Source organism: Quercus lobata, chromosome 2 (genome assembly GCF_001633185.2).
Source record: "Quercus lobata isolate SW786 chromosome 2, ValleyOak3.0 Primary Assembly, whole genome shotgun sequence".
NCBI classification, from domain to species: domain Eukaryota; kingdom Viridiplantae; phylum Streptophyta; class Magnoliopsida; order Fagales; family Fagaceae; genus Quercus; species Quercus lobata.
Genome location: NC_044905.1, coordinates 15,409,884 through 15,481,471, shown reverse-complemented (window position 1 = coordinate 15,481,471; position 71,588 = coordinate 15,409,884). Strand labels below are relative to the sequence as shown.

At 36.2% G+C, this 71,588-nt stretch overlaps 5 protein-coding genes, 1 long non-coding RNA gene and 2 other non-coding genes across 10 annotated transcripts; 5 read left to right on the top strand and 3 right to left on the bottom strand.

Annotated features, from left to right (window-relative positions):
- Nucleotides 1–16,987: 16,987 nt before the first annotated feature.
- Nucleotides 16,988–20,320, top strand: LOC115978009 (protein CUP-SHAPED COTYLEDON 3-like). Its single transcript, XM_031100043.1, has 3 exons — nt 16,988–17,487; nt 18,400–18,674; nt 19,357–20,320. The coding sequence occupies exons 1-3, from the start codon at nt 17,286–17,288 to the stop codon at nt 20,098–20,100; spliced, it is 1,221 nt and encodes a 406-aa protein (XP_030955903.1). The 5' UTR covers nt 16,988–17,285; the 3' UTR covers nt 20,101–20,320.
- Nucleotides 20,321–26,040: 5,720 nt separating this feature from the next.
- LOC115974697 lies at nt 26,041–28,551 on the bottom strand. Its single transcript, XR_004087995.1, has 2 exons — nt 28,199–28,551; nt 26,041–26,330 (listed from the first exon to the last, which is right to left on the bottom strand). It is a non-coding gene; the product is annotated as an uncharacterized LOC115974697 (long non-coding RNA).
- On the top strand, nt 28,526–28,597 carry TRNAD-GUC. Its single transcript has one exon. It is a non-coding gene; the product is annotated as a tRNA-Asp (tRNA).
- A 2,419-nt stretch (nt 28,598–31,016) lies between these two features.
- Nucleotides 31,017–32,201, bottom strand: LOC115960018 (F-box protein At1g20360-like). The gene has a single exon (XM_031078720.1). It carries the CDS (start codon nt 32,199–32,201, stop codon nt 31,017–31,019), a length of 1,185 nt encoding a protein of 394 aa, XP_030934580.1.
- A 5,763-nt stretch (nt 32,202–37,964) lies between these two features.
- TRNAD-GUC lies at nt 37,965–38,036 on the top strand. Its single transcript has one exon. It is a non-coding gene; the product is annotated as a tRNA-Asp (tRNA).
- Nucleotides 38,037–45,499: 7,463 nt separating this feature from the next.
- On the top strand, nt 45,500–51,768 carry LOC115974693 (MLO-like protein 9). Its single transcript, XM_031095172.1, has 15 exons — nt 45,500–45,985; nt 46,533–46,590; nt 46,829–47,037; nt 48,280–48,396; nt 48,664–48,721; nt 48,829–48,917; nt 49,229–49,303; nt 49,386–49,474; nt 49,615–49,664; nt 49,803–49,843; nt 49,918–50,091; nt 50,361–50,396; nt 50,475–50,542; nt 50,750–50,810; nt 51,066–51,768. Exons 1-15 carry the CDS (start codon nt 45,854–45,856, stop codon nt 51,375–51,377), a joined length of 1,569 nt encoding a protein of 522 aa, XP_030951032.1. The 5' UTR covers nt 45,500–45,853; the 3' UTR covers nt 51,378–51,768.
- A 3,781-nt stretch (nt 51,769–55,549) lies between these two features.
- Nucleotides 55,550–58,948, top strand: LOC115974692 (peptidyl-prolyl cis-trans isomerase FKBP18, chloroplastic). Of its 3 annotated transcripts, none has more exons than XM_031095171.1 (6): nt 55,550–55,876; nt 57,004–57,077; nt 57,161–57,247; nt 57,363–57,512; nt 57,669–57,706; nt 58,554–58,608. In XM_031095171.1, exons 1-5 carry the CDS (start codon nt 55,606–55,608, stop codon nt 57,693–57,695), a joined length of 609 nt encoding a protein of 202 aa, XP_030951031.1. In that variant the 5' UTR covers nt 55,550–55,605; the 3' UTR covers nt 57,696–57,706; nt 58,554–58,608. The 3 variants fall into 3 exon arrangements, with proteins under 3 accessions (XP_030951031.1, XP_030951029.1, XP_030951030.1); XM_031095169.1 differs by having other exon boundaries at nt 55,555–55,876; nt 57,647–57,706; nt 58,554–58,948; XM_031095170.1 differs by having other exon boundaries at nt 55,562–55,876; nt 57,007–57,077; nt 57,647–57,706; nt 58,554–58,685.
- Nucleotides 58,949–69,441: 10,493 nt separating this feature from the next.
- Nucleotides 69,442–70,137, bottom strand: LOC115960013. Its single transcript, XM_031078712.1, has 3 exons — nt 69,832–70,137; nt 69,644–69,730; nt 69,442–69,456 (listed from the first exon to the last, which is right to left on the bottom strand). The coding sequence occupies exons 1-3, from the start codon at nt 70,135–70,137 to the stop codon at nt 69,442–69,444; spliced, it is 408 nt and encodes a 135-aa protein (XP_030934572.1).
- Between the last annotated feature and the right edge of the window lie 1,451 nt (nt 70,138–71,588).

Here is a 71,588-nt window from a genome sequence, read left to right as displayed (position 1 = left end):
ACTCGAAAGAATTCTTTGAATTAGGAATACCCCAATGAACTCACTAGCTAGTAACGGGTATGTATCAATGGTTTGAATGAGAAACTCTAGAAGAAACTCAATCTAGAGCAAAAAGGAAAAGGATTTTATGAAGTTTAATTTTGACACAAGAATTAGCCAACATAACTTAAATTGCAAAATTCACCTTTCAATTCTATTTCCCTAGCTACTAGGCCGGTCATCCATGCGGTAGCGCACACAATAATTTCAATCCCTGGGGATTGAACATAATTCAGCATATATACAAATATATGTGCGTTTGGCAAAAGTTTTTTGCTATTTTTATTTGTGATTCAGTTGTTTTTAAATATATAGCTTCTTTTTTAAAAAAATAAACTAATTTTTAATTTTTTGCTATAGTTTTTAGCTTTTTGCTATACTTTTAGCATAAAAGTTACCGATAACTATATTTGTTAAACAATATACAAATAAGTTATCAAAAATTACTGATTTCCAAATGGACACAAAATCTCCTAAACTTTAAAGAAAGAAAATTGTTATCATAACTTGTTCTTTTTTACTTGATATTTAGGAAATTCACTACTTGCATGCTGATGAGCAACAATGCTTATGAAATTCGTTAATGTTGCTCATGGATTTATATTATACTGACCGACTCGAGTTCATCATAATAAGCAGAAACTTTAAAGTTTAAACACTCAACTTTTCAGAAAACATAATACAGAGACAGAGAGAAAGATGTACATTTGGACTCAAGCACCGTACTACCTATTTACCTCAATGCTTTGGTGATTGCACTTTAATATTGTGTCTTTGTGTGCAGTCACTAAAGTCGTTCAAAATTTGAAAGACTGTATATTTAGCTCACTGGAGCCGATAGCATGTCAAAAAGACAGAACAGAGAACTGAAAAGGTATTAAAGGCAAGCGCGTACAGTTCCCAATAATAACAAATTACAAGGTTATCAAAATAATAATAATAACAAATTACAAATCTTCCACTAAAAAAATTACAAATCATCATTTTCTACTACTACTACCTTACGAGCACCCAAAAATTATATAAGAGAATATCTAGGGATACAACTTTTAGTGTTAATAATTAAAGTATAGAGTCAATTGTAAATTATTGAAAAAATAAATGATAAATTTATGTAAAAATAATTTTCATAACGACTGCAATTTATTGCAAAAGTTAGTCTTGTATATTGATTATAACTATAAACATTGGCAAAGTTTCGTAAATAAATAAACATTGCCAAAAGGAATTGGCAACTGTACAACTTTTTGAATGGCCTTTACTATTCCGTTTACACTGAATTCAGATTTTGTATGATCTCCTGCAAATTATATTTTGAAGATAATGAATCGGTTTCTTGGCGAGGAAAGGCAATGATATAACTGTTGCACGTCTTTTTAGAATTTTCGGACAAATAATACACAAGATGCTGCTCCGTATCATAACTCCACCATGAAACGTTGTTTTCTCATCATCTTATATTTGTAAGGAGAATGAATATGTATTAGTCAGATGACTCAGATTATTAGGAGCTAGGGACCAAAATCTTCAGTTGCATTCCGTCTTATCCATTAGCTTCATTTGGCGTTAGAAATTAGAAGAAGAAGATGATGTAGTAGTAGTAGTAGTGAAAGAACTATAAAAAATCAGTTCAATACGTGAAAGTAGTAGTACTTGCAATGTGTAGCCACTTATAATGCTTTTTATCTTCAAAAAAAAATTTAATAAACAAAATAGTAGGATTAATAATTTATTAGGCAGTCCTATGTTGCTAATTGCTGTTGGGCTGGCCGGCCGGCCGGAACCGGAATTATTGGCGAGGACAGATTTTGCAACCCTGTTCAAACAATGAAATCATTGAGTTGGGACTTGGATGTCAGCCAGTTCAACGAAATGCCCACATATAACTCAAATATTATTGCCGTTATAAGCAAAGTTTGGTCTCATCACCCAATTAGTAAGTTTTTTTATGGTTACATAAAACCCAATAAAATTTGGATTAAATTAAATGAAATAATTGTGTAATCTTTGTATATAGATCATTAACAATTTTTGTTTAATCTAAACCTTAAAAGGGATCAAACATAACAGTTGTTTTGTGAACTAAATTGTAATTAGGTCGAACCACCAAAGATGAACGATAACTTCTCCTTTATTAAAATAAATACATCCTACATCATTTATCCTTAGGTAATTAGTGTGAACTCCTGGTCATGATAAAGCACATTGGGTCTAAATTAACTAACCTGGATTATGGATGGTAAAATGTTTCACCCAATATGATTTGTTTCACGCACATTTTTCCTTTCCTGGATGGAGAATGAGGTGGGGACAAGTTTTGATTGCTATGCCTCATTTCACTCCACCTCATTATAAGTGCGTATGTGTATGTGAATATGTTTGTATATATATTTGTTGAATAATAAATAATATCTAATTGATACGAAATTTGACATACGTATTAACTATTAAAAATATAAATAACTAATAATCCAACAATGAGATCTTTTAAATATTAATCCAATAAAAAATCATTTATATAATGTAATATTGCTTAGAGTACTTCAAAGACAGATGTCCATGATCCAACTCTATCCGACTCGTTGTCATCCCTAAGTCCTAACTTATCTTTTATAACATTTTTTTTTCCAACAATATTTATTATACTATGATGCAACTATTCATACACCCAAATTTACAATATATTAACTTGTGTGATTGTAAATGATCAATCAAAAAATTTGGATCACATAAGTTAATGATAGAAAATATCAATTACTTATAATCACACAAATCAACAAGATGCAAAATTCAATGTACAATGGGTGTCTCTAGAAATTATGGGTCTGGCTAATGTGTGTCTCAACCATCTATTTTTGGAAAAAAAAAATTAAATATTGAAAAAACTGTCAATATTTTTTCAATTTAAAAATAAATTTTTTAAAAAAAAAACTAATTATTGTGTGCACATTAGCAAAATCTTATTATTATTATTTTGGCTGAGTCTTTCATAGCACTTCTTTGTTGTCTATGGAGATGGGTCGGCTCCAACGAGCCCATGCAGCTTGTCTAAATAACTAGTGTCGCACGGTTCTGAGTCTCTGACCAAGGCCATCTGATCTTTACTGACAAAATGTAAATTACTAAATTGATAGGCCGTTTAAAGGAATTAATTATGGGGATTTTGAGGGAATCACCTAAGTTAAAGTACCCTTCACAACAGTGACTACTCCCCCTAAAAAAAATGTGTGATAATTGATAAAATAAAAAACGACAAAAGAAGCAGGTGTGTGCCCCAACCTATTCCCAAGGCTCGCAATAGATCCCACCCAACCTGCACGAGTGCATTCTGACTTGTCTTGTCTCTCTCAACTCTCACCCACAAGAAAGCCACCCTTCTCACTTGTGTGCAAATAATTCTTCATTAATTACTTCGTTAAAAACAAACGCCGTATAATAGAAAAAAAAAAAAAAAAAAAAAAAAAAAAAAAAGAAGACATCATTTTAGTTAATTAAATCAAAATTTACTTATATCAGTCCTGTAAAATTATATAAAAATAGAGGTGTTATAGTATATAAAATTACACTAATATTATTTATTTTACATTTAATTTTTTATATAAAAAGAAGGTGGATGATAATTATTACATATGAAGAGAGAAAAACAATTAAAAATAAGAATAAAATTGATATTTTAATGAAATTCAGTATTGTGTGTCCAGCTCAACTGAACACTAAACACAAATTATATTCATAAAATAAAATAATTTAATGTAAAATATTTTTAAGGATATATAAAATAGAAAAAATAAATTTTGCTTATCCAAGTAGAATATAAATTGATTCATAAATTGTGTAGCCAAGGCCCTGATGGAAATTCCGGAGTATTAAATGGTCAGGTACGGATCAAAAAAGTGAGCATCTTAATTAGGAGGAGCTGAGGCTGAGGTCCCTTGGATTCCCAGAAAGATGGCACACTCTCTATGATTGAGTTGCTTTACGCGTATTCAATCCACGGAGCTTAATAAGACGACGACTGGCTAGGTTTCTATGACATGTCCTTGTAGTTCTATTATATATGTGTGTGTATATATATATATATATCTCATAGGACGGTTGTGGGAGGCTAGACCAGGTCGGTGCTGCCAGGTCCTTCTCTGACCCTCTTCATTTATTACTATTACTACTACAACTTCTCTTATGTGACTGCTCCATCTCCTTGCACTGTAAAACCCTCAAACTTTCTTCTAATGCTACTATTGCCCAGCCCTAAAATTTCATTTTATCCAGGGTACGTATCCAAGAAGGCCACCGTATTTTGAGTTTCACCTAGCACCCCATTTCATAGTAGGCCTGTATAATTATAAGTGTCAATTTACCCAAAGTATGTAATTCGAGGGGACCAATATTACTAAGGTTTTGTTTAACACTTAGAAAGATAATGAAAAGTATTAATTTACCCAAGGCATATGGTCCGAGAAGCCAAGCATAACCAAGATTCTGTTTAATACTTAGAGAAATAATGATGAGTATTAATTTACTCAAAGTATGTGTTCCGAGGAGTCAAGCATGACCAAGATTCTATTTAATACTTAAGCAAATAACTAAGAATATTAATTCACCCAATGTATGTGGCCCGAGGATCCATGCATAACCAAGGTTCTGTTTAATATTCACACAAGTAGTGGAGATAACACGTAATGCTAAAAAGGAGAACATGGCAGAGCTGTCTTTCATTAATAATAATATCTTCGCAGGTTACTTACATTCTAGGGACGTGGTTCAGCATTTTCATCTAAGTCTTCCAAGAAATACACACATATGCCTACTATCGAGGTAACACAGTATGGTCCTTCCCAATTAGGCCCTAATTTTCCCCATGCTAGGTTTTTGCAATACCTACAACATTTTTTAGCGCTAAGTCTCCACGTGCTAACGGCCTCAATCTCACACTTGAGTCATACCCTTGCTTGAGCTTCTATTGATAGTATGCCAACTGAACCATGACATTTTCTCTCTGCTTTTCAACCAAATCCAAACTCTTCTCCAATAGGTTGTCATTGCGACTTAGGGTAAATGAGCTTGTCCTCAATGTTGGGAATTCGATCTCTAGAGGAATCACAGCTTCGGTCCCATAAGTCATTGAGAAGGGTGTCTCTCTTGTTGACTTACGAGGGGTAATACGATACATCCAAAGAATGTGTGGCAACTCTTCTACCCACTTGCCCTTTGTGTCGTCCAACCTATTCTTAAGTCTGTTCACTATGACCTTAGTAGTAGCCTCGGCCTACCCGTTCCCTTGCAAATAAGTCAGAGTTGAGTACCTATTTCTGATGCCCAAGTCACATTAGTATCTTCTAAAAGCCTTGTTATCAAACTGAAGTCCATTGTCCGAGATGAGAGTATGAGGGATCCCAAACCGAGTGACAATGTTCTTCCACACAAACCTTATGGCATCCACGTCCCTAATGTTCGCCAGTGGCTCAGCTTCAACCTATTTGGTAAAGTAATCATTGCCAACTAGTAGCCATCTCTAGTTTCCTGCTGCTTTGGGGAAAGGCCCTACAATATCCAAACTCCATTGAACAAAAGGCCAGGGGCTAGACAGAAGGTTGAGGACACCCCCTGGTTGATAGATATTCGAAGCAAATCTTTGACATTGGACGCACTTTTTCACGTCTTCATGTGCTTTCTTTTGCATATTCAGCCACCAATACCCTTGAGTGAGGGCCCTGTAGGACAACGATCTGCCCCCTGTATGACTCCCACAAATCCCCTCATGTAACTCTTCTAAGAGTAATTTCACTACTTCAAGATGGACACATAGCAAATAGGGCCTAGAAAAGGAGCGCTTATACAACTTTTGATCCTTGAACAACCAGAACGGATGAGCTTTTCTCCGCACCTTATCAGCTTCTACTTTCTCCTCGAGCAAGATGTCATCCTTAAGAAATAGCACAATAGGATCCATCCAACTAGGCCCACCCTAATTTGGTGAATAGGGATCCTCTCCTCTTTGAACTCGGTAGGCTTATACAGGTCTTCGACCAGGATGACTCGAGGTAAACACTGCACTAAGGAGATTGTGAGGGTGGCAAGGGAGTTGGCATGCGTGTTTTTGCCCCTTGGGACTTGTTGTAAGGAAAAGGACTCAACCCTAATTGTAAACGCCTAACTTGACTCAAATAGTCCTGCATTCTCACGTCCCTAGCCTCCAATTCTCCCTTTACTTAGCCTACAACCAATCTCGAATCCAAGAATATCTCTATTGTCCTTACTCCCATTTTCTGAATCATGGTCATTCCTTCCAACAAAGTCTCATATTCAGCCTCATTGTTTGTGGCCAAAAAGCCCAGTCTTAAGGATTTCTTGATAATGATCCCTTCGAGAGATGTCACAACTAGCCCCATTCTAAATCTCCTTTGATTTACCATGCCATCAACGTACATCTTCCGGGATAAAGGCCCTTGCGGGGAGATCACGTCAACTGACTTTCCATTCATGCCTTGCTATTCCCTGTCCTCTCCTCTTTATGACTCAGTAAACTCAGCCACCAAGTCCGCAAGGACTTGGCCTTTAATGGAAGTGCGGAGCATATATTTGATATCGAAAGCTCCCAAGATTGTTCCCCATTTCGCAATCCGCCCCGTGTAGTCAGCCCTTCGCAGCAATGATTAAAGGGGAAGCTGGGTGAGGACCACCACGATGTGAGCTTGGAAGTAATGAGGGAGCTTCCATGTAGCGTGCACCACTGCCAAAATAGCTTTCTCCAAGGGTAAGTGGTGAATCTCTGCCTCATGTAGTGATTAGCTCACATAATAAACTGGCCTTTGTACTCCATTATCGACCTAGATCATTTCCAGACTTACTGCATGTAGGGCTATGGCGATGTAAGCAAATAGGACCTCCTCCCTCTCGGGCTTAGACATAATAGGTGGTCAAGAAAGATATTCTTTCAATTGCTGGAAGGCCGAGGAGCATTCTTCTGTCCATTCAAACCCCTTCCACTTATGCAACGACTAGAAGAAAAGCCGGCACCTGTCTGCTGATTGAGAATTGAATCGATTCAAGGCAGCAGTCATTCCTATCAACCTCTGGACTTCTTTAGGGTTCCAAGGAGGTTGCAGCTTGTTGATTGCTCTAACCTGATCGGGGTTGACCTCAATCCCGTTATGGGTGACCATATAGCCCAGGAATTTTCCAGAGTTGACGCCGAAAGAACACTTAGAAGCATAAAGTCGTAGTTTGTGTTTTCTCAGTATTTTGAAAACATTTCCGAGGTCATTTATGTGCTCGGACTCCACCTTACTCTTTAACACCATATCATCTATGTAGACCTTAATATTTTTGCCCAGTTGTGGTTCGAACATCCTGGTCATCATTCTCTGATAAGTACATCCCGCATTCTTTAGCTCAAAGGGCATCACTTTGTAATGGTAATTCAGCATCAGAATGTTCCTTGGACGAGTGCCAAAGTGGTTGCCTTTTGGGAATGACAGATGGATTGACATTCAAATGGTGACAAATGAAGCCCAGATCCACCCTAGGGGCCTCGTAAGCGCTCCATGCAAATACATCAATATTCTTTCTAAGAAAATTCACCAGTTCTTCCTTCTCCCAATGAGGCAGGTGAACTCTGACCTGAAAAAACTTCTCTTCATTGTCGCCAATGAAAATTTTTTCCAATTGCTCGCATTTTGCCCCTTCTTCCTCCACCTCTAAGGATAGCACCAGTACCTTTGATTACTATAAGTCCCTCCTTGCATAGGCTGAGGACTCACCCCCGATCTGATGGCTAATTGCAGCCACTATGCATTGTCTGGCCATAGATTGGCTCCCCACCAGCTCCTTAACTTGGTTCTCAAACGGATACTAAACCTTCAGGTGCAGGGTGGAAGGTACGGCTCCCATGGCATGAAGCCAAGGCCATGCCACAATAGCAGTGTAGGGGGAGTAGGCATCTACTACGATGAAGTTCACCTCCACGACCTCTGTCCTTGTCTGAATGGGTAGTCGAATTTGGCCTATCGGAAAGACAACCTTCCCATTAAACCCTATTAGAAGGGAATCATAGCAGGTCAGGATACATGATCTTTGTGTCGCTGCCCTGATCCACCAACACTCTCTTCACATCGTACCCACCTATCCTAAGGGTGACCACCAGCGTATCATCGTGTGGTTGCAAGGTTCCAATCATGTCCTTATTTGAAAAGCTCAAAGTCGGCTGGACTTCCATTCTACTCCTCTTCAAATCAGGGTACGAGTCATCTGCAGATGACCGAGCTACAGACATCACCCTGGATGGCTGAGAACCAGTCCTTCCCAGAGCAGTAAGAATGACACTGATTGTACCTAAGGGTGGCCTTGCGGAAGCATCTCTCTGAGCCCCCGACCCTACCTGACCACCCTGTCCGTTGGGTTGATACGATTGCTTCAACTTTCCTGCCTTAACTAATTGCTCCAAGTGGCTCCACAAAATCCTACAATCTTCAATAGTGTGCCCCCGCTCCTAGTGGTATTGGCAGTGAAAACTTTGGTTGCACTTCATGGGGTCTCCTCCCATCTTGTTTGGCCATTAAAAGAATGACTCATTCTTAATTTTCTCCAGAATTTGATGCACTAGCTCTCGGAACATGGTACTGACTACCTGAGTAGTAGTAGATCCAGAATGCCCTGTGAAATTTCTCCGAGGTCGGAACATGGTACTTTAGCATTTTCCTTTCCCTGTTGCTGGTCCTCTTCGACTCGCTTATACTCATCAACATAGTCCATGAGCTGACGCACACTCCTAGCAAGCCAATCTTGAAGGTCCTTATAGCCACGTCATCAAAATTCCCATCTATCTCGTTAAACATCTCTCAGTACCTGTCAGAATACGTTTTCAGGGTCTCCCCCTCTCGCACAGTCTTAGACAGCATGGAATCTAAGGGTTGAGGAACCCTACTGCAAGTCACAAAATGAACCCCAAAGGCCCTAGTAAGCTCCTTGAAGGAGTTAATAGAACCTTCTTTCAAACCATCGAATCATCTCATCACCACGGGCCCCAAACTAGAAGGGAACACTTTGCACATCAAGGTTTTGTTCCGAAAGTGAATGGTCATTCTCTAGTTGAAGTGGCTGATGTGCTCCACAAGGTCCGTTCTGCCATTATACACAATGAATGTTGGCTGAGTAAACCACCGAAGAAGCTTTTCCCCTTCAATTCTACGCACAAATGGTAATTTAGAGATTTGGTTGAGAGTCCTACTCATAACATCATTGCCCAGACCTATGCAAGATGGACTCTTACTCCTCCGTTTGTATTAGCGGTCCTTATTGTACAAAAAAGACTCTGACCTAGGCTTGTAGCTACCATCTCCATCATCATTAGAAGAGGGGTTAGAATCTGAGGGAGTCCTTCTCCGTTGCTCGCGGCGTAGCCTCCTACAAAGACGGTCAATCTCCAATTGCATGTTTCTAGTATTTTCCTCATGAGAGATGTAACTCCCGCCTCAAGATTGGCTATTGCTAATATGTGTGGTGTGCACACTAACCTCGCGGTCCCTCCTTCGCTCAAAGTTAAAGAACTGATCCTGATGTTAGGAACCAATAGACTCCTCCCGGTCTTGCCCTGATCCTACCATGGTTAAACATTGAACTCACTAAAGCTCAAGCTCTTTCCCACAGACGATGCCACTTGTAAGGGTAGGTTTTGGATCTTGAGCACAAAAGATTAATGAATTCAGGCCCAAAGAGCTCGACACAATGAATTTGTAGAAAGTGGGCTTAAAGGCTAGGTTTCAATGGATCAGACAACACACATAGTGAACCAAAGATAATAAAACAAGCTCTGTGCAAAGAAATCCTTCCTCGGCCAAATCTGAGGAGAGTTGTCCTTATATATCTTTCCTTTAAACTTGAAAACAATTTTAGTTCTTCTTGCTACAGTGTTTTCTCTATAAAATTTCCAATCCCTTCTCCGTAGAAGATCTCTTACATTATATAGCACCCTTTAGATGATCTTGGCCCTCCATTTGTTGATTGTCCAGGCCACTACTCGAGTGTTTGTCCCATCAGACACCTTCCCCAACCCCTTGTGAGTTGGGGCAGCTAAGGCAGCACTGTTCAGGGGTCTTCTCCACATAAATGCAACCAGGAGGTTTGGTGGGATGTATTAAATGTGGTGGTAGCCACATCCCTTCAGTCATGTCAGGGCTAACCCCCTCCCCGAAGCTCTTTCTCTACAATATGACCTCCTCTGGTAACGTGCCAATGACGTGACCTTATTATCCAAGCGTGTGACCTCCTCGGCGCGATAATGGACTCCTCGGCCATGGGTATGACACATGGTGCAAATGTCTTATTTAAATTCTTGGACCCCACAGTTTGTTTTTTTCATTTTTTTTTCATTTTGATAAAATCTGATAAACAAGTTAACATGACTGACCCGTTTAATAAATGGGTCATATTAGGGTTGAGAAATCTTGATCCATTTAATAAACATGTCGGGTTAATGTTGACCCATATATAGTCGGATACTTATGAGTTAACACGACACGAACTCGACAAGCGAATACGAATTGACATCCCTAAATATCATCGACTCTTTCGAGGTCACTTACTACATTAATGGCAAATTAGATGAGAAATTCCCAATTTTCTTTCTGTTGGACCTATTTGGCTGACACTGAAAATGAGTACAATTTAGGAAAAACTGAAAAAATTTGAAAACAAGACTCCCTGTTTCAGTTTTCAAAGTTCTTGAACACAAAGCAAGAGCAAAGGAGACCACCTGATAAGTTTCAAAATCCGTTTTTTTTTTTTTTTAATTATTATTTTTATAATGTCGCGCTTGTGTGTTCCTGTAAGGTTTTCACGGATTTAAAGACTCACAAAATCAACTGGCTTGACTGTAAAAACAATATAATGCCACGCATTCAAACTAATTGATGAATCATGTCCTAGTCACAATCCTAGTAAAAAAAAAAATTGACTGTTCATGTTGTCGGCTCCACCATTAAGTCCATCAACTACCTTTCACCAGTTGCACTAGAACGGTAGAACCTCCATATTAGTCGATGGATTAATATTGGAAACAAAAATATGAATTTAATGATGAAAATAATAAAAATGAACGGAAATAACAATTAGCACAATGTTAAAAGATTTAATAAGTTTTTATGAAATCAAATGAGAATATATAATACAAACTTAGTTATAGTCAATATTTAAAACAACACTCAACATACTTTTATTGAATGTGAATTTTAATAAATCTACCATTAAATTGAATTTTTTCTTCTATCTTTCATATTTGCAAAATTTCCAAAAGATCAATAGTTATATAATGCATCAAAATTTTAAATTTTAAATTTTTGTAATTTAAAATTATGTATAAAAAAATAAAATTTATAAATCAAATAGTAAATAACATTCGAATGATACAAAATTTGACATATATTAGGACATAAAGAACATGCCATCTAAGAATTATATTTTTAAAATATATAATAATATTAATATTTTATTGAAAATGGTAAGTATTTGTTACAACCAAATTCTCCTTATATTTGTAATTTCTACGTATTTGTATAACTCAGAAAGGAAAACACATGTTGCTCATATGTTGCATAAAGTTATCAGGATGGAATATTACTTGGTGGAAATGTCGAGACCAATCAATGGTCTAAGGTCTATCAGAGACGTAATAAGAGCATGGGAGTATTAAAATAGAAGAGGTAGAGCATGTAAGCTCATATAATTTTTTATATAGGGCAGCAGTCAGTAGATCCTAGCTGTTGTTATTTTTTGCTTGACTGAGTCACTAAGATCAGAAAGATTTTAATTATTTAAAAAGCCTGATCATATTACACGTGCAACGCCGACGCGTTTGATGACATGCTCAATTGTCCAAGTATTGAAGGAATACTTAGACAAAAAGTGTTTCTGGAACATAAAAATAGAAAATTTTAAAATAGAAGTGTCTATTCTCCTTAGATCATTGCCAAAAAGAAAATTTTATGTAAACTAAACACATTGTTCAAAAAGCACCATGGTAAAGAAGTCATACAATGACTCAATGAGTAGTGTCTATTCTCCTTAGATCATTGCCAAAAGCCTGCCTAACAAACATTGGACAGTGCAAGTATTCCTTCGCTTGCTCCTCCTGCTCTCTTCCTTCCTTGGCTAAAGCATTTGCACTTCCATTAGCCTTGCGGAAAGGATGACACAAAAGCACCATCTCTCTTTTGACAATAATAAACAAGAGATAACCAAACTTTCTAGCTCCAATTTTGTGTAACCTCAATTACTAATTTCAATTAGTAATGAGAATTTGAAACAATTTATCTGTGAAGGGTTTGAAACAAGATTTTCAGATGAAGGGGCTAGAAAAGTCTATTTTAAATTGTCAAGTAGTAATAAATATATAGTTATCAAGATCTTATTATAAGTTATTAAATGATAAAATGAATGAAAATTCTAAATTTGAGGGGCTCTTCCTAATCTTTTCTCCAAATATATTCCATCTTAAATTTTTTTTCTATATCTATACTATCATCTTTAACTTGATAAATATGGATGAGGATTCTCTCATCATAACAAATAATCTGCATAAGAATATATCATTTCTTGCTATGAAGCTTGCAAAGGAGTTGTACATATTGTCATACGAATAGAGGATATTGTAATTGGATGAATTAAGTTGTAGACATGGGATTTAGGTCCATAACCATAAATTTCAATGTACAAGATCTTGTAGAACTTACCAATGAGGCCTTATCAATTAGTATTACATAGATTAAAGAAAATTAATTATAGACACTAATATAATTGGATTTACTATTCATAAATAAACTTGGAATTTGCAATCCCAGGTAAGATTGGTTCACCATCATGGGATCCTTTTCTACCGGAAATGTAGGAATGGCCATTGCAAAATTTGTATTTCTTTGTAAAAAATGTTGCAGGTACAATATTTGAACCCATAACTTCAATTTTCTCTTTTGATTTTGGGGGAAAAAATATTTTTATCTAGAGAAATGTTAATGAATGTCCTAAGGGCATTTGTTAGTGAACCATTTTAGGAATTTTTTTAATGAAAAATGAGAAAAAAAATTAATATTTTGACAACTTTTTCAATTTCTCATAAAAATGGTATAAAATTTTTCCTAAAAATGGTTTTGTGGGGTCAGGGAACTTATGATCCGGCCCACGCTCTATTAGGGCTCGGGCCCATGCCGAGGAGGGTGTGTGCCGAGGACGAATGGGGAAAGGCCGAAGTGTCGAGGGGAACAGCCGAGGACGACCCTGTCCTCGGCACTCCAAGACTTCAGGGGGAAGAGCAACGTTTGACGAAGGCCGCCCCCAAAAAGCCCCCTGAAGGAGATGTGAGTAGAATGAGACCCACGTGGGGGTACGGTGCAAAACTGTTTCAGGGTAAATACGTCCCCTTCGCATTAAATGCACCCGCCAGCGTCCTGACTATGTTAATGAGAAAAGACGCCTGGACAGGGTGACTTCGATCATCACAACTAACAGAAAGTAAGGAGGGACAGCTGATGGGACGGGTACAGAAGTAGGCACCTGCCTGACTAACAAGTGGAGGGCTAAGATCAACCAAGAAGGGCTATATAATGTGAAGGTTAATGCACCAAGAAAGAGGCTGGGAAAAAAGGCCAAAAACCAGAGCCTCCCAGCCCGCCTCCTGGAGTAAAACTCCTATAGCGAACACGATTTAACTATGTATGAACACCACGAAGAATCCATTGTCTTGTGACCAAGGCCTAGCTTTCCAAACTCACGCTCTATAAATGATATTTTTTGGGCCTTTTTACGTGCGTTTGGAAGGCTAGACCTTGGTCACAAAACAATGGATTCTTCGTGGTGTTCATACATAGTTAAATCGTGTTCGCTCTAGGAGTTTTTCTCCAGGAGGCGGGCTGGGAGGCTCTGGTTTTTGGTCATTTTTTCCAGCCTCTTTCTTGGTGCATTAACCTTCACATTATATAGCCCTTCTTGGTTGATCTTAGCCCTCCACTTGTTAGTCAGGCAGGTGCCTACTTCTGTACCCGTCCCATCAGCTGTCCCTCCTTGCTTTCTGTTTGTTGCGATGATCGAAGTCACCCTGTCCAGGCGTCTTTTCTCATTAACATGGTCAGGACGCTGACGGGTGCATTTAATGCGGAGGTGACGTATTTACCCTGAACCAGTTTTGCACCGTACCCCCACGTGGGTCCCATTCTACTCGCATCTCCTTCAGGGGGCTTTTTGGGGGCGGCCTTTGTCGAGACGTTGCTCTTCCCCCTGAAGTCCTGGAGTGCCAAGGACAAGGTCGTCCTCAGCTGTTCCCCTCGACACTTCGGCCTTTCCCCATTCGTCCTCGGCACACACCCTCCTCGGCATGGGCCTGAGCCCTAATAGAGCGTGGGCCGGATCATAAGTTCCCTGGCCCCACAGGTTTATTAACAATTACCCTAAGGGTATCCATTAACATGACATTTTTATCAATATACTATTTTTTTCTACACATTTACCCCCACACTCTAATAGAGATCAATAGCTACTAATAATTAGGATTTATAAGGATCCTCAATCTGATGGTTTCTAAGGATCTTCCCACTCTTGCTTTCCTAGGGTTTCTTAAGGTTTGGTTGGAGAGAAGTTGGAAGGAAAGAAACTAATAGAAGGAAAAGGAGGGAGGGGAAGAAAAATATTTTGTTTGGTTAAAGAGAAATTGAAAGAGAAAATCAAAATTGAGAGAATTGTTTTTTCTTAGGTCCACTATTTTTCATTCCTCCTAAATTAGAAGGAGAGAAGATAGAGTTTTACAGGGAGTCCCTTCCCTTTCTTTTCTCCTTTACAACATGATACAATTTTCTATTATTGTTCTTAAGTAGTCTATTATTTTCGAGAACTGATTCTAATTACCCAACCAATCAAGCAATTTCCTCTCTTGTGAGCGTAGTCTAACTTCCTAGATAATGAAGATAAAATATACTATAATTTTTAAATATTTTTTAGAATACAATGCTGTGATATGTTATGTCATTCTCTTGCATGCATAAATATTAGATTCCACTATAAATTTAATTAGTAATTAACTATTTTTTGGGATGAAGGAGTTGCACACCACAACATTCTAGCTTGCAGTTAACAATTCATTTTAGGAAAGTTTTGACATCACTTTTATGGGAAATGAAAAAAAACTGTCAAAACATTAATTGTTTTTTTTTTCTTTTCCCATAAAAGCTTTCTTTAACTAGATTTTTAACCAGTGCCATAATGGCACTCGTTAACATTTCCCATAATTAATTTTCCCATAATTTATTATCCCAAACTATAGACTGCCATGTTTATTGAGTATTTACTTGGCACAAACTTAAATTGGCGAAGGTTTGCTACTGACTACGCTTGACTAACTTAATTACAGGACCATTCTAGTTCAGTTGAAAGAGTAGATCATCAGTAACACTAACCCTAAACTAAATTCTCACACTAATCCTCTTAGTACTATTTTTGTTTCTCTAATTAATGAAAGTGCAGGTATATATATAAAAGAAGCACTAGTTATGCACGGAAGCAGTTTATTGTTCATTTCTAAGACATTTCCAAAAATATGAATGACTAAAATAAAGGTTTCGGAAAGTGGAATGGGTGGCATTCCAAGCCAAACAAGTATGAACAGAACAAGGGGGCCCTTAGCTGAGTTTTTCCGAGTTTGGACTAGTTTTTTTTTTTTTAATAATTTTTTTTTCAGCTTATTAATTTTTTTATACATAAAATTTTAAAATCTTGTTATATTATATTTGTAGAGAAATTATTTACTCCTTCAAAATGGGATCATTTGTTACAAGATAAGGAAAGTAATTTCTTCTTTAATAGTACATTTATTGATTTATAGTAAATAAACTAATCATGTTTTAAAATATTAAAAACACTTATATCAGTATATGTATAATAGATAAATGTGTAAAATTTACACATTTTTGTCTAAAAATGACCCACATTAATGAATATATAATTACATAAATATATAAGTTTGCTACAGTGATCCTGTAATTTTATATTAACACTATTAATTTTGTATTTAGTTTTTTATTTTTTCTTTACATTTTCAGAAGATGAAAAAAGAAAATGAATGATAATTGTTGTATGTGAAGAAAAAAATTAAACATTAATATTTTAATAAAATATAATATAAAATAGATAATTTAATATGAAATATTTTGATAAATAAATATGTAAAATAGAAAATGTACGTTAGAATAGGTAAATAAATTTAAAAAAAAAAATTGCAGCAGTTAACACAATTCTCTAATACACGTAGAGAAAGGAATCTAAAGGACAAAAGGTGAAAACGTTGCCAAAACTATGCAGCAAACGATAATGTCCCTTTACCACGTAGACAGTGGTATCATATTTTCCTCCAATAGACTTTGGAGATTTTTTTTTATTTAATTTTTTTTATAGTTTTGTTTAAACTCAGCAGTCAGCACAGTAATAATAATAATAATCACAAAACACACATTATAATAAAAATAAATAAATTGATTGTAATTATAAATATATATATATATGGATTTATTAACGTGTGTTTTTAGGGTATATATTAGTAAATTATTTTAAGAAATTTTTTATAAAAAAATAAAAAAATAATTCACTATTTTGATATTTTTTTAATTTTTTATAAAAATTTTTTCAAAATGAACGATTAATATATTTCTTAAATATATACATTATCTGAATCCTGTATATGTGTATATATATATATATATATAAAAAGATTACAAATTGAGTAAAAAGAAAAGAAAGGATTAGGTGATGACGATATCATTGTTCAGAGAGCTACCCGTCGTGTTATCTCTGTGACTGTCTAAAAGAAAAGCCTGAGTCTATATCCCCTAAACATATCTATGCTAACATACGCACGCATAAATCTCTGCAACCAACTTCGCATTAACTACACCCCCCACCCAACACACACACACATCAAACTTTTATAAAAACAACTTTTCGAAATTTCTTTGCACTGTTTTTGTAGCCTTTCAGGTGAGCCTCCCTAGGCCCTCCACATAACCTTTTATGAACCCAAAATCTATCCCCTCTCTCCTTCTATTTGCTTTTCCTTTTCCTTTGGTTTCAGTGCTTCTCTTCTCCCCCTATATATTCACATTTCCTCTTCACTTTGTTTATGCATTGTCACTCTATTTCTTACCCTCAAAGCACTCACAACACAGACAAGTAAAAACTCCCTGGGAAGAAACACACTTGATTTACGTTGCGTAGACATGTTGACAATGGAAGAGATCCTGCGTGAGCTTGCTGGTGAGGAAATAAAGGATCAGGGTTTGCCACCAGGGTTTAGGTTTCACCCAACTGATGAAGAACTTATAACCTTTTATCTAGCTTCCAAAGTGTTTAATGGAGCCTTTTGTGGCGTGGAGATTGCAGAGGTTGACCTTAATAGATGTGAGCCGTGGGAGCTTCCAGGTATGCTAGTTTGCTCCATTTCATTTTGGAAAATATAAACACTATATGGCAAAGTATATTCGTTTTTACTTTTTCCTTAGCATTCTCATGTATATTTTTCGCTTGATGCGTTTATATATTACCCATGAGAGTTTTTTTTCCCCCTTTCTTATGAGAATATAGTACTTCACTATTCATTATTCCTGGAATGAATTTTTTCTCTTTTGGGTGAAACATGTTGTTAAGATTAACTATTTGAGCTAAGCTTTATTATGGTCTACGGTCTTCCTTCATGATCCTGGTTATTGGTCATGTAACTCACAAAATTTAACAACCCCACTAATACAAAACTTAACAACCCATTATTATTATTTTTAAAAATGAAAATAAAAATAAAAACTACAAAATAAAAGAATAAAAATAAAAACCTTCATAGGAAATTATAGAACTGAATATTTCTTTCTAATTAGTAAAACAAGATTAGAGGATCTTATGGTTTAAGACGAGGTTGTGATTTTAAACACCTCCCAATGGACATAATAGTTCAACTAATTTCTCCCAAACTAGCAAGGTTTTCTTGACTCTCAACCCAATATATACTTCCAATAATATTTCTCTGTAATTAACAGTTCATGCATCACTATATTTCCGTGAGATTTGTCCTTATCTTTTTCTTCAAGTTGAGTACATGATTCTTTAAAAAGAAAAAGTAGATTACATGATTCACACATGCTATAATTTAAGCCTAGCCTCCCACCATATATTTTTGGCCAGAAAATCTAACTCCACCTGCAAAATCCCTTAACCTGCTGACATATCTCAATCACAAATAAATGTGCATTGAAAAAGAGGAGAAAAGGGAAGAAAAGTTAAATGTTTGTGTGTTCGGTTCTTCACTTTTAACATGTATTTGTTGGTTTGTTGTTTTAATAGATGTGGCAAAGATGGGTGAGAGAGAGTGGTACTTCTTCAGCTTAAGAGACAGGAAGTACCCAACTGGGTTAAGAACAAACAGAGCAACCGGAGCTGGGTACTGGAAAGCAACAGGAAAAGACAGAGAAGTGTACAGTGCTTCAAGTGGAGCCCTACTTGGGATGAAGAAGACCCTTGTTTTCTACAAAGGCAGAGCCCCACGTGGCGAGAAGACCAAGTGGGTCATGCATGAGTACCGCCTTGACGGTGACTTCTCCTATCGCCACACGTGTAAGGTAATGTAACACCGACTTCTACAGTTTTCCCCCCACACGTGCGCCGTGAGAATCAAGTTACCTATTTTGCACTGCATATTTGCACTCCCTCTCTCTTTTGTCACTTTCTGGGTTGACTTATATGTCTTTTTTGTACTCGTATCTCTGTGTGTGTGCATGCCAACCAGAACATATATTATAACATTTTCACTTGGATTATTAACCCCTTTGGGTAGATTTTGATGTGACTGGAAAAGATTGATTTAACAAAGATCTGTGTGGGTGTCAATGGCCACTATTTCTTATGCTATATTATGCCTTACATGTGATTTATTTACCTTTATACTTTTCTGGGTGCTGCTGCATCACACATATTCAGCCAAAACAAAAAACTGTAGCAAAATATTGCTGCATCATGACCATACTCTAATTCAAGAGTTGAAGCAACATTAATTGATTTACTAAACATGTACCCGGCCTATTTCAATTTGTGGTTTTTTGTCCTTTTGTAGTATTATTTATTAGGGTAACCTATTTCACAGATTCAGTATACCTACACTTTTCACATTTTGCATTTTATGATGTGTACATTAGTGCATGCAATTGGAGTTATTTTGTGTACAAGTGATGTGAAAAAGAAGTGTGAGAAAATATTTAACGGATTTATCAGTAGCTTATTGTTTATGAAATGGCTATATTGCAGGAGGAATGGGTGATTTGCAGGATTTTCCACAAAGCCGGGGAGAAGAAAAATCCACTTTTTCAAGGACAAAGCTATCTTCTGGAAGCTGCTTCATCACCCACAAGTGGTTCCTTGCCTCCATTGCTAGAAACCCCAACTACAACTTTATTAGAATGTCAATCTCAGAACTCAATGCAGGATCTCCAAAATCATTTTTTGATCAATCAACAAGAAAATGACCTCAAAAGCCTGATAAACCCAGTTATGTCTCAATCCCACCTATTCCCAATAAATGGATTCCAAGTCCAACCCTCCCTTTCACCCATTCACACCACAATCACAAGCAGCACCTCAGTCGCTACAAACAAAAACACAGACACCACCAACAACCCATCGCCATCACCACTACCATCGATGCTCTTCAAGTCCCTGCTCTCACATCAAGAGTGCACTTTTAAGGAACACGTGACTATTCAAAAACAGTGCAAGACAGAGGGAAACTTTTCCCATTTCCAATTACCAGCCGAAGCTAACTTGCAACGGATGATGGATAGGACTCTCCCAAACACATATCAAAATCAAAACCCATTGCTTTTTCAGGTTGATTGTGGTTTGTTGGGGCTCTCAGCACTTGCTTCTGCTCCTACTACGGATGCCACTGTTCATGATATGTCCACTTCAATTGCTTTCAACAGGGCTGGCTTTCATATGATGTTAGATACTCCAATGAGGATCCATGGAGAATCGTGGCCCTTGGATGCTTAAAATCATCTCTACTTTTAAGTTTATATATGGAGTATTCTATTAGTTTTTATACGGATGGCAATCTATAGAATCTATGTGTATGTGCTGTAAATGTAGAGTGCTAAAATTCATAGTCTATCCATGCACGCATCTATGTATTATTATTGGGACATTTTCTGCAGCTTGAGAATTAGGGAGTTGTATTTTAATATTTTATTATTGTACAAAGATTGCTTTCTTTTAGATCTATCTATTCGTCTATTTTTGGCCGCTTTGGAAATAGGATTTGTATATTTCCTATAGATTTATGAGGCGGTGAGATTGGTGAACAGATTCTGCATGTTTGATGTGATGCCATGGATGGGATTGGAGGTGACGTCGTTTCCTTTATTTATGATTGATGATGGGATTGGATGATCAGTCACATGCAATGTGAAAGTGTGGTAGAGCTTCACCAAAAAAAAAAAAAAAGAAAAGAAAGTGTGGTAGAGCTTAGTGAAGCCTGAGCCCTACACTACATAGACCCACAGTTAAGGGAGACAAGTGTAAGAATGCACAGGAAACATTAGCTGGCTAGGACGAAGAGTGCGTCTCATCATCTCAAGCTGTGGCAATCAACTTCTAGTTGGTTGATTCGAAATGCTTTTTACCCATCTTTAGTATTTGTTTGTTCAGCCCCATCAAAGTGCACCAAATGATGCAAGTTCCGTAGTGCATGTCAATGTAAAGTTTGTCGCGAGCCATTCGATTCAGCAGAGTTGATTCAAAAGTTTCATGTATATAGAGCTTGTTTGGTTGTTATGAATGAGAGACCATGCATCATCATCCACCATAATATATAGGTATATATATTAACCCTGCATGTGACATTTGATGTGTCTTCACTCTCACAATCTCACATGTAAGTTAATTCCAAAGGCCCCCACACATGCATGTTTGAGTTGAGATAATGCATGTGCACCGGCATAAATTAATAGAAATTTACTCTTGCCCCCCATGCTTATATGTAAGAACCAGACAGGTAAAGAAGATGGAAATATATATAATTATATATTATCCACTGCATTTGATAATTGGTATTTGATAGTCTCTCCTTTAATGGATAATGGAGGTGAATATTGAATACAAGCATGTGAGAGGCATACATGATGAATTTAACACCAGTGGTCCTGTCGTGTAGCCCTGACATGTGTTGTGACTGATAATTCATATAGCTAGGTGCTCTATTTTCAGTACTAATCATGACACTAGCTTGACCACCTGGTTGTGACAAATTGAGTACAACATCATTACCGCATAGGGTTTTGATTTATCATTGCTTCAAATCTTCAATCAATCAAACAGTTTACTAAGGAATAGGGAAAATATGCCCTGTCCTTTATCCTAGTTGTGCTAGCCCACAGGTAAGTTGGGCTCCAAAGTTCAAATAATTATATTAACCCTGATCCACATGTTTTTTTTTTTGAATAACACTAATCCACGTGTAGTTGAAGCTACGGCAGTAACCACTGGTAACTCTACAAAAATGTAGACAATAGTCCAACTTAAAAAAAGGGAAGTCAATAGTCAAATTCTTAACACTCATGAACCTAGCCCTAGGGAACGGTTTTAAATGGCACATTATGTGGATGTATTGGCCTATAGGACCTACGAATAATTAAATTACAATAGAACTACATCAGCCTATTATTGCGGGTAGCCTTACATCTCTACTTGTGATGATAGAAAAGGCATAAGTTTGACTGCAAAATATTAATGTAATTTCATTCTTGTGTAGTTTTATTAGTATAAATTTTTTTTTTGGTTGAGTGGTTTGTTTAAATAATACACCTAAAATAATTTTATAAATTACCACATAATGGATATGAAAAGATAAATTCCAAACTACTTAGAACAAAACTTTGTTTAATAAAAAATAAAAATTGTTTGGAATTTCAATAGAGTTATGTTAGTCACTTAGTACCACCAAATTGGGCACAACTTTATGTCCCAACTCGCTACATAGCAAGTTATAATTGACAAAGGTGTGTGACCAAATTGGGCACAACTTTATGTCACAATTCGCTACATAGCAAGTTGTAATTGGCAAATGTGTGTCATACACCTTTGCCAATTATAACTCATCATGTAGCGAGTTATGCAAACACACCTTTGCCAATCACGACTTGCTATGTGGCAAGTTGTGCCCAATTTAGTGGTCCGAGCATTACTCATTTCAGTGCAATTCTTAAGTTGCAAAGATGACATCATTGCATACAAAAGAACAAGATACAATAGAACTGTTGATGTAATTGATTGAACTCATTCAGATGGTTTTTCCTTGTATGCACGGGCGCACAATCACACAAAGTATGAATAGGAATAAACAGCATGGGTACTGAAGGATTTTATCTATCTATAAGGAAGTCATCCCAAAAGTATAGAAACCCTTCTCAAAATAATGGAACTGATATCCATCCCGCATCATAATTTCACTCCAAAATCAGTTTTCTTACTAAGGCTGTGTTTGTTTTGGGTGAAAATCAATTCTGGAAATGCTTTTCCGTAAATGCGGATGTTTGGTTGCGCATGGAAAATAAATTTTCCGGAAATGCTTTTCAATTGACCGTGTATTGAGGTGTAAAATGATTTCCGTTTTTATTTTACCTTCAAATATTATTTTCCGGAAAATAGAGAGAGAGCTGAGTGAGAGTGAGCTCGCGCCCGCGCGCAGAGAGAGAGAGAGAGAGAGAGAGAGAAGAGATCGAACTCAGAAATCGACTCTGACGAACCCAGAAAACCCAAGACCGAGCTCGTTCGTCGAGCAATGCCCAAACCCATTTGTCAAACCCAGAAAACCCATTCGATCGCACCATCTCAGACCCTCATCGCGCCGATCGCACCACCGGCGAGATCGTCACACCCCAGCACCGATCCACCCAAAATCAATTGTTCTCGTCGCACCCCAAAACCGATCATTCTCGTGCTATTTTTGTTGGGTATTGAGAATTTGGGTTTTGTTTCTTTTGGGTTTTGATGAATTTGGGTTTTGTCCTCGACCCAGCTTCGTCGTCCCCATTCATCGAACCCAGTCGCCTCTCTCTCTCTCTCTCTCTCTCTCTCTCTCTCTCTCAATTTGACTGGATTTGATGAATTTTTTTTTGTTGGGATTTGTTTCTTTTGTGTTTATTTACTGAGAAATGATATTAATATTTGTTTGGAAGCTGAGAAAATATGAGAAACATGATAAAAATGGGTTTTCTAGAGCATTTTCAAGAATACAACCAAACACCAGAAAATATTTTCCAAAATATTTTTTGGAATGCAACCAAACACTTGAAAATATTTTCCTTTCCCAAAAATAGCATTTCCGGAAAATATTTATGTAAGGACACGATTCCTTCGCGGCCCACTAACATTTTTGGGCTCACGCCATAAAGGTCCCTCACAATACAATTTGTAGAGAGTGGGTTTGAAAAGCTAGCCGTTGGTCAAGTGGCGTTGTCCGGTCATGGCTTTAGAGGAATCTACGTAGAAAAAGGGAATTGGGTATGAACATTTAAGCCCTGAGGCGTCGTACCCCGTGGGATGGAGCTCCTCGGAGTTGGTCCGAGGACCTGTTGAGGTCTTCTCTCGGTTGCCCAACGACGGACTTTCTTCCATGAAGTCCGGTGTTCCTGAGATGTTTTCCCATGTAGTCTCTCTTTTTTCGGAGGTGGAAAAAGGGACCCCCCTCAGATCTACTTACTTCCTTATTTTATACTAGCTTGCATTCATTGCCCTTCGTCCACGTGTAGGGTCAATCTTTACGAACACTGACATTTGTCCCATCAGTCCAATCCCGGAATTGTTGGGGATGGTTTGATAAAACTGCAGAGTACGGCTCTGTCAGGCGTCGGGCCTTATCTAGATGGGTAGTATGGATAACTTCCCCAAGATATTCTGGATTTCTTTACTAATTCGTCCCTATACCAGTTTTGCCCCTTTATTCTGGTGGGATTATGGATCTGCCGAGGACTAAACTGTCCTCGGCTGCTTCCCAAAAATTGTTTTGTGCTCTACGTTGTAGAGCTTGGGCCACAGCTCTCCTCGGATTGGGCCTTCGGACGCTTTAAGGATAAATGGGCCTGGTCCACGAATTGTTGGGCCCCACAATTTATTTTCCGGAAAATATTTTACAGAAACCAAACACAGCCTAAGTTGCAAATTTGGCAAACTCGGATAAGCATCCATGCTGATGCAGGTACATTAATTAACCCAAACAGAAGCCCCAGAAAGCTTTACACAACTGTGGCCCTGAGGATAGAACTAATTGCAGTAGCATAGCTTACAATATTTTCTCTCTTCTTATAATTCTCCTCCCAATAGTCCTTGATTTGTTTGATCTTATAGTAAACACTGAAAGAAAGTATAGAAAGTAAAAGAGAGAGAAGTCTGTGACAACATAGAATTGATCTTAAGAGGATTTTTTTATTAGAACTGCTTGAATGAGATTACAAAGATAGGCTCTGTTTTAAAACTTTTTTTATACTCTAAACAGACGTATCTGTTCTCAAGCCATAAGAGAACAATTGTAACCAACTTACAATTTGTTACATCTAACTCCACAAAACCCGCTGACTAATAATATTAAGACACATAGTTAACTAATTAAGACTTACTAATATGAGACATTTAGTTAACAAGAGCTAGGAGTGAGATATTAAGACTACGTAACATCTACTTTAAGATGCTTAATACATTGCTGGAGACAACATGTCATGGAGAACATTAACAGTACTGTAATCTTTTGTATCAAACACAATCAAACTCTACCTTCAAGAGTCATTCATATCTAATTCAACCAAATTCCTAACTGCAAATTATGATAATTGCGAGTCAAGATGGATCTGACAAGGACCAAGCTGAGATTTAGAATGGCAGCATTGGCTTAAAAGGCATTACATCAATTAAATTGGCCTGCTCTAATATTCCAACCTGAACTAAGCGCATTACCATGCAAACAAAATGCACACATGTTGGGGGGACGCCATAATCGTTATCCATGGAATTAAAGTAATGTTAACCTTCCTTTTCAGAAGCTTGAAAGGCTACAACCCCACAGAACGGATAAATAGCTTATCTTTCCAGGTGCAAATTTCATATTCAACATATTTTCAGAAAACTCAATCACTTTCCTGCCTTTACTTCTATAAAATGATGAATAAGAGCTATAATGTCACATTATAATTAGGGATCATACTATGTTACTTTCCCAAGGCATTCAGAAAATAAAATACACTGAAAGCACCAAGAAAGGTAATGCCAAAGGCATAGTACCATGTAATTATACCATGTTGCTTATTTTCTATATTGATGAAATACATTAACATTGGCTAGTTGGGTTCAAGTCAAACAAATAAGATAGTTTTGCAACTCCATCCAATTATTGTTAACTTTCGGTTGAATTTCTTAAGTAATGCCAAATATCTATATTGCTAAAAAAGCTTAGCAATTGAATGCAGGACAAATTCATATTATCATCACCAAATGTCTTAAGAAAGTTGATAGGCAGCTAACCCATGTTAAAATTTCACCATTAGCGTATGCATGTGACTCTTTTTCATTATATTGGTGCCCTGGTTTAACACCAAAACCCTTCTAATTGCATGTAAGAAAGCTTCTAAATCTGTGACCAAGAAACAAAAGAACAACTCTGTACATTCTCTTCTATAACTGCTGCTACTTTGTTCTTGCTTTTCCCATATTTTATATTTGTTATAAAATATGTATCATTGTTATAAAATATATACATATTTTATAACAACAATAAATGATAACATCTTATATCCAACCTGACAAGGACACAGGGTTATCTGGTCAACAGGTTACCACTCATAAAATGTAAAATTTACAGCAGGTGGCCAAGGCTGAGCTGCTTTATGATATTAAAACATTTCAACTATTTGGAAAGGAGTTAAACACTCCGCACAATAACTTAGGTTCATGTAACAACACAAGCAATCACAGCTATTCTAAATTTGAGCATTCATACATTCCACAATGTTTAAATGGGGGCAATGCTGTCTTGATTGGATAACACTTAATTGTGAGCAAAGCTACAGAAAAAAGGAAACTACTCCTCAAAATTCTTCAAACAAAAACATGCATTCATCTCTCCAAATATACATGAAATTCAACAATCATTAGATCATGAGTATTATTACATGCCACCTTTTACCAAAGACTTCTGCAAAATTGCAAATATGCATGCCTAAGCAATCGAGATGCCCCTGTAAGAAGAGAAGATTAACAATTAATCACAATCAAAGTAATGTTACAGAAAAGGGGACAGTTGTTCCATAGAAACAATTAAGAGCCCTTTCACTGGAGAGAAAAGAAGCAATTATGGAAAGGGAAAAGCTAGCCCAAAATACAAATTTGATATATAATAAATGGCAGAAGGATAAGGAAAATAAATAAATAAGTTTTTTATGTTAAAAGTAGAAAGAAAGTTTTCAAATAGCCCTAAATCCTAATCACAAAACTTTAACTCCAAAGCCTCCCATAAGATCAAAGCAGATTTCACAAAACTCCAGGACATATATCACCTGAAAAATTAATCTCATAAACTATATAGCAAATGAGACTCTAATGCTGAAACAGGGTGCTACTGGTTCTATTTCTAACATTTTAATTCCTTGTTTTCTCCAGTAGAGAACAGGGTTACTATCAATGAATCTGGTATAAGTGGTGTAAGAAAGGATCATACTTTAGAGATAGATGATGGCCATGAGTCTCTCTTAAAATGGATGGGCATAAGAAGAATAAAAAGCTCGTTCCAAAAGAATCGGAATACTTTCTTGTATACAAGTTGTCATTATTTCATGGTTTTTTTTTTTTTTTTTTGATAGGTAAGTTGTCATTATTTCATGGTTGGTTTCAAAACCAAGCAAAACTCCGTGATTGTCTACTTTTCTGCAGAATCTCTACTAGTCATCCAAAAAACTCACTGTCCATTTATTGGAGGAGAGAAACATCTAATGCAAACATACAAGAACTTAAATATTTAGAGAGGTCTCAAACAACACCATGTTTAGTATTATATTTGAGATGCTAAAAGGTAAGTGATCATTTTTTTCCTTTTTCTTTTATATAATATAATGTATGGAACTTTTATAAAGAAGAGTTCTTTGGACTTGCCTCTAGTTAGTAAAACCAATGAGCAACTAAGCCTATCGTCACAACCAGTTGCTGGGGTAATTCAGGGGACATTCACCCCCTAATGAGCTAAGCAGTTTATGCTCCACACAGGAGATTACCAAACTAGAAATACAGATTACCACTCCATTCTCCATTTTAGCTACCCTAACAAAGTAAGCATTGCCCTTGATAACTTTAACAAACAATATGATGAACATAACCCTCAAGCTGAGATAGACTGTAGGATCAAAAACCACATTTATTATTATTATTTTTTTGGATGACATAGAAGAACTTCATTGAGATTAGTTGCACGTCGCAAAGCATAGAGTACAACAATCATCATTGTTAATCAAATTCCTAAAGGTAACTGACCCCCTCGCCAAAACTAGTTACCAGGTAATTCACGAGCTTTTCACCCCTGACAGGCTAAGCAGTTTATCCTCATGCCCAAGAGCCAACTTGAATGATCATTAACAAGCCCGTAGGGCCGGAGCTTGTACACATCTCTTTCTTGTGGCCCAATTTTAATTAATCAAAACAGAAAATATATCAGCACCCCATTTTACTGTAGAACAAAATCATCATTTTAAAAATTAAACCAAACATTTTTTTGTGTATATTTTGTAACTTAGGGGGGAGAAAGCAGGCTTATTATCAGGTAGGAACAGAATATGTCACTAACAAACTTTGTGTATCTAAAAAAAAAAACCAAGTAATTGAACCATCTACAATTAGTGAATAAGGGATGATTATTTAAAAAAATAAAATAAAAAACTAAATTTCATTCTCTCATCCAATCTCTAATTCTTTCAAAATTGATTCAGAGTCTATAGCTCTAACCAGAACACCCATTACCATTTACAACACACAATCACAACCTCAAACAACAAATCTAGGAAATTTGCACATACATACAGTACAAGTATTGGAAAAACAAGAGCAAAAAAATCCAAACCTAACCAAAAATAAGAGTGACCTTGATCTATTTGGAGGAGTTGTTGGCGGAGGAGGAGGAGGAGGCGTAATCGGGAGGAGAGTAAAGGACAGCAGCGGCCATGGCTCCCGGAAGAACCACGTACTTGGCTAACACTGCCAGCTTCGTCACCAATGGCTCACCCCTCATCATCATCATCATCAACGCCATTATTATTCTTCGATTGCTTCAACTGATTTATGATTGATCTCGCTTTTCTGCTATTAACTATTGCTCCCTCCTAATATTGGCTTAATACCTAATCAAAAGTGTTTACTACTATCTTTCTGGAATAACTCATACCAACAAGTCGTTGTAGTATAGTGGTAAGTATTCCCGCCTGTCACGCGGGTGACCCGGGTTCGATCCCCGGCAACGGCGCGCCTTTTTTCAGATGCTCTTTTTAACATTTTTGGCAAATCTATAAACACTACAAAATTGCATAGAGACAAAGAGAATTTAATTTGCAAATAACTTCCACCAGTTTTTGGATATGTTCTATTTTTTATTTTTTGAGAAATTCTAAGATTATCAAATCTTCTATCTCACCGTAAATGTCCCATATTATGGGACACCAACCATTTTATGACATGTGTCTTTTTTTTATTATTATTTTTCTACTCTTCGTTAATATATAAGGACTATGGATATTTTAATTAGGAAAAAAAAAAGGTATTTTTTATATTCTCTTATTAGACCATTAGATTAGGAGTGGCACTATAAGATGAAGAGTGTGCATCAATAAGAAGAAGCAGCAGCTTATTGGTGTATGTGCTAGGAGTATTATGCAAGCCAAGCACTAAGAATGTACGAACTAGCTAGAATTTTATTTTTGAGGGGGTCAAAGTGATGCAGTTCATTTTTAAATCTATCTGTTTATATAATAAGTAATTTCCTTTTACTTTTAATAGCCTTTATTATTTATAACACAAAGTTAGTTAGTTGATAGGTTGTTAGTGATAAGGACAATAACTTATTAGTTAGTTAGAGAAATTAGTTAAGTTTTGACAATCACACAACAGCCATATGATGGGTTTTTGTAACTAACTCAGGAGCTTACTTATGTAACTATAAATAAACATGGCTGCCCTCGTTGTAACTAGTTGAATTTGAATCCACTTATGATGTATAATTTCAAGAGTGTGTCTCTTGAAAAGCTAGTTCATTCTTTCTTTTCTCTAAGTAACTTAACTTTCTAAAACATTTTTCCTTTTCACCATTTTTTCCTCCATCACAAAGTGTGAATAAAAGGCTTTTTTTTTTTTTTTTTTTTCAAATTGAACAATAAGAAATATATTTAAAAATTTAAACAAAAGAAAAAACGCAAAATAATTGTTTGTAATACATTTGTTCTCAATTATCAATCAAATTGAAACTCGATATTCTTTAAATCTCAGTATTAAATTAGATCCTAAAAAACAAACAGCCAAAAAAGTCAAACATATTGAATTTTTTTGAATTTGAATTTTGACCAAAACGCTGTCATTTGATTTTTATTTTTTTAACCCAAACAAATTGATACTTATAGCGCTTAGGGACTTGTTGTGAAAAAAAGGTTGTGGGCTCCACTGGCCATAGGATGGGAGTTTCACCTAATTTCACCTAATTTATAAAATGTACTATCGCAACATTAACTAATAATTAGGTCGCTATATATAATATCAGCCTCCACAAATAAAAATAAATATGGATTTACTGCATAACTTAATGAATTAATATTTGTTAGTAAGTAAACCAAGATTACTTATATATAATGGGTTTTTTTTTGGGGGGGGGGGGAGGTGAATGCATTAACAATCTTAAAGGCCAGTTTTTTTTTTTTTTTTTTAAATAAATCTTAAAGGCAAAGAAACAAAAACATTAGAAACAGTCTATTTTCCTGGTCAAAAAAAAGAAAAGAAAAAGAAATGGTCTATTTCGAACATAAAATTAAGCTACATGTTGTAAATTTTATAAAAACTTATTGCAAATGCATGAACCGTACCTAAGTATAGTCTGAGAAATACAAGGTCGAACCTATAAGGACATGTATGAATGTAAGAAAATTAATCAAACCTTAATCCTAATCTAGTTCAATAAAAACTGGTTATTTTAAAATTAAATAAAACTAAAAAAAAAAAACTAAACTAAGCAAAGAGATTATTAAAGCAGTAAAAAGATGTAAACTATTAAGAATAATTTAGAATTCAATCTTGTTATCATGAGAGACATTAACATTAAAATCTCTATTTTAAAATCTAAAATATACTCTTCTTCGTTTTCTAAATATAAAATTAAATCATCACTTGTATCTACTAACAAATAAATCACAAGAGATATCCATTTTAAAATCAAGAAATAATAAATCAAGCATTCAATTGATTAAGATCACCCTAAATCATGAGTAAAACATGATTGAACTCATATTTAGAATATTATCTTCATCAACTGATATGAACGAAGAACAATTAAATCATTAAAGAACAATAACGCTCAGGAAAAAATAAAATCTTATAAATAAATACCGATAATCATCAACAATGTTTCATTCTCAACTTTAATTAAAAATTTCTCAGACAATGAGTAAACCCTACATGGATAAGGAAATTCAGATTAGAAAATTCGTCAAATTTTCAAGCCCATGTTACAAGGTGATTTTGACCAGGTAGAAGTGAGAATTTGGCCTTGCCGTAAACCATAAAGTTGTAACCCTTTAGTCATCTAAGACATGCTGAAAAATATGATTCCAAATGTTGGACCATTTTGACTTTTTTACTCCAATTAGTTTCTTTCCTTTATCTTATTGGTCTTTGGCTATGAGTTAGGCTTCTCCACATCTTCTCTCATGGATCTTTGAGTATAAGTTAGGCTCAGCCCACTTGAGTTGGAGTACATCCTTCTTGAGGGTCACTCCTCCTCCAAGCAGCAGCGAGAGCTTATGCAAGATCTGAACAACCCGAGTTGATACATCTGGCCACGTCGTAGTTTTAATCTCTGCTAAAGAAGGAACGAAGGGAACAAAAGCTCGAATGTTATCCAGTATAGCCCATACCATTCCAATCTTCCTCCACTTATCGGTTGCAATATCATACATACAAAACTCTCCATTTTCCCCTGCGTTAACGTTTCGTAGATACAAAACAAGTCGCTCACCATCGTAGAAGATGGGAATCCTTATAGACCATTCACTATTTATTATATATGTAATTCGGGTTTTAAGCACCCACTCAACGTTCTTGTAATCATTGAGGATCCAAACCAAGATTTCTTTACTTGAAGTTGAGATGAGGGTAAGCAAACCATTTACTACTCCAAACCATGATGTCCAATACTCAAATGGAAGTGGAAAGTTTAGAGGAAGTTCGATGATCCTAGCCTCTTCTTTTTCAATATCAAAGGCAAGGATATCATTACACTTCCTTATCCAATGTAAGGTCCCGTGAGAATAGATAGGTAGAGCATCGTTGTTGAAGTTACTCATCACCATGCAAGTAAATTTTGTCGAGGATCGTCTCCATGACATTGTATCGGATGAGAATATATCAAATTGATAGCTATCCCCATCCCTAGCACCAATACGAACAACCTTGTAGCGGTGCAAGGAGGAAGAGATTGGTTCCACAGCCAACCCAATTGCATCATAATGGAAAATGTTTATGATTTGGTGTCTTTTGGTTACTGGGTTTAAAACTAAAACACCTTCCGTGGGAAGTAAGAGAAGCAAGCCACTACAATAAGCTAAGACTTTAAAACGGCGAGGTAGTTTCACAGAACTCTCGGTTGCTTTGTCAGAATTGGGAGGATAGAGAGGAACTTTGAAGTAGAAATTAGGAGAGTCTTTTGTGCAATGAAATATACAAGAATTGTGAAGAAACAGTTTCGATTCAAACCCTGGGTCGGAGATGAAGGTGTTGAACCTCTTGCTTATGCATTTGCACGTGACCACGGACTTAAGGGGCAAACGGTAAAGAATATCATCAAGAAGATTGTCGCATAGGTCTTCCATTGTTTTGTTTTGGCTGTAATTTATGAAAGAGAAAGATTACCTTAAGCTCTATAGACGCAGCGCAATAGAAGAGAGAAGAAGGGTTCGGTGCCGCCTGGATTTCTCTATCACAACATATATAGAGAGTCACATAATTAGGGTTTAGGATTTCCTAAATACATACGAATACACTATCACATAATTAGAATAGGTTTAGGATTTCCTAGATACATACCAACTCTATCACATAATTAGGGTTTAGAAACTCCAAGATGATCAAATCTTCTATCTCACCGTGAATTTCCCATATAATGGACACCAACCATTTTATGACACGTGTCGTTTTAATATAATTATTTCCTTCTAATCTTCGTTAATGTCTAATAAGGATATTTTTATTAGGAAAAAATAAGGTATTTTTTATTCTCTTATGAAGCCATTAAATTAGGAGGGCTGTTATTATAAAATGAAGAATGTGTATCAATAAGAAGACGGCCGGTATGTAGTTATCAAAAAAAAAAAATAAATAAGAAGAGGGTATGTATTGGTATATCTATTAGGAACTTTGTATTATGCAAGCACTAAGCATGTACAAACTAGCTAGGACTTATTTTTGCGGGGTCAAAGTGTGAATAAATTTTTTTTTTCCAAATTTAACAATAAGATATATTTAGATTCAAAACTAAAGTAATACGTACATGAAAATCTCAATTAACAAGTATTTAGTACCAACAAAATATAAATTAAAAAAAAAAGTGCAAAATAATTCTTTGTAATATATTTCTACTCAATTATCAATCAAAATGAAACTCCATATTTCTTTTTAAAAAATTCCAAAAATCATATATGATTTAACTCAGTATTAAATTTGATCCTAAATAGCAAACAACCAAAATGTCAAACACATTGAATTTTTTTGAATTTGAATTATGACCAAAACACTATCATTTGATTTGATTTTTTTTTTTTTAAACCCAAACAAATTGATATAACACTTAAGAGCGCTCACATCAATGTGTGTATAATAAAAAAAATATATATGTAAAATTTACACATTTTTATCCAAATATGACCAAAATCAATCAGTGTATAATTGTATAAATTTACAAGTTTGCTACAGTAATTGTGTAAAGTTACATTGACAATATTAATTTTGCAAATAGTTTTTTATTCTTTCTTTATGTATTCCAAAGATAAAGGAAGAGAGTAGATGGTGGTTGTGTATGAAGAAAGAAAAACAATTAAAAAATCAAGAAAATTTGATATTTTAATGAAATATAATGTAAAATAGATAATATAATATATGATGTTTTGTAAAGTAGGTATATAAAATAGAATAAATAGGTTTTTATATTGAAATAGACATGAATATATGCATAAGTTGATGCAAATGCCCTAAGGATGTGTTATGTAAAAATGGTGGCAACTCCACCGAGTTTCACCTAATTTATGAAATATACTATTGCAACATTAATTATAATAATTAGGTTGCTAAATAATATCACCCTTCACAAATTAAAATAAATATGGATCCACCACTTAACTTGATGAATTATTATTTATTAGTAACTAAGGTTAAGTTTGGATTGCATTGAAACTTCCTGTGTTTGGCATTTGGCGTATTTTCTGTGGGTCCTGCGCACGGTTCACGGGATCCGCAAGTACAGATTTCAACAACTGTTAAGTTAAAACTAGGTCCCACGGCACTATTCACACATTTAAAAATTATTTTGCTACAGTATTTTCAGTCTTCAGTTTTCAGCAATAAGCGGTATCCAAACAGATCCTAAACGTTTAAACCAAGATTACTTTTTTAAAATGGATTTTTTATTTTTGGAAAGGTGGATGCATTAACAAGGGAAAATTACACTTTACCACCCTAAATTATAACATTGATTACACTTTGCACCATAAACCTTTCGAATGCACGATTTGCACCCAGGCTGTGATCCCTGTTACGCTTTGCACCCTAACATCTAGTTTATTGTTAACTTGGAATGAAAAATATGGCATCACGTGAAAAGACTTCATTTTTCCTCTTCTCAATGCTTTAAAAATAAAGTATAAATTAAATTTTACCACCCTAAACTATACTTCTAACTACAATCTACATCCTAAACCTTGAATGTTCATCCATGTTAATAACAAACTAAACGTTAGGGTGCCAAGTGTAACAAGGGTTATAGTTTAGGGTGCAAAATATACATTCGAAAAGCTTATGATATAATATGGGGTATAGTTTAGGGTGGTGTAATTTCCCCACATTAACAATAGTCTTCAAGGCCAATTTTCTAAATTTAAAGGCAAAGAAACAAAAACATTAGAAATAGTCTATTTTCTTGAGGGGGGGGGGGGGGGGAGGGAAGAAACAGCCTATTTCCAACATAAAATTAAGCTATTTATGAAATTTATAAATAATTGCAAATACATAAATCGTACCAAAGTATAATTTAACAAGCATAAGATTGAATGCACAAAGACTTGTATCAACGTAGGAAAATTAATCAAATTTTAACCAAATAATCCTTAATCTAGCTCAATGAAGATTGGTTATTTTAAAATTAAATCAAACTAAACAAAGAGATTATTAAAGCAGTAAAAAGATGTAAACCATTAAGAGAATGGAATTAAGATTTTGGAGACTTCTTGTTAATTCATATATGCTATATTCATGATTATTATTTTTTTTTTTTTTACCAAACTATAAACTATGTGATAATTTAGAATTCAATTTGAGATATTAGCATTAAAATCTAAAGTATGTGTTTCTTTGCTTTATACAATATAAAATCAAATCATCAATTGTATCAATTACAAAAAAATTTAACAAATCACAAGAGATATTCAATTTTAAAATCAAGAAATAATAAACTAAGCATTCAGTTGATTAAGATTACCCTAAATCATGAGAAAAACATTATTGAACGCATATTCAGAATACTATCTTTGTCAATTGAAATGAAGCAAAAACAATTAAATCATTAAAAAAAAAATCAAATCTCATAAATAAATACAAATTATTATCCTCAAAATTTTAATTAAAAATTTAGCTACTCATAGTAATTGAAAGAAAGCACAAAATTAAAATACTAAACATTAAACTAAACAAATAAAATGAAATAGAGATAGGAATAATCATTGTGTTGAAAGAACACACTTTTAGGGTCTGTTTGAATTGAGGAGGGAGAGAGGATAAGTAGAGTAAAGTTAGCTGAAAATAAGTTAATTTTAGGTTAATTTTATTCTACTCGACTCTACTCCCCCTCAATACAAACGGACCATTAATACATGTCAAACAAGGAGTAAACCCTAAAAGAATAAGAAAATTTAGATTGGAAATTAAATTCATAAGATTTTCAGGTCCATGTTGAACTACAAAGTTGTAGTCTTTTGAGTTATCTTTCCAACCCAACTTGAATTACTGAGATACGCAGAAAATCCTAATTCTAAAATTTGACTTTTTTTTTTACTCCAATTAGCTTCTTTCTTGAATGGATTAGTCTTCTCCACATCTTATAGGTCTTTGGGTATGAGTCTTTCTGTACATCCTTCTTGCATCAAATAAAACCCATCAGCATGTAAATTCTCAATTACTTATAAAAAATAAATTAAAAAAAAAATGCTAATTCTCAATTACTTATAAAACATATGCAAATATAAGAATATTTTATATTTCATGCACTATCACTACCTTTAAAAGAAACGAGCAGCGAGAGGTTGTCAATGCTTTGAACAACTGGAGTTGGTACATCCGGCCACATCCTAGTTTTAATCTCTGCTAAAGAAGGAACAAAAGGAACAAAAGCTCGGTTTCTATCCAGAGCACGGCATGACATTCCAATCTTCCTCCACTTATCGGTTGCAATATCATACATACCAACCTCTCCATCTTCCCCTAGCTTTCGTTGAAGCATAATAAGTCGCTTACCATCATAGAAGCTGGGAATCCTTATTGACCATTCACTATTTAATATATTTGTAATTCGGGTTTTAAGCACCCACTCAACGTTCTTGTAATCACTGAGGATCCAAACCGAGATTTCTTCTCTTGAAGTTGAGATGATGGTAAGTAAACCATTTACTACTCCGAACCATGATGTCCAATTCAGGAATGGAAGTGGTAGGTTTCGAGGAAGTTCGATGATCCTAGCCTCTCTTTTTTTCACATGAAAGGCAAGGATATCATTGCACTTCCTAATCCAATGTAACGACCCGTGAGAATAGATTGGTAGAGCATCGGAGAAGTTATAACTCTTGGAAGTAAATTTTGTCGAGGATTTTCTCCATGACAATATGTCGGATGAGAATATCTCAAATTGATAGGTATCATCTCTGGGTAATTTTCTAATACAAACAACCTTGTAGCGGTGCAAGGAGGAAGAGATTGGTTCCACAGCCAACCAGATAGCAACATGGATTTTTTTATTTTCTATGAATTGGTGTCTTTTGGTAACGGGGTTTAAAACTAAAAAACTTTTTTTTCGAGAGACGTAAGAGAAGCAGGCCACTACAATAAGCTAAGAGTTTGAAACAGCGAGGTAGTGTCACAGAACTCTCGGTTTCTTTGTCAGAATTGGGAGGATAGAGAGGAACTTTGAAGTAGAATTCAGTCCAGTCATGTGAGCTATGAAATATACAAGAATATCGAAGAAACAGTTTCGCTTCAAACCCAGGGTCGGAGATGAAGGTGTTGAACCTCTTGCTTATGCTTTTGCACGTGACCACGGACTTAAGAGGCAAACGGAAAAGAATATCATCGAGAAGATTGTCGCATAGGTCTTCCATTGTTTTAGCTGTGCGTTAGGGGGAAAAAAACCTCTGTACAATTAAAGAGAGAAGAGTCTAGGTTTCGGTGTCGTCTGGGTTTCTGTATCACAACATCTATATATATAGAGACATAATTAGGGTTTAGGATTTTCTAAATACATACGAACTCTATATTTTACCCCCAAAAAAAAATTATAACTTGATGAATTAGTAATTATTATTAACTAAACCAAGATTAGTTTTATATTTAAAAAATAAATAAGTAACATGAATCAAAGCATAACATTTAACAATCTCAAGGTGGTTATTGTATTTTACTCTTTCTTTTTCTTTTTTTTGAACAAGTAAAAATGTGTATTTCAAAAAAATAAATGCATTTAAGGTTGATTTTCTAGTTGCATACATAATATTCATGTTGTGAATAAAAATTTTGATCCATGTAGATATTTGAAGTTATATAAAATATATTTATTAATGATGTTCATTGCATGAAAAAAAATCATGTAACTTATTTATCAGAACCATAACTAGGTACATGAGAAAGAGCCAATTATCTAAAAATGATTAATTTTTTAAAGTTTAAAATATTGTTTTCATCTCTATATTTTACTTAAAGTTTTTTTTTTCCTAAATTTTAAAAAATTCTTTCTTTGATATCTAAATTATTGAAAACGTTTACACTTTCTTTCTTTAAAAAAAAAAAAAAAAAATTCAACTGTTTTGACCAATCAAAAACTTTCCAAGATTTGATTTTATAGTAAAAAAAATTCATTTTTTATTTGTGGGAGCTTAATATGGATTGACATAATGATTATCTCATGTATCCAAATTAAAATATATATCATATATTTGTCTTAGAGTGCATGGTCTCCACATCTATAAGGGATCCACATTGGAAGGATACGTCATACATGTATTATATGCGTTGAGATACCTGTTCAATTTGGATTTGGCCTCATTCCATAAAGAAGGCATATACACTATTTACTTATTTAAGAAATGACGTTAGCAATCCAAGTCGTTGTAGTATAGTGGTGAGTATTCCCGCCTGTCACGCGGGTGACCCGGGTTCGATCCCCGGCAACGGCGAATTTTTGTTTTCTTTGGTCATTTTCTTTTTACTGCTCGAGCCTGCAGTGCTTTGCACAACTCCACATACCATTTCTCATTACGCTCCCACAACTCCGTATGAATTCTCAACTTTTTCTTTGTGCTTTGCATGGTCTCATTGATATTTTGGAGATGCCCACCATGTGTTTGCTGAAATGCCCAACTGGTGCTTTAAGATTAATAAAGCTTTATTTTTATCCTTCTATCTTCATTTTATTCGAATTAAAGCTTTATTTTTTAAATACCAGTCAACTTTGCAATTGTTGTAGTTGTAGGTTGCTTATACCATTGAGACTAGAATACATATTATGCTCTTGTGTTTATTCAAATCACAGTGATGAACCCAACAATATTGAAAGTATTGCACGTGTGCCAGTGTGTCATACAACAACCTTATCATTGATAAGGTCAAGAACCCCAATTTCTTTGTTTTGTTATCCAAATAATTGACACAATATCATCTATAATTACATTTCTTGCTTCAGGATGTCACGATTCCTGAACCTAGTACATTTCTGCATTATGTAAAGACTTGCAGCTAATTATGTTGTTATTTATAGCAAAGATGGAGTTTTGTTTTTAGTATTACTTGCCAGCTTATGCAGTAAGTTAACTTCCTAAATCTCTGAATTTACAAAAATGAAGAAACTTCCAAAAATTTTAGAAAACATATCTGCTTACATTGTGTGCTGCTCATAGTGTATGATTTTTTTTTTTTTTTGGTAAAGGCAAATCAATTTATACATTTAGGAATTTGCATTCGATTATAGTTGATACATTTTCCCCCCCTTGGTGCTAAGGGGACTGGGGTGTTTGTCATAGACTTCACAATAGAATTTGTGAAGGTGAAAGGCAGATCTGTATCTTGATATAAAAAAAAGAAAGTGAAAGGCAAATGTAAAACTTTATCCTGATAAATAAGAAACTTGGCTTAAAAAAGAAGTAACTAGTTTGAGAAGTAACAAAATGAGACATTAAAGAAACATATCAACAAAATACATTACTCAACATCAGAGAAATCACTGCAATAATCATTAAACCGTGCTGGTTTTCTGATCACTCTTTTTGATCTGCTGTCCAATGGAACTTGAGAAATTAATCTTATTCTTTTTCTTGTTCTTGTTCTCAAAACCACTGGCCAAAAGTGTTCAAACCTAGTATTGGAGTGAATTTCTTCCACATGATTATTATTCAACGCGGCACGGTCCAACCATGCTAAAGAAGGTATAAAAGGAATGTACTCGTGCATTCCATCCTTAGAATCTAGAAAATCTCCTATCTTGTTCCACTTATACAAACTCACATTATATGAATAAATTTCTTTCACTACCCCTCGGCTCTGCAAAACAATCCACTCCCCATCAAAAAAGATGGGACAGAAGCCATTGAACACGCTCTTTAGTGGCCAAGGACTGATTCTGATTCTAACACACCCCCATTCACCTTTTTCATAATCAAGTAGTACAAAGACGACGATCTGTGTCCTTAAAATACGTACTATATTAATTGAACCCCTTGTAACTCCAAACCACATGTCATCTTTGAACTTATCAAGAAAACGGGGCTTGCTTATGATTTTTGGCTTGTTTTCTTTCAAATCAAACACAACAAAGAAGTTTCTAGTTCAGTACAAATTATATGTAAAAAGCTAAATACAGATAGACAAAAGAGCCTAATAGAGACAAGCAAGAAAGAATCTCTACATGAGAAGCTAATAGATAATAATAAAAAAAGAAATGTTTGAAAAACAGAATAGTGAAGATGTAGGGAAAGTGATAATAAAGGACATGCAAAAACCAAAAACAAATAGTAATAAAGAATCTCTACGTAGGAAGATAGAAGTAGAAGAAAAGATAAGACATGAAAGAGAGATAGTCAACAAAGGAAGGAAAAACAATTATGGTAATTTAAAAGAAAAGGCAAATAGTGATAGTGTAGTAAAAGCAAAAGAGGAAATAGTGAAAGTAGTCAATAGAAAAGACAAGAAGTGTAATAGTTTAAGGGAAAGAATTGATGAAAGACTAGAATTAATTGAAAAATCTATAATAGATACCCAAAATGATAGTTGGACAGAATTAACTAAAAAAATGAAAATTTTAAATACACCTTTACAGATAGACAAAAAAAGATATATAACAGTTTTAAATACTACTGAGTTATCAGATAATGAGAAAATTGATAGACATGTTAATAATACTATTTGTCATAAATGCAAAAAATATGGGCATACTAAAAAACAATATGACAGACATAATAAAATTGTTAAACAAATTAGTAAATTAGAATTTGAGAAAGATATAATAAATGAATTAATGGAAATATTTAATGTTAAGCAAAAAGAGATAGATCAAGTAAAGAAAAAGGTAGAGATAAAATCAACCAACCCACTTAAAATTAATAAAAGAAAAAGAAAACAAAAAGACATAATAATGAAACTAATAGAAAATCTACCAAATTACCATAAAGACAAGAAAGAATATTTATTAAAATTGAAAGATTCTATAGAAATACCTATTGCTTGTATTAGGTGTAGGAAATATGGACACCATGTTACGGATTGTAGAAAAGAAGAAAAAGCCAAGAAAGAAAAAGACAAGAAAGAAAAGGTAAAAATGAAAATAAAACAAGATGGTATAGAGATGAAACCAGTAGCTCTACAAGACTTAATGACACAAGCAAAAATAGTAAAACAAGAAATAAAAGAAATTAAAAAAGAAAATTCGACGGACATAAATGAACATAATATTGTAGAAATAACAAATTTAAAAGAATTTTCTAAACCCATGATAGACCCCCCTAATCCTCCCACAGATAAAGAGGTTGCAGATATTAATGTTTCAAACAATAATAATAAATTTGATAGACAGAATTTCTTAAGTTTAATTGACAGAGTAATTTTCAAAAAATGACATACAGAAATTACTTTAGTAATTAATAAAGAGTTTTCTTTGACAGAAATTGCTTTAATAGATTTAGGTGCTGACATGAATTGCTGACATGAATTGTACACAAGAAGGATTAATACCCTTAAAGTATTATGAAAAATCATCTGAAAGATTAATTCAGGCCAATGGAGAAAAACTAATGATTAATTATAAAATACCTAATGTTCATATATGCCATGATGAAATATATTTTGAGACAGCCTTTGTTTTAATTAAAAACCTTCCTTCTAAAATTATTTTAGGAACTCCTTTTATGGCTTTTGTGGGGCCCGGCCCAAAAATAATGGGCCACTCCAAATCCAGGCCCATCCGAGGAGCTTCCTTTCCGAGGAGAGGCCACACATGAAGCGTTACTCAATCCCAGCAACGCCCAAGAAGCCTATCCGAGGAGAAACTCCTCCTCGGATATCACGAAGCCCAGACCAAGAGCCATCCCCAACCAATTCAGTTCACCCTCCAGACATATAAAATGAATAAAATCCAAAATATCCCTCGAAAAGCTACCACCACATTAATCGCGCCCCAACCAACCTCTTGGCCGCATTAATGAGGAAAAGACCCCTGAACAGTACCGCCTTGGCCTCTGCAACTCACAAAGGGACTGGTGAGGGCGGCTGATGGGACAGGCGCTCAAGTGGATGCTTAGATGATCAACAGGTGTAAGGTTTAGATGAAAGAAGGAGAGCTATATAATGTAATACAGTCCCCCAAAGAAGGGGACGGAAAAAACTGTATGAAGACCTAAAGAGAAAAGGAATATAAGGAGACTTGAGAAATCTTCCCCGTGTCTTTTATCTTCTGCAACCACCTTATCCATGCATTCGACCGAACAGGCTCACTGAAGCCAAGTTCTTTCACCCATTCTCTACGAACATTCATTGTGGGTTGCGTCTTGGGTCAAAGCCTGATCATTAGAATTTGGGCCAAGAAAATCGTGCAACCACAGCTTTAATTTATCCCTTTTTAGTGACAGATGAAGGAATTAAAACTAATGTATTGGGAAAAGATATATTCTTTAGATTCATTGTACCACCTGTCTTGAAAGAAAAACACTCTTCCAAAAAAGTTACTATTTTAACAGATATCAACGAAAGAAGAATCTATAAAGCTGAAACAAGTTTGTCATTTTTAAAGACAGAAATAGATTTTATTTGTTTTGTCTTGTACTATAGTATTAGTCATTTCTTCTTTTAACTTCTGACTTAGAGATTCTTTAAGAGTGTTATTTTCTTTTACTCTTTCTTCATTATTTGTCTTTAACTTTTGTCTTTCTATGTTTTCTATCATTTCCTTTACTGTGCCTTTCCTTATCTTACCTCTTTCTTTGTCTTCGTTTATTATATCTCTGACACTTTCTATAGTACTTCTATCTTTTATACGTGTTACTCTTTCCTTAATAGGGCCAGTTTCTTCGTCAACTAATCTGTCAGTTGCTTTTAATGTCTGTAAATTCTTATCTACAACTTCTTTTGAATTACTATTTATATATCAATTATCTGTCATAGTTTCTGTAAAAGATGATCTATGATGGGGTTCCAATTCTATTTCTTTTTTCAAAGGTGAATTTAAAGCTTTCATTCTTTCATAGAGGTCCAAAAAACTATCATTTTTCTTTTCAACTTTAGTATATATATCAGATCTGTCAATATTTTCTAAAGATTCTAATTTTCTATTAATTCTATCTAAAAAACTATCATTATTTTTATTAGTCTGTCGGTTGATTTTATCTTTTGTTAAAGTACTCCAATTATTTTTGTTACCATTATAATTATAATCATCAATTTCACTGTCAAAATCAAAATCTGTTTCATAATCCATATCATTATTAGACCAATTATCATCTATATCTTTCATGCTATAACCTTCATCATAATCTATATCATCATAGTTCATGTTTCAAATTAGTGTGTGCCTAGCCTAAGTGTGAACAAGCAAACAAATGATGAGCTGATAAATGTATTTATTCTCTTTCTAAGCAATTAATAATTACTGGCGGAACTATTACTAACCACTGGTATCCTTACTATCGGGACTACCTCCTCGGGAAACTCCATTGCGGAACCACCCAAACAACGCTTGTCCGTCGGCTACAACAAAGGGGCTGACCAACGTGAAACTATGGTTTGCCAATGAGTCTTTAGGCTGACCAACGCTAACAAGGAGCAAGTAGTGGCTATGTAGTAATAAAATTCCTAGTAACCTCTTAATTGCAAAGAAATAAAACTCATACACCTACCATCCATTGCTCTGATACCATTAACTACCCAGGAGAGAGCATAACAGTAATATGGAAGCATAAACAATGATAAAATAGTTGATAAAGAAGATAATAGCAAAATAGATATAGTTAAAATAGATTAAAACAAAGTATGGAATATGAAAACTGAAACAAATAAAATCTTACTTGAAAATACTTTTGTCTTTGATTAAAACTGAAAACTTCTGTCTTTCTTACAAGCTTTGAAAATAAACACTGTCTGAAGAGTTACAAGATTACAAAAGTAAAATCTGTAAAGGGTTTCTGTCTGAAGGTAAAGGCTGCTTGTAAATTATCAAAAAGTAGTTTAATATGAAAAGGAAGGTCTGTAAATTCTCTGTCTTGAAACATGAGATCAGTGTTGGGCACTTTTTGCAGAATTACACTTTTCTCACCACATGAATACATTGCCTCTACTAGCAACGTATCTTGAAGGGATATTGTCTCTAACGAGACGCCTTCATGCATATCCGAAATTTTTACTGAAAGCTTTCGGATACCTCTGGGTTGCACCGCTAGTGCCTTGCCCTTGTCTTTCTGAGAGAATCTTTTACTCATGGTAGTCTACAATTGTGTTTTGGGAAAAAGATTATGTTTAAGTAAATATTTTCTTGCAAAGCTTCTTTAAAATTTATTTTTGAAATTCTTTTGTCAATGTCTTTTTGTGAAATTCTTTTGAAATGTTTTATATGAAAAACAAGAAAAGCATTTATAAAACAAACTTTTCTTTGTACACTTTTGTGCTCTTGCTGAGTAGCAACAGTATTAGAGTAGTCATGATGGGATCTGTTAAAGTAATTGAGATTCAAAATATTTCTAAAATCTAGTATGATTCTATTCATACATGTACTACTATATATCTTATCTTGTGGGAATATGTGAAATAAAGTTTCTTCGTAAATTCTTTCATGAATAGGAAAATCTATCAAGGGATTATAATTAATTCTGTCTGTTAGGAAATTAAATCTGTCATTATTCAAAAAATTACCACAATTAATATTTTCTTTAATGATCAATAAAGGAGACTCTGTCAAAGCTTCTTTTATTAAAATATATGTTATAAAGCACTAGAATGATCATAAGCCAACTCAATATTTTGCTTAACATTTGGCAACCATTCTGTTGGTTTCAGAATATAATGGTATTTCTTTATTGTTGGGTTATAAAGACTAAAGAGATTGGTTTGTAGTATATTGAGACTTTGAGTAAAAGAATACCATCACAAGAATCAACAATTTGATGTTTAGAAATAGGCCTGATAGAACTGTTAAGGGAGTGGTGTTGAGGATGAAGAGAAAGGTACCTTATGTTTTGTGGACTATGAAACGAAAAGTGAAAGAAACCATGGACAGATTCGAGGCCAAGAGCATGATCATGTGTTGGCAACAACTTAGGATCAGAGATGATGGAATTGATGATTTGATTAAAACGTTGACTAACACACTTCAACCTGAACAAATATTTGATTGGCAAACCTGAAAATATTTCAAGGAGGATATCGTCACATAGTGTAGCCATCACCATAGTTCTTGATTTGTTGAAAATCCTTGTCAAAACCAAACAAACTTTATTTATTAGGATCAAATTCTTGGACCCACGGTGTGGTTTGGATTGGTCACGAGTTAAAGAGCTGGGGTTTTGGGGGAAAATGAGAAAGGGAGATTTGTGTTTGGTTTGGGAAGGATAAAATAATAAGAATTAGGGTTTTTCGAATTCTAAGCTAGAATGATATTTTTTAAATATTAATATTTTTATATACGTATAAAATATTAGAATGATATGCAATTTGATTCCCATATGTAAGGTCTATGAGTGATCTTATAAAAGATGGCGTAATAAAGCATCAAAATATATATATATATATATATATATATATTTTTTGTGAAATGGCATCCATACTAATTTGATTCCTATTATTAAAAAATACTAATTTGATTGATCTAATGGACTTGGGTTTTGGGTAAGTAGCCATACTTAGATTGGGTTTGGGTCACTCAGATTTATTTTTTTTAATCTAACCTTAAATATATATGTGTGTAAAGTTTCCTTTTGAAGATTGGTAGACTGTGTTAAAATTCCTTATTTTGTAACAATTGTACGCGTTGTAACCATTGTTTACTAACGCCCTTTTCTTTTTAATATATTTTTTTTCTTTTTTTCTTGTTATGGTCAAGAGCGCCCTTTTCTCGTATCTGAACAAACATGAATACCTTTTATATAATAATAGAGAAAATCGAAGATTATCAAAAATAGTCATTTTTAGCAAATTTAGTATTGTCGTCTGTTGATCTGTTAAAGATAAACCAGTTCAACCAATGGCAAACTCAAAATTATATCTGAAAGAAACGGGCAATCTCCAACCCCAACTGCCACTCTTGTCTCTCCGTACATTCCGGTTTCAATACCGTTACAACAAACCAAAAATTAAAAAGAAACCAAACCGTCCTTCACAGAATGCCTTGTCTAACTGAATCTTGAAATCGAATGTGTCATTGTTGGAATGCATGCATAGGTAGATTTTCTGTTGTTGTTGTTGTTGCTGTTGTTCTTTCGATCATTGTTCATAGTTAAGGAGCTTGTTTGGGAGTTATAAAATGGCCGGAGGTGGAGAAGGCGGAGGTGCCAAAGAGCTTGATCAGACGCCCACGTGGGCTGTTGCCGCAGTTTGTGCCGTCCTCATTGTGATTTCTATACTATTGGAAGAAGCTATTCATAAGCTTGGACTGGTAAGGTTTATGTATTCTCAAATCTTTTTTCTTGTGATCTCATTGGGGTCAAAAGGATTCACGAGTGAATGTCTTTTTTTTTGGGGGGTACTTTCATTTTTTTGATAGAAACGATGGGAGTTGAATTTGAATTTATGGCGTAATTTTTTTTTTTTTTTTTTTTTTTATCATCATACCAAGAAACCTTTTGGTTTTGGTTCTTATAATGAAAGAAATGCTTCTTCTTCTTCTGTTTTTTAGTTTCGTGCAATAATATGAAACATGAATGTTGTGTGATTTAAGTTTTGGATTTGTTTTTTGGTTATTGGATGGTCTTGATTTGGAAAAATAATTCTTGGACATGGTTGAAGCACTTAGGGAAATTTTGAGTCTGGACGAACTTAGAAGAATTGGAATGGTCTAGCATTATATTATATGACTTGCTTGCTTGCTTTCTTGTGATTTCCCTAAAATTGAAACCCAATAACATGCCACCATGTTCAGTCGTTTGTTTTTCCTCCCCAGTAAGTAACATCTTAGAGAACTTGATATGTTGCTCTTCTTTCAGTGGTTTCAAAAAAGGAAAAAGGACGCTTTGGTTGAAGCTCTTGAGAAAATTAAAGGCGGTAAAAGCACCAACCCTGTTTCTTAGTGTTTTTTTATTTATATGTATTTCCATTAGTTTTTGGTCTGCCCAATTGACTACCAATATTTCTGTTGCAGAGCTTATGGTTTTAGGATTCATTTCTTTAATTTTGACATCCGGGCAAACCTACATTGCTAGAATTAGTACAATTGACTAACAATATTTCTGTCCATGTTTTCATATTGACCAAGCTTTCTCTTCCTGGTTAATTTTTGCAGAGCTTATGGTTTTAGGATTCATTTCTTTAATTTTGACATTCGGGCAAACCTACATTGCTAGAATATGTATTCCTGTAGATATTTCAGAGACCATGTTACCTTGTCCCTTTAGAGGAGGAAGAAATGAACCCGAGGGGGGACATCGCAGGCTTCTATGGCATGAGCATAGATATCTAGCTGCTGAAAGCAAAGGTCCAGCTTGCAAGGCGGTAAGTTTATCTTACTGAGAAGGTAACTTTAAGTCTCAAATAAAAAGGAAGTGTTCCTTCACACAATTGGGCAACTTATTCATTCTAGGAAACTGTCGTTCTTAACTGATTCCTTGAACCCTGCCAAAAAAAAAGCAAGAAAAAGGATCACCAAGTCAGTGGACCTGAATGTGGTATTAAAAAGAAACAGATTCCTTATTCTTTGTTATGGACTTCACCAAAATCTTGTTTATTTTTAACCTCAGTTAAAGTGTGTAGGGTTAGTACTCCATCAGTCCATAGGTTCATTGCCTTGTTGTAATGGAGCTCTATGAATTGGCATTATTAATTCATTATCTGTTTAATAATGGTAGAGATAAATTCAATGAAAATCAGGGGTTTATCTAGTTGTTCAATGAGAGAAAATGAGGATAATTTTGTCTCTAGATCTAATGATTTTGGATGGATTGCATTTATTAGATACAACCATCATATTATAAACAAGTTAAAATGGAATTTCACCTAGTAATACAATATGGTTAACATGCTTTACAGAGCAGGAACTTGGCTATCATGAAATAAATGTGCATAATAACAGAAAAGGTGTATCTATCTATCTACGCTAAAAAGTGAGATTGAGGAAGAGAAATGATAGGAAAATATAATAGCAGATCTCAACGCAGTTGGGGAAAACTATCTGGTCCTAAAAGGTGATATAATAGGAAAAGTTTCATGTGATGCTTCCCTTCAGTCATTTTTATTGAAATAATCAAAACCAGCTTGCAGATGTGAGAAGTGTACGTGTTAAAGGTGAGAGTATGTTGAATTTGAAAAGATCTAGGATCCTATGCTCTCAGTTTCATGGCTTTCTCCATGCCAATATGTGGAGCACAACTTCTGTTGACCATGATAGTTGGGATAGAATGAACATATATCTGTGGTGTGCAGGAAGGCCGTGTTAACTAATTAGATAAAAATAACATCATACATCTGAATTTTAATGTTTTTCCATCAAAATCTTAGCTTCTCGCTGTAACTTTCTAAAAGGATATGTATTTACATACAACATGACACAATCTTTTTATCTCCTTTTACATTCTAAAATTAATCATACACTGTCAGGCAGATTACAACAACTGTCAGCTTTATCTTTTCAATCCAATGACTGATGTCATTGTTTCAAGTACAATTTATTAAATGTCCACATTCTTTCCTTTTCCTGGTCATAACAACTAATGCCATTCTTACTTTATCATAATGTAGGGTTATGTGCCGCTTATATCTGTCAATGGTTTGCATCAGTTACACATCTTCATATTCTTTTTAGCTGTCTTCCACGTGATATACAGTGCCATAACGATGACGCTTGGAAGATTAAAGGTGGGTACACATTCAGGTTTGTCTATAATTATTAATTGTAGTTCCTAAGTCATCATATAATGAGTACCTGGAAGCATGTGGCACAAGGGTGTTTGGATCAAGGAAGAAAGTATTCTCTGGGAAGAAACTTATAGAATTTGCTCTTCCAGTTCATCATGGGGATGGTGTCACACTTTTGAAGAGCTATCTCTGCTGATATTCATTATATATAGGTGGTATCAAAATACACTAGATGTTTAATTATGATTCTCTTTTTTTTTTTGGCAGATACGGGGGTGGAAGGTTTGGGAAAAGGAAATTATTCATGAAAATGAAACCTTGAATGGTATATTAGTGAAAGATGATAATTATTTACTGCTTGTTGCTACTAGATTACATTGTCAGCATGGAAAATTTCGTTCGTGCTGAATTGGGTGTGTGCCTATTATTCAGATCCTCAAAGATTCAGGCTTACTCATGAGACATCCTTTGTAAGAGACCACACTAGTTTCTGGACTAAAACAGCAATCTCCTTCTACTTTGTAAGAAATATGTCTATGACTCTGCTTTCAATTACTTTGAATATGGAAACGGTGCCAATTGTACACTAGTGTACTTTTAGAAGTATGTTCTGCACTTGTGCTTTAAATTTCTGTGTAAAATTAAGTGTGTATATTATTTAAAAAAAATTCTTTTTGTACCATTGAGTCAAATGAGAAGTTAAACCTCAAAAAGAAAAAAGAAAGAAATTGAATCAAGCATCTTTGAAATTTTCCTAACTGATTTAGTTTTTCTGGCCTTGCTTTAGAATCTGTATGTCTTGATGCAAAGCTTGAATGTTCCAATCTTTCAGGTCTGCTTCTGGCGACAGTTCTTCAGATCTGTTCGTAGGGCTGACTATTTGACCATGCGACATGGATTTGTTACTGTGAGTTTCTTCGGTGCAACACGAGTTTTAGGATCATCTTTATATGGTAGTTGTTGATAAATTGAATATTTCTTTTTTATAGGTTCATTTAGCACCCGGAAGTAAGTTTGACTTTCAAAAATATATCAAGAAGTCATTAGAAGATGACTTCAAGGTAGTTGTGGGAATCAGGTAAACAGCCAATATTTTTTAATTTTCTGTTCTTAGTTACCAATTCACCTTCCTGACGTTGAGATCATGTGAGTAATCCTTTCCATATGTCCCCATTTCCTTTATTATTTTTCTAAATTTGATCTTCATGCTGCTTGCAGTCCACTATTATGGGCTTCAGTGGTTTTCTTTCTGCTTATTAATGTCAGTGGTTAGTCTTTCTTCTTCTATTTCTTTTTTTAATTTAGGCAATGGAGTTGGTAGTTAGTAGTTTCTTTAATAATATTAAGTGATCTTCATATTTCGTGCTCAAAATTAACGAAGATATAATTGATTGTTTCCTTTTCAGGATGGCAGGCTATGTTTTGTTTGTCCATACTTCCTCTGCTTGTAAGAAACTCATTACAGAAATTATCTGAATATGTGGTTTTTAATTCAAGAGCTAATTATTGGGTGGTTTAAAGGTGATATTAGCTGTTGGGACCAAGCTTCAAGGAATAATATCAAAAATGGCTCTTGAAATCAAAGAAAGGCAATCCGTAGTCCAAGGAATACCTCTTGTGCAAGTCTCTGACAGCCATTTTTGGTTTGGTTGGCCTCAATTAGTTCTTTATCTCATCCATTTCGTCTTATTCCAGGTATTACTAAGTTACCTCCTATTCTTTTACATGAAATATCATAGGTAACCTATGTGGTAGAGTTGCATAGCCTGGTAGAAGATATCTGCTTGTTTTGCTTAATGTCTTAGGAAAAAAGACAAAAGCTTTTGTCTTGAGAACCAGTGCAAATGTTAAATGTGTGTGTATATATATATTTATATTGGAGAGAAAATAAGCGTCCTTCTTCTTCATTTTTCCATGTCAAGACTTAAGAAGATTTTCTAACTAGCTGACTGTTACTTGTCCAGAATGCATTTGAGATAACATACTTCTTTTGGATATGGGTAATAAACCACTCTCCATTCCCTTTCTAACTATTTTATATTCACTGCTGGAATTCTAAATGGATAGTCTTGGTGCAGTATGAGTTCGGCTTGAGATCTTGTTTTCATGAGGATTTTGGTCTTATAATTTTAAGAGTTCTCCTCGGGTGAGTCTTGGTTCTTTTATATGTGTGAAGCATCTCAAAGGAAGAATTATCATCTAATACAACTATTATATTAGACCAATATAAGAGATCCTAAAGACATTGTAATGGTTCTTAGATGTCATTCTTCCTAGAAGGTGCTTCATGAACATCCTAATTCATATTATTGACATTGGACCAAATTACTTAATTGAATTTCCAATCTGACAGGGTAGGAGTTCAATTTATGTGCAGCTACATTACACTTCCACTGTATGCCCTTGTTACTCAGGTATGCTCATTTTGCTATTCAAACTTAACTTACATTAAATACATGTTGAAATCTATAAGTAGCCACTTACAGACTGAAGATTTTGAGTTTGAAAAAGTAATAATTATGGTCTGGTTTTTGGTAATAATTGATGACTGAGACAATCACCCTGTACATAGCTTTCACCTAATATATATGCTGGCAACAAGTGACCAATCTTCTAGACACATTTTTTTCAAAATTGTATTCTTACTTTTTTGTTTTTTTCAATTTTAGATGGGATCAACCATGAAGAGGTCAATATTTGATGAACAAACTTCCAAGGCCCTAAAGCAGTGGCATCAAAAGGCTGTAAAGAAGAAGACTGATGGGAGGGCATCATCTCCACCGCGGACTTTGGGTGGAAGCCCCGGTGACTCACCTGTGCAATCCCCACCTCGAGCATGTCCTCATGGCCAATTGTGTGCTGTGGTACCAGATAAATCTTCTCCTGAAATGACAGCAAACATCATGGCCAGTGTGGATCTTCCAAGGGAACAAAAATCCACTAAGAATGATGGCTACCACGACTTACTAAGTGAACCGTGATTATAGCCAAAGTGATCGCCATGTGATAGGAAAAATGTTGATGTTGCGGCTTGCTTCAGTGCCACCATTGGCAGTGGTAGAGTCATTGTTTTCTCCATTAAGTTGCATTTTCGTTCACACTGATTAAACAGTAAGCAAATTTTCTGCAACTCTCAAGGCTAAGAAGCATCTTTGTGTGATTGATTTAACATAGCTCAACTATGAAACCAGAAGTCGAGAACTCCTATGTAATGTTCTTCACAGTTTTATTATTCCTATTAGGCTATTACATGCTTTGTAATGTGCGCTTGAATCGCATGTTCATCAACCTTCTATTACTTGTACACTATAGCCTTTGTTGCGTGTAAAAACTAAAAACTACATACCATGTTTGATGGGTGATAAAGTATATTCTCCAATTTACATACTTGGTTGCCATGTCATTTATACTCTGTTGGAATGGCTGTGTATGATTTTGCTAACATTATTAAGTTGCACGGCTTGGCTTTTTCATTAGACTATATAAGTAGGAACCTGTCGCGTTTCATAATTGGTTAGCTAAAAAGACAGTTCAAAAGGCTCCGTACCGAGCAAATGCAAATGCATGCCAACACAATGAAAGATCAAGCTGGTGATTACACGTTCTACTATCATTTTGTGTCATGTATATGTGATTGCAGGTAGAGACAAAATGCATAGGGTATGGTGCAGTCGAGAGGGAGATGGACACTAACACGCTCACTAATAGGGATGGCAATTTTTTCCCGCCCCGCTTAACCTGCCCCTCCCCACTTCGCCCCGCATGGGTTTTCTCTGCCCTGCAAAGGTGGTGGGGCGGAGATGAGGCAAGATTTTAGCCCCGCACCACGGGGCGGGACGAGGATGGGTTTAGACTTTTTAGACTCACCCCGCCCCGCCCCGCATTGCTAAGGGTTATAATTGTAAATTTTTCATACCCTAAAACCCTACTATTTAAACAAACATATCATTATTAGCTTATTTTATTCTACCCAATAAGGTTCTTTGCCTTTATTTTGTTGTGTTATACTATGAGAATTTTTTTTTTTTTTTAATTTATGATTGTCTTGTTAAACTCTTGGATATATTATTCAATTTTTTCTAAAAATTGATTTGATTTGATGGGATAAATTTAGTTGTACTTTCAAGTATATTTTTATTAATGAAATAGGTTTCATTAAAAAAATTGTACTAGTTGTAAGGCAAATTAACAAAAAGTAGAGTTTTACAGGATGGGACGGGGCTTTGCAGGACCCCAAGGGACGGGGATAGGGTGAGAAAGTTTTCTCTATCATGCGGGGCGGGGCGGGGATGGGGCAAGACAAAACCATACGGGACGAGGACGAAGACCCCATCCTTCAGCCCCGCCTCACCCCGCTCCATTGCCATCCCTACTCACTAGTGGGGGAAGGGTGACTTGAACCTAAGACACTCTGCAAGTGAAGTCTTGTTGGCCCGAGACCCCGACCACTATGTCACCACTCACCTGCCACGTTGGCTAATATATATAATTTGCACACTTTTACATGTCTCTTCTCTACCTCTTTTCCATACCATTGATTTTGCAATGAGTCTAGAGCCAAAAAAAATTTGACAAAATATTTTACAAATGACAAGATTACAAGTTGTTAATGGTATAAGATAAAGTAGTGTCAATAGTGGACTCAGATGACAACTAATAAATTTGTTAACTCGACTATTGTAAAAATTGTTTTTTTACAAACGAGACATAATATTAGAAGATGTACACAAGTAACTGCTTGCTCACTCCCAAGTGCAAGAGATTGTAGCAATATAATTTTTGAAGTACCGAGGTCGAACAACAAGGAGTAGGATAAATTCACAAATAATATAATTAAACAACAATTTGGGTGAAGAAGAAAAATATTTTTGCTTGGTAATTGTTAACAAGAATAATAATAAAAGCTAATTTAAATTAATAATGTAAATACCAAGGCAGGAAAAATATATATTTCATAGTTGATTGTTCTTAAACAATTAAAAACTTATGATTCGGTTGAATTGAGACAATTCAAGAACATATAATAACCTAAATTAATAATGCGGTTAGAATAGTTTTCAGAAAAACTCATTCACTTTAAAACCTGATTTCTATTTGAAACTATTAGAAATTCATCTAAACAATAAGAAAAACATGATTGAACTTATTGAAAGTATGGAAGAACTAATATATCAAAAGAAATCTAATTGAACAATCAAATATGTTATTGTCTAAAATCTTAAAAAAAATCACATTGAATATTCATACTGTATAGAAGAAACATAAACCTCTAGCCTTAACAAAGAGTTTAGGCTGCCATTAGAGAAAAGAAAATACAATTTTTTTCTCTGCCAAATTCATTCTCTCCAACCTCCCCCAAACCCTAACGTCAAAGTATCCAAAGAAAATAAAATTTTTACTATTTTAATCTTCGTCCAGATTTACAGCAGTAATTTGTGAGTTAATTTCAGCCTTCAAAAATTGTGAATTTCGAAAAATTCAAAACTGGAAAGTTGTAGATATTTAAGTCACGGTTCTAACCATCTGGCCTTGTGTCAATTGGATTTTTGAGGAGAGAGTTATGCCCAAAATACTGATCAGTGTTCAAATCTGATTTTTCCTTTTCAAATTCTGCCTCTTTGATTTCTTTCCTTATTTGAAGCTTTCAAACATGGTAGACGACCCAAGCACTCCAACTGCACATCCTTAGACATTTAAGCATGATCCTTTAGCTCCTCTTTAATTCTAGTTTGGCCTCCATTCTCTCACAAACTTCTGTAAACTCATCTTTTTTACATGATTTCCTGAAAGTAGAAAATTACACGCAATGAATGGCATCTTATTCAAGAAATTATGTAAAGATAAATAATAAGGACTAATGCAAATCATAGCTTAATTATACAAATTAAGCATAGTAATAAGGAGATAATACCCACATAAATATATAACAAGTATACATTTTAAAGCGTTATCAATAACACATTTAAAAGCTGAGAGAAGAGCAATGCTAGAGATCTAAAAAATTTCATAATCTATTTTACGTGACTAACAAATTGTAATTAGTATAACATCTTTTTCATGTAAGCATATTATTGACATTATTTTTATTACAAGGACTAGTTGTAAAAATAATTGTGGGAATTTTTGTAAAATCAACTCCTCAGGTGGTCTTAGAGGGTGACACTCAAGTTCTTATGATAGCTTTGGTCAATGACAGTACATTTTTGTCCTTTGATGGTTTGCTTATTGATGATATAAGTTTTAGCGTTAAATTTTTTACTCAATTACATTACTCTCATGTAAAGAGAGAATGTAATAAGGTTACTCATAACTTAGCTCAACATGCTTTATGTATTTCGGATTTTGTTGTGGGGATAAAGGACGTTCCACCACCTTTTCTTTCTCTTGTCCTAGTTGACAATGCTGGTTTTTATTTTTTTTTATTAATTAAATGAATTATGTTTCCCTATATATATATAAATAAATAAATAAAAATAAAAAACTCCTACAAGTCCCTCGTATATTGGGAATTTTTTTTTTTTGCATTTAGCATTATTTTTTAAATATTTTAATTAGTTGTCAAATTTGCAAAACTATTTAACAAATTAGCATCTCGAGACTCTAAAACTTGAATTCAATATAGAACTCAAGTCACTAAAACTCGGGTTGCAAGGGATGGTAAGTTGATGACAAAATATCCACCTAGAACTCAGGTCTTTAAGACTCGAGTTCCTACATAATTCACAAATGCTTAGATTCCTCTTTTTTCTTCTTCTTTGGCGTTTTCCATCACATGCCTTCTCCATCTCTAGATCTTCTTCTTCTTTGGCGTTCTACATCACTTGCATTCTCCATCTCCAGATCTTCTTCTTCTTCAGGTCATCTTCTTCTTCTTCTTTTGATCCGAATCTTATCTTTTCCTCTTCTTCTTGTCCTTTTCTCCTTGTCCTTTTATGGAACTCGAGTCTCTCCAACTCGAGTTCCACGTGACTGAATTGTTCCACGCCGGCAGTGGAACTAGAGTTTGAAACTATAAATGCTAGTTTATAACATTGTTTCAAGATCGTGCTTACTTATTATATTGTTTCCCTCAATTATGTTAGCCTGCAAATTACCCCCCGTATATTGGTACATAAGGTTTAAGGAGGGATATAAAAGTAATTCCGCCGAGAAATGGATAGGAAGATATATATTGTAGACCAGTGCCATTGGGCGGTTAAAACCTTAACTATGTGTATTTCAACGGCCATGGCTTCAGTTAGGAGCTTAGACAAATGGACCGTTAATCATCGTCAACAACTTCAAATCTGTGCAAAATCAAGCACAAACCAATCACAGCGTGCAAACCAACTTGTTCTTCCAATACCCATTTCGAGAAGGTCCGCTATTCTGATTTATTCACTGCCTTTGAGTTTCAGCCTCATTTCATACTCACCACCATCAGAGGCCAGAGAGAGACGCAACAGGAAGACCATCCCTCTTGAGGACTACCTCACTAGTCGTTAGTTACACACTTCTTTCTCTCTTTCAAAATCTGAATTCTCGTATTGTTATGTTCGTGTGTACATGCATGTGGGTCCTAAACTCTTCAAGTGTTTGCTTGCTTTAATTTCTTGTATGGTTTTATGGTCATCCAAATGTTTGGTGACATAGACTTATGTGATCAATCACATTTGATGGGTAATGGTGCAAGGTAAATTTTTGTGGGATTTTCACTTTGTCATAATTTGTTTATTTTACTTTCTCAATGTTTCATAACTTTCATTCATTTAAAGGGTTCCTTAATTTTTTTAAAATTTTAAACAAGGGGAAGGGTTTTTTTTTGTGCAACATAATAATGAGTTTCTTCAGCCATGTGACTTGAATTACTCTTCTTTGATGGGCTTTTGGATAAAAATGCCCCAAAAAAACACTAGTGTGAAATACAAGAGGACAGTGTTAAATGTTGGGACAGGAATGAGTACTTATATGGTGCAACGTGCAAGTGGATGATCCTAATGGAGTTTTAGTGACCATTGAGCGTAAGAGTTTAAATTTTAAAACTTGGGTGAGAATTTGAGTTACAATGTGAGGTTTACTGTATTTGGAGGAACAATAGTTTCAACTTTCAACCAATTTCTCTTTCGAGTCTTTAATTTGGATATCTGAATTTTACACTATTAGAAGTCCCACACAATATCTTTGCAACAATTTTGAATTTAGTACAAGTTGTTAAGCTGGGAGTATTTGAAGAAGAAAGCAGAAGTGCTTAGGTGAATGTGGAACTCACGAAAAGCTTATATCAGAGTGAGAATATCCTTGATGACAACTAAGATTGTTTGACAGCTTGTGTCGTGAGACCTATCTCTTTGTGTTTGTGGTTTTTTCTTTTTAAATATAAATAAAGCAAACGTTTTTTTCCCTCTCATGCCTGATATATTAATTCGGTGACTCAAGTGTTGCTACGAATATGCTTCAATGTGGAGAGGTTGTATATATTGTAGGCTATCTGCTCCCAGCATATACTGATTGGAACACATTAATTTTAATGAAACAAGTACCAGAGCTGCAAAAACTATGGGAAAGAGCAGTTATGAGCATTCTTAGTTATTATTTAAACTTATTTTGCTTTTCTGTTACCTTTGAAAGCAGCTGAGGGATTAAAATACTATGATGTTGTTGAGGGAAAGGGTCCTATAGCTGAAAAAGGATCAACAGTTCAGGTTTGATTGTGCCGTAAGTTGAAGAAATTCTGTTTTCATATATGTGATATATAATAACCTTTTCATTGGCTTATACTTCACAGGTGCACTTTGACTGCATGTATCGTGGGATTACAGCTGTGTCAAGTCGAGAATCTAAACTCTTGGCTGGAAATCGTAGTATTGCCCAGGTTCTCACCTTTGACTTTGTGTGTGTGTGTGGTCAGTGAGAGAGAGGGCACAGCTTCTTTTAATCAAAACCAATAGCTAGAAGTGCTAATTCACAGTTCCTTGTGCTTTGATTAGCCATATGAATTCAAAGTTGGAGCTCCTCCAGGCAAAGAAAGGAAACGTGACCTTGCAGACAACCCAAATGGTCTGTTTTCTGCACAGGCTGCACCTAAACCCCCAGCAGCTATGTACTCAATAACTGAAGGGATGAAATTAGGGGGAAAGGTGATAGCATCCTCCATTTTTGGTCAATATATGCTTTTTGAAGGCAGCAAGTTCTCTTTTAGTTTCTCATCTTCTCTATTATATTAAACTTATGACCCTTTACTTTCCTTCTTCAAAATGATTTCTTATTGCAGCGAACTGTGATTATTCCTCCAGAGGCTGGGTATGGCCAAAAGGGAATGAATGAAATCCCAGTAAGCCCTCTATTCTGAATTTCTGTACATTTACTATTGCTTACAAAGTTACACATATACTCTAGCTAGCATATTGCAATTTTTTTTTTTTTTAATGGTGTTTACTTTTACTTCTTTTCTTTTGGTACTGTTGTGATAGCTTATTTATCTTCTATAACATGAAGATCATATAGTAGAAGAAAGTAGCAGATGTCATGACCCTCATTTTAACCATCACAAAAAACTATGTTCCTGAACCTCATATATTATATAAAACGTTTTGTCCTACACACTGTTTGTACACATGGGTCAGCACAATTGTTTCATTTTGTACAACGTACTTTCACCATGGATCACATATGGTTTTTAATTAACCTAAACATCGCATGTGCATACAACTAGCTATCATTACAGATTTGTCCTAATTTTGTATATAGAGATAGGAGGTTTAGCAACAGAACAAAAGATCTGCCTTTGCAGAGAAAAGAAAGAAAATCAAATTGCCTTTATCATTGGCAGGTAATAACACTTGAAGCTTAATGCTTACTCACCAGCCACCTTAAAGAAGTACAGTCATGTGCAACTACCACTTCTTAATCTAAACAATTATAGACAAACACTCCATTTAAAAGGTAATAAGGTGCTTGTGGGATCATAACCTCCTTCCCCACTTATTCTAGAACTTGGACAAGTCATGAACCTCTATTATTTTCACCTAGCAATCATATTGCCAAGTCTTGAGTCTTTCCAATGTCACATACATGTTTATTCTTGTGTAATACATGCATTCTTATTTTTACATTTTATACCTGGGAAAAAATTTGGGATTATGACTTATGCTCCCTAAAATTATTATGAACTTTTGCAGCCTGGAGCTACATTTGAACTAAATGTTGAGCTTTTGCAAGTTGTACCACCTCAAAGAAAGTGAGCTTGTTTTGTGTTATGAGAAGCTCATGGTAATTGAATTCCTCACCGTCACCTTTTTTTTTTTTTTTTTCTTTTTTATGGTTTTGATTGCAGCAACCACCTTTTTGTTGGAAACAGAAATAGTTTTGGCTAATGATTCTTTTGTATGAAGAAGCTTAGTTTTACCAAGGGCCTAGCTTATTAGGTATCTACATTTTCTGTGTAAAATTGGGATAACTATTTTAATTGTCCATAGCTGTAATAGCATAAGGTATTGATTGAGGCTACATATTAATACTATTAACATTAGTCAGTAATTGCCACTGTCATTTCTGGAGACTTCAAGAATTACAAGTGAAAGTTATCTCAAGATTGATACCTTCTTCTATATTCAGCTGTGCAGCTGAGCCTACAAGTCTTCTTTTGCATTCCAGATAGATGGATTGGAAATCCTTTTCTTTTTTATCATATGATATAAATAACCTTCAACTTCATAAATCCTGTACTTGTAAGTTTGACTTGGAACTCTGAACCCCAAACTCCTCAATTATCAAAGAAGTATCAATAAGGTACTAGGCCATTGGTAGGTAGACCAGGATTTATTGCTGTTAATTATAAGATCATCCTTCTATCCATAGAAGTGGGTTTATGGCTTACCTCAGAAAGAGGATGCACGGCTTAGACCTAGCAAGTTTGCCTTTAGAATGCACTACAACACTAGGTCCTATTGGGCAAAACAAGCACTATCTTCATAGAAGGATGATCCTTTATCCCGTTTGGAAAATAGTATTCACTCGTGGTTTTTCCTGTATGAAGCCTGATTCCTCCAAAGCAATGTGGAACAGACAAGCATCTTATGACCAATAAGTATGTTCACATTTTATGCATCTCAAAATAACTGTCTTCCCCAACAATTATTGTCCTCCAGCACCCGGTTTCTTATATTTTTAGTTTCAAATATAAATTTCTGTTATGTAGTTTATGGTTCTAACTTCTAAGTGAGCCAACCTATAACCTTTGTTAAGCCAGGGTGTCTGAGGGGCTGAATAGAACCAATACCTACATAAAATAATAGAGCCTCATGATATCAAAGCCAGAGCAAGGACATGGGGATGGGGGCTGCTGCCGCTCAAAAAAACTGCACGATGCATTGTTTGTCAGCAACTCAGCATCCCAACATTATCACTTTCTATGTCATATGCAGTGCAATAGTTGTATTGCTATAAACAAAATCGACATGACAGTTTGGCAAGAAAAGGGAGATAGTAACCGAATAATGCAGACAACCTAACGATTTAAAAATGTTAGGTTGATAGATGTGTTGATAAATTCTAGTGTCAACACATGTCAAAATTAGTTGTATCATTTGATCTATTTTACAGTTGATTCTAGTTCAAAAGTTACTAAAAAAATGACAAGATTATTATCTGCACAAAGACAATGAAGCGAAACTAGTTTTATTGGAAAGTATATATATGCAACTTTAAATTTTACCAAATTTAGATTTAAAATGAATAAGATATAATTATTGGACAAAGTTTAGTTACAAAATTAGTTGTAGCTTAAACTACTAAATAAAATAAATATTACTACATATTTTGAAAATCTAACTGTTAAATTGTGTGTTCATTATGTTCTTAATACACATATCAAATTTTGTGTCAACTGGATATTATTTACTATATGATCTATAAGTTTATATTTTATGCATAACTTAAAACAATTTTTTGATGACATAGTTATTGATCTTTAATTTTCTAGAAATTTTGCAAGCATAGAAGATATAAGATGAAGGTGTAATCCAATGGTGAATTTGTAATATTGGATAAGGTTGTAACTTAAGGCTACAACTAATTTGTAACTAAAATTTGTCCATAATCATTTCAAATTGGTATTATATTTAGGTTTGGCTTACCTCCATTACTTTTTTTAACTGGATATCTCATTTTATTTTAAATAATAATAGCAAGTGATAATGGGTTTTAATCTCCACATTTTACTTAATTAATGGGTGATGTGGCAATTTCTCATTAAAACAAAAGGAGATTTTAGTTTAAAAAATATTGGAGGTAAGCCAAACCCTATGTATTTTACTATCAATCTTAAACCTTAACCTACTCATAAAATATCCCACTTTGCACTTTTTTTTTTTTCATTGGGAGAAGCATTTGTTTCAATACAATGAAGAGAATCTTAATTCCTTAAGCATAAACTACCATAAACCTCTCCCCAACAACTTATCCTTAAGTACCACATCATGAGTTTCTATTCAAAAACACCTAAATTCACAAACCTTTACCAGTGAGTACATTGATGCACCAAAGTTCCTAGTTGATGAAAAAATTTATCCATGAAATTCTGTAGAAGGATTCCAAAATTTTGAGGCCACTATGGTAGGAGGCAAATGAGTCACTTACTAAGGTTACGAATCAAGCCTACGCATGGTTCCTCCATGAATATGCATGTCACATCCAAAAACCCTAAAAGTTGTTTGTCAATAGGAAAATTTGACACCTAAGTGTGCATTACATAATTTGAGTATGAAATATAGAGTATATTCAGGGATTTATAACCATAAAATCCACCTATAAAAAGGGTCATGATTCATTGTGAGAGACACCTTCAAATAGTGAAGAATTAAGTAACACTTTGTATAACGACCCAAGGAAAAGCACTAGTTACATCTGCACTATACCTCAAAAAAACCAGTCACAATTGAGACTCTTTGTAATTGTTAATAAAGCTCAGATTTACCCAGTAAATACTCGATGTGGGACTCATCACACACTCACACATATCACACAATCAATCAAATTGGGATATCACAATCTCCCCCACTTAAATCCCTAACATCATTGTTAGGGCCCACTTTGTGGGTAGTGTCTCTGAGCCTACATGGGTTACCAGGCCGGCTCTGATACCATATGTAACGACCTAATGAAAAACGCTAACCACATCTATGTTATACCTCAAAAAGGACTAGTCACAATTGAGGCTACTTGTAGTTATTAATAAAGCCCAGTTCAACCTAGTAAATACCCAATGTGGGACTCATCACACACCCACTCACATCACACAATCAATCAAATTAGGGCATCACAATAGATACCACCTGTAACGGCCTTGCCCCAACTATGTAGATATTGTCTGCTTTAAGGTCCATGTCCCTCATGGTTTTGTTCTCCCTCAAAGCACACAGTAGTGGGGGAAAAGACCTCTACACATTAAAGGAAGGTCACTCCTTATAAGTACATCCCCATGTACTTCCCTAAGCGATGTGAAATTTCATGAATTGCAAGACCCCCTTTTGGGTCACTACAATCCACCCCTCCTTACAGGCACACGCGTCCTCACGTGTAGGACCCACACTTCTAGTTAAGGCATGATTCTGATACCATCTGTAACAACCCAAGAAAAAACGTTAGTCACATCTGTGCTAGTCACATTTGCGCTATACCTCAAAATGACTAGTCATAATTGAGACCCCTTGTAGTTGTTAATAAAGCCCAGATCTACCCAATGAATACCCGATGTGGGACTCATTACACACCCACATACATCACACAATCAATCAAATTGGGATATTACAATGTGGACTCAAAGACATTACCCCACAAAGTGGGCCCTAACAAGGACGTTAAGGATTTAAGTGGGGGAGATTATGATGCCCCAATTTGTTTGATTGTGTGATGTGTGTAGGTATGTAATGAGTCTCATATCGGGTATTTACTGGGTTGAATTGAGTTTTATTAACAACTACATGAGTCTCAATTGTAACTAGTCATTTTGAGGTATAGCGCAAATGTGGTTAGTATCTTTCTTTAGGTCGTTACACTTTGACCTCTGAAAGAGTTTTTTTTTTTTTTTTTTAAATGCTCCATCTTTAATTATTTTAAAAAATCACATGTTCATTTATTTCCTATTTGTAGGTGTCTAAGACCTAAGTATGCAACTAGTTTCAATTTGTTTGTTTTGGACTATGATTACGACACTATGCCTAATCAGCAAACAAAAAATTAAAGGTGTAAATACAATTTTAGTCCCTACATTTTAATTTTACCACTTTTAGTCCCTAAATCAATTAATGCATTCTATTTTGGTCCTTTCCGTTAGCCCACTAACAAAAATTGCTTAGGTGGCAACGGAACTATTAAAATAATAATAAAAATTTTATTTTACTATTAAAAATTCCATGTCAGCTTATAAATTAAAAAAAAATATTTATTAATTTTAACTAAATAAAAAAATTAAAAACAATTCTTTTAAAAAAGAAATTGTAAGGACGCGATTCGTGACGGACCGTAACAGTGTCGGGTTCGTACGTGAAAAGGCCCCTAACAATATCATTTGTAGAGCGTGGGTTTGAAAGGCTAGGCCTTGTTCGATAGGCGGTGGGTTTTTCGCGGTGTTCGTATGAACTTAAGCTTTCCTACACCCCTGGAGTCTTTCTCCTGGAGGTGGGCTGGGAGGCTCTGGTTTCTGGCCATTTTTCCCAACCCCCCAATCGGTGCACCTTCCTTTTTATTATATAGTCCGTCTTGGCTGATCCTGACCCTCCACTTGTAGGTCAGGCAGGAGCTTGTTCCTGTGTCCATCCCATCAACTGTCCCGTCTAACTTTCTATTAGTTGCATGGATCGACGTTTGCACCGCCCAAACGTCTTTTCTCATTAACCAACTCTGGGTATTGGCAGGTACATTTACTGAAGGGGGTGGGACGCACTTTCCTTGGTCCGAGTTCACACCCTGCTTCCCTATGGGCCCCATTCCGTTCACATCCCTTTAAGGGGGCTGTTTGGGGATTGCCTACACCAAGGTGTTGGTCTTCCTGTTGAAGCTATGGAATGCCGAGGACAGGGTAAGTTCTCAGCCGTTCCCCTTGCTACCTCGGCCACTGAGCATTTGTCTTCGGCAAGGTACCTCCTCGGCACGGGCCCTGGGCCCAGATAGAGTTTGGGCCGGACTGCAGAGCTCTCGGACCCACAATAGCCCCTCAAAATCCTGCTATCCGTCCCCTCGGACGGATAGGAGGGTTTTGATGACATCACGGGTCTGCCAATGCCTATCAATCCTTGTCATCTAGCGATTCCCGAGGTTTTTCACCTGCCCAAGGCACGTTCCTAGAGCCGTTGGAAGGCGAAACGTGGCCTCATTAAATACGGGGGGCTTGGTGCTTCCCACGTTCAACGGTGTGATGGGAATCGAACGGTGGTGATCTCCTGGCCTCTTTGGGCGGGAAAAAGGGGCGTGCTGTTTACCCTAGAAAGTATAAAAGATTTTTTGGAGATGGATCCGTCTCTCCAGTTCTATACTTAAGAGTTTTAGTGCGTGTATCCAGGGTTCATCCGAACTTCCGCCCAAATTCAAGTCTATCTCAAGCACATACAGCCCATCCGAAGCGTAATTCTCTTTTTATGTAAGTTCCCTACCCCTATTAACTCACGTTTTTTCTTTTCTGGATTTATTTCTCTTTAGCTCCCTTTCTTTTCCGTCGCGGGTTAGGTTTGTTTTAGTAAATGGCGAAAGCGGCTAAACTGAGATTGAGGAAGTTGGTTGATACTGAAGAGGCGATGAATAAGTTCATCGTTGATTATAGGATTCCCCCTAACGTAAGGCTGGAACACTGTAAAATGGGGGAATGGCACATTAAGAGGGGAACGGGCGCGGTTGTAATTCCCGTCCTCGCCTTTGTAGAGGGAGGTATGAGAATCCCCATGGGACCAGTGACAAGGGGTTACCTCAGGCATTTCCGTTTAGCCCCTACCCAGTGCGCCGGCAATGTTCTTAGGATTTTGGGTTGTGTGGACGCTTTAAACGAGAAGATGGGTTTAAGACTGACCCACCATGATGTAAACTGGTGCTATAACCTCCAAAAATTGAAAGGAAAAACCTACTACATGAGGTTGAGGGATGATAGGATTCGGTTGATCCAGTGCCTCCCTGATTCTAACAAGGGACTGAACAAGGATTTTCTTATCGTCTCTGGGGAGTGGCATGATGGCGATCCATGCCCCGTAGTAGAAGGAGAACCAGGTGGGGTATTAGGAATGGAAGAGGGATAACCCTTTAAACCATTCTAAACTTACTTCCTTCGATGACTAACTATGCATATATGTTTGTTGTTTTTGTAGATGAACGCGCCTATAAACGGCATTTTCATTTAGTCAATCGGGCAGATTTAGAGACCGTTTTACAAGCGGTAGTTTTTGTGAATGACAGTGATGGCCAAGTTCGTGCAGCTCACAAAATACTAGGGTACCCTCCGGTTCAGAAGTCGTTCGGGGACGCGAAGCACGTGATCAGTGCCCGCCGTCCTTGGCTTCCAAAGATTACAGTGGTAGAGAAGGGGTTCTTGATCTCGCAGGAGCCAGCTGTCCCCAAGAACATCCCCCTGGTGGGCCCCTCTTCGTCCCATCAAGCAGCAGAGGACGAGGGTGAGCCAGATCAGCCGGAGGAAGGGTTTGGGGTATTCGACTTAATCTACCAATCCGAGGACCCTCCGGGTGACCTAGGTGACCCAGTCTTGTCCGAGGCGGAATTATCATTAATAGGCACCTCTTCTCAAGCCGAGATGGGAGTCAAAAGAATACCTTTAACCCCCCTTCTCCAACTCCTCGAGGACCAACTAGGGAAGGATACCCAGGAGGCACCACAACCCAATGCTCCTCCTCCACCAGCTCGGCCCCTTACAATTCAAACCAGGTCATCCTCCACCAAGTCCCAACCACAGTCCACCCGTTATGAACCTCCCACCTCCTCCCAACCAGCTCGGTCTCCTCGACCTGAAGGTGCTGATTCTAAGAGAAAGAGGAGCCCCAAGGGCAAGGACATCGTGGACGAGGGAAAATCCCAACCTCCTAAGGAGAAGGATGAGACTCCGCCCACAAAACAACCGAAGATCGGACCCCAAGGCAGAGGCAAAGGACCCGCAGTTCAAACCTCTCAAGGCAAAGGAAAAGGAATTGATTCCCAATCCTCTCCGAGCGCTTGGCTTCCTGCCCCAATGCTTCGCGGGGGTCCATTACTGGAAACTGCCTCTCTGAGGGACCTTGGAGACGGCGAGGGTGGATACGTGGCAGATGCATTAGGGAGAACCATGCTACTTCCTAATGACATAGAAGAGCTGAAGAGAATGAGGATGCAGGAGGTTTTTCTCAGTACTAAGAGATATTTGGGCATGGTAAGATTTCTTGAAACCTAACACTTTACTAATTCTTGTCACCGGTTTGTCACTCACTACACGTTCATCTTTCTTGACAGGCTCTCCAGGCAACCTATAGGATGGAGGAAGAAGTGCATGACAGGAGTAAGGTGGCCGAGAACGAACGCAAGAGGCGCATAACGGCCTCAAAGACTCTCGAAGCTACTGAAAAGGAACTTGCCCAAGTTAAGGATGACTTAACAATGACCACTCGCGAGAGGAATAACGTCTCGGCGGGCCTTGCTAGTGCCCAAAAACAGGCCAAGGACCAAACCAAGCGCGCAATTGAAGCCGAGGACCAGCTGCAAATAGCCAGAACTCTGATCGAGGATTTAAATAAGCAGCTGGCCACGGCTCTGCATGAGAAAGGAGTGGCAGAATATGCCCGTGATGAAGCTGTAAGGGCAAAGCAGGAGGCCGAGTTTGCCAGGAATGAGGCGGAAGCTGCCAAGAATACGGCCGAGGACGATGGTTACAACATGGGAGTAGCTGAGACCCAGGCCATCCTTAAGGCGCAGATCCCTGGTGTGTGTAGGTTTTATTGCTCCCAGGTTTGGGAGGAAGCATTGAAGCGAGCTGGGGTGGATGCCTCATCCGATTTGTGGAGGGCGGAGAGCATATTCTACCCGGCAGCCATCCGCGAGGCCACTCCGACTAGCCCCGCGGCTATTCGTGATCAGCCCGAGGAAGAGATCACCCCGTTGGAAGACTTGCAGGCCAGCGGTTCTTCTAGCAAGGCGCCCAAAGAAGGAGAACTTCAGGATGTGACAGTGATATCCCAGCGCATGAGTTCTGAGGCACCTAAAGAGGTTGCCGAGCCCGTGGCTGGCATTCAGGTGCCTAATACAGAGGAACCCACCATACTTGCAGAGCCGTCGCAGGCCACTTCCCTTGCTGTGGTTCCCCAGAGTACCAGTGCTGGTCCTGTTCAGCCTTCCCCAGAAGGGACCATCCTTCCAGGCACCGAAGCTGAATCTGCTCCCATTTCCCAAAATGTTACCGACAAAAAAGCAGAAAAGTAGAAACCTTCGTTGGGCTTTTTTGTATTCGTTTCTATTTGAACGATTAACTTGTTTCTTTTCCTTTCACAAACTTCCTAATTTATTGATGGTTTACAAGCATTTGAACATGTATATATGAAATCTTGCTTTTTCTTTTTCCTTCTGATTACATCGTTAACCGCCCTAATAGACGCGCACTATTTGCTTATGAACTCTGCGCTGATTTATTTTAACATGTACAAATAGCTATGCATGTAATACATTCATCACCATGTTCCCCGAACCCTAATTTGCTTGCGCCCACAAAGGCCTTAGATTTATTCCTAACCTTTGTCTTACGAAGATATAAGCACCATTTTTAACGTTACGCATAATAGTTAAAACTCGCTTAGTGCCTGGTTTTCCTCATCCAAGTAGTCGGTTTCCCCGTAGGCTTGAGTCCGAGGACCATACAATGCCTTGGTTCTGTCCAAAACCTAGTTTTCATTACATCCAGGTAGTTGGTTTCCCCTGAGGCTTGAGTCCGAGGACCATGCAATGCCTTGGTTCTGTCCAAAACCTAGTTTTCATTACATCCAGGTAGTTGGTTTCCCCTGAAGCTTGAGTCCGGTGGACCATGCAATGCCTCCGTTTTCACATCCAGTAGAGGCCATGCAATGCCTTGGCTGTCCAAAATCTAGTTTTCCACATCCAGGTAGCTTGAGTTTCCCCTAGACATGGTAGTTGGTTTCTTTGAGTCCGAGGACCATGCAATGCCTTGGTTCTGTCCAAAACCTAGTTTTCCACATCCAGGTAGTTGGTTTCCCCGAGGCTTGAGTCCGAGGACCATGCAATGCCTTGGTTCTGTCCAAAACCTAGTTTTCATTACATCCAGGTAGTTGGTTTCCCCTGAGGCTTGAGTCCGGTGGACCATGCAATGCCTTGGTTCTGTCCAAAACCTAGTTTTCCACATCCAGGTAGTTGGTTTCCGGGACCATGCAATGCCTTAGTAGTTGGTTTCCGAGGCTGATCCCATGCAATGCCTTGGTTTTGTCCAAAACCTAGTTTTCATTACATCAGGTAGTTGGTTTCCCCTGAGGCTTGAGTCCGCGGGACCATGCAATGCCTTGGTTCTGTCCAAAACCTAGTTTTCCACATCCAGGTAGTTGGTTTCCCCATAGGCTTGAGTCCGAGGACTATGCAATGCCTTGGTTCTGTCCAAAACCTAGTTTTCCACATCCAGGTAGTTGGTTTCCCCATAGGCTTGAGTCCGAGGACTATGCAATGCCTTGGTTCTGTCCACCTAGTGAGGCTTGGGTCCGTGGACCATGCAATGCCTTGGTTCTGTCCAAAACCTAGTTTTCCACATCCAGGTAGTTGGTTTCCCCTGAGGCTTGGGTCCGTGGACCATGCAATGCCTTGGTTCTGTCCAAAACCTAGTTTTCCACATCCAGGTAGTTGGTTTCCCCTGAGGCTTGAGTCCGAGGACCATGCAATGCCTTGGTTCTGTCCAAAACCTAGTTTTCTCTTTGTGTGGGATCTTGGCTTTAGGGGAGTTAGCTCCTCGGCCAAGCCCCTAGAGTTTATCCATACGGTTAACGTTACCAGGTGCCTAGTTTACTCTTTACAGGGGACCTTGGCTTTAAGGGAGTTAGTTCCTCAACCCAGCCCCTAGTCAAGAAACATAGTCCCTAACAGAACTTTATACTAAAACTCTATAATCGACGGTTAGATATAACGAAGAAACTCTATCGACCCACTTCCTATACCAACACACAAGCCTTTCCCACAGACGGCGCCAATTGTAAGGACGCGATTCGTGACGGACCGTAACAGTGTCGGGTTCGCACGTGAAAAGGCCCCTAACAATATCATTTGTAAAGCGTGGGTTTGAAAGGCTAGGCCTTGTTCGATAGGCGGTGGGTTTTTCGCGGTGTTCGTATGAACTTAAACTTTCCTACACCCCTGGAGTCTTTCTCCTGGAGGTGGGCTGGGAGGCTCTGGTTTCTGGCCATTTTTCCCAACCCCCCAATCGGTGCACCTTCCTTTTTATTATATAGTCCGTCTTGGCTGATCCTGACCCTCCACTTGTAGGTCAGGCAGGAGCTTGTTCCTGTGTCCATCCCATCAACTGTCCCGTCTAACTTTCTATTAGTTGCATGGATCGACGTTTGCACCGCCCAAACGTCTTTTCTCATTAACCAACTCTGGGTATTGGCAGGTACATTTACTGAAGGGGGTGGGACGCACTTTCCTTGGTCCGAGTTCACACCCTGCTTCCCTATGGGCCTCATTCCGTTCACATCCCTTTGAGGGGGCTGTTTGGGGATTGCCTACACCAAGGTGTTGGTCTTCCTGTTGAAGCTATGGAATGCCGAGGACAGGGTAAGTTCTCAGCCGTTCCCCTTGCTACCTCGGCCACTGAGCATTTGTCTTCGGCAAGGTACCTCCTCGGCACGGGCCCTGGGCCCAGATAGAGTTTGGGCCGGACTGCAGAGCTCTCGGACCCACAGAAATTAATTAAATTAAAAAAAAATTCTTTACATTATGTTCTTCCCAGTCATAATGAAGAACATGTTCATGTTCTTCCTCAAATAATATCTTTGGTTGCCAAGGAAATTAAAAAAAAAAAAAAATCAAGAACATGCCAACATGGAACACGTAAAATCAAAGGGCACAGATCTACAAAATACAAAGACCTTCAAAGATTCAAAACAAGATTCAAAACACAAAGAACACAAACCCAAACCCAACCCTCAATCTCTAGCAAACCCAGAACATCACATGAAAAATCAAACCCTCCATACAAACATCAAACCCAAAAACAAACCCATAAATTTCAAACCCAAATTCGTTTGGTCTAAGAGACCTGAGAAGGGCCGTTCGAACTTTCGTTGCTCGAGCCCTGCCTACACCCACATAGGGTCAATTGTGGTGAATCGAACACAACCCAAGCCTGAAAAAATGAGACCCAAATTAGAAACCCCACAAAAATAAGTACAGTGTTATAAGAATAGTAAAGGCACAAAATGTTTTTTTTTTTTTTTCTCAATATACCTTGGACTTGTCAGACGAAAAAGCAAGGTCAATGAGTGTTGAGCGAGCCATTTGATGAGTCAAGCCAATGAGATAGTCCTTTTTGTCACTCTCTGTTTCGCTCAAACCGACCACGAACTCAACTAGAGAATTGAGATCCGACGAAGTTCCAAAAGACCCAAATCCCATATATGAAACCTCGAAAGAAAGAAGACCACCCTTCGTGGCCTCATGAGTTTCCGTTTCATACTTTTCCATGGCTAAGTCATCGTCAGTGAGGAACTTAGGTGGGAGCCAAAACTCACTGTCGTCTAAACTCTCAGCCATGTCTAGTGAAACAAAGCTATATTATGATGAAAGAAGGGTTTGAGGGGTTTTTGATGGCGAAAGTGATGGAGTGGTTTGCTTTGCTGCTTGCTTAAGATGAAAGATGAAAGAGAGAGGGAGATTTTGGTCTGAGAAAGAGATCTTTAGAGATTTTCGTTTGGGTAAGCAAACCTAGATCTACGATCTCTCTCTCTTCACCCAATCTCCAACCCAATCGACTCCCTCCAACCATTTCTTGAGAGTAAATGGTTTATGTTTGTTATTGTGTTCTTTGTCTTTGTGATCTTATGTTAATGTTTAAATTTGAGTTTGTGTTTTTTGTGTTTGGTTCTAGGATTGTGCTTTATGTTCTTGTGTTGATAGTTAAATCTGTGATTGTGTTCTTGTTCAAAATGAATTAAATCTGAATGGATGTATTTTATTGTTTTTAATTTTGTTTTTTCTTTTTTAATTTCATTAAAATTGATTAATAAATTTTTTTTATATTTAAAAGCTAACATGGCATTTTTTTAAATGCTAATTAAAATTTTTTATTATTTTTTAATTGGCCACGTCAGCATTTAATGTGCTAGCAATGCACTTAATTTGCCACCTAAGCAATTTCTGTTCGGGGGCTAACAGAAAGGACTAAAATAGAACGTGTTAATTGATTTAGGGACTAAAAGTGGTAAAATTAAAATGTAGGGACTAAAATGGAAAAAAGCCAAAATGTAGGGATTAAAAGTGCATTTACGCCAAAATTAAACCCAATTTTGAACATATACAGAGATGTAATGATAGAGATGGAGTGAGAGCAAGAGGGAGAGCGAGATAGAGAGGGAAAAGAGATACCTAATGTTGAGTTGCTAAGTTGACTGAAAGTCGAGGCATTATTGCATGTAATGAGAATTTTAGGGTTCAATTACGATCCTAAGATCTGACATCCTTAAATAGTCCTGGATCTCACTAGGATCTCTACTACGGTCAAATCCATGTGGGATCTCAATCCAGATCTTAGGATCTTATAGGATTTCGATCTCAATCCCATAGCGATACTAAAGATCATGTGATATAAAGGAAAATTAAAAAAAAAAAAAAAAAAAACTTTGGGCCTCCTAATGGAGCCCAAATGCCCCAAATTGATATTAAAAAAATATATATAATAAACAGATTAACTAGTGGCCTTAACTCAAATTGATAAAACTTTAAATATAAACTTCCATTTTGTTTTTTTGGCTAGGTGAAAATTATAAAAAAAAGTTCATACTATTAGGAATCTGAGTTTGGTGATGCCAATGAAATGAAGTAAATGAACCCCCAAATGCAATATTAAGAGATTTTGATCATTATCTAATGGATGATTCGGGTCATGTAGCTATTAACAATGACGATAATGTTGTTTATAATAATCAATCATACTGTTACGGTAACCTATCGCAACAAAAATTTTGTTGTAACAAATGATAGCAACA

Excerpts from the sequence above, each read along its gene's own strand:
- LOC115978009 (XM_031100043.1), top strand. The coding sequence starts at position 17,286 with ATGTTGACAATGGAAGAGATCCTGCGTGAGCTTGCTGGTGAGGAAATA. Across the intron at positions 17,488-18,399 it reads TGAGCCGTGGGAGCTTCCAG|ATGTGGCAAAGATGGGTGAG; the intron begins GTATGCTAGTTT and ends TTGTTTTAATAG. Across the intron at positions 18,675-19,356 it reads CCTATCGCCACACGTGTAAG|GAGGAATGGGTGATTTGCAG; the intron begins GTAATGTAACAC and ends GCTATATTGCAG.
- LOC115960018 (XM_031078720.1), bottom strand. The coding sequence starts at position 32,201 with ATGGAAGACCTATGCGACAATCTTCTTGATGATATTCTTTACCGTTTG.
- LOC115974693 (XM_031095172.1), top strand. The coding sequence starts at position 45,854 with ATGGCCGGAGGTGGAGAAGGCGGAGGTGCCAAAGAGCTTGATCAGACG. Across the intron at positions 48,918-49,228 it reads CAGCAATCTCCTTCTACTTT|GTCTGCTTCTGGCGACAGTT; the intron begins GTAAGAAATATG and ends CCAATCTTTCAG. Across the intron at positions 50,543-50,749 it reads ATTTTAAGAGTTCTCCTCGG|GGTAGGAGTTCAATTTATGT; the intron begins GTGAGTCTTGGT and ends CCAATCTGACAG.
- LOC115974692 (XM_031095169.1), top strand. The coding sequence starts at position 55,606 with ATGTGTATTTCAACGGCCATGGCTTCAGTTAGGAGCTTAGACAAATGG. Across the intron at positions 55,877-57,003 it reads TGAGGACTACCTCACTAGTC|CAGCTGAGGGATTAAAATAC; the intron begins GTTAGTTACACA and ends TACCTTTGAAAG. Across the intron at positions 57,078-57,160 it reads AAAAAGGATCAACAGTTCAG|GTGCACTTTGACTGCATGTA; the intron begins GTTTGATTGTGC and ends TATACTTCACAG.
- LOC115960013 (XM_031078712.1), bottom strand. The coding sequence starts at position 70,137 with ATGGCTGAGAGTTTAGACGACAGTGAGTTTTGGCTCCCACCTAAGTTC. Across the intron at positions 69,731-69,831 it reads TTTCGTCTGACAAGTCCAAG|GCTTGGGTTGTGTTCGATTC; the intron begins GTATATTGAGAA and ends TCATTTTTTCAG.